The 57,073-nt window shown below is 39.2% G+C and overlaps 2 protein-coding genes and 1 long non-coding RNA gene across 22 annotated transcripts; all 3 read left to right on the forward strand.

Moving 5' to 3' along the window:
* The first annotated feature begins 2,455 nt into the window (after nt 1–2,455).
* On the forward strand, nt 2,456–28,493 carry LOC147505207 (Small nuclear RNA activating complex (SNAPc), subunit SNAP43 protein). Of its 18 annotated transcripts, none has more exons than XM_086557799.1 (11): nt 2,493–2,596; nt 5,912–5,990; nt 6,086–6,163; nt 6,679–6,731; nt 8,861–8,939; nt 9,033–9,159; nt 10,296–10,409; nt 11,229–11,427; nt 11,527–11,572; nt 12,281–12,356; nt 27,983–28,493. In XM_086557799.1, exons 5-11 carry the CDS (start codon nt 8,883–8,885, stop codon nt 28,243–28,245), a joined length of 882 nt encoding a protein of 293 aa, XP_086413925.1. In that variant the 5' UTR covers nt 2,493–2,596; nt 5,912–5,990; nt 6,086–6,163; nt 6,679–6,731; nt 8,861–8,882; the 3' UTR covers nt 28,246–28,493. The 18 variants fall into 18 exon arrangements, with proteins under 18 accessions (XP_086413920.1, XP_086413925.1, XP_086413930.1 ...); XM_086557804.1 differs by having other exon boundaries at nt 8,866–8,939; XM_086557802.1 differs by having other exon boundaries at nt 6,089–6,163.
* LOC147505208 (uncharacterized) lies at nt 13,600–14,026 on the forward strand. The gene is made up of 2 exons (XR_015193250.1): nt 13,600–13,734; nt 13,930–14,026. It is a non-coding gene; the product is annotated as an uncharacterized LOC147505208 (long non-coding RNA).
* A 5,304-nt stretch (nt 28,494–33,797) lies between the features above and the next one.
* LOC147505209 (dof zinc finger protein DOF1.4-like) lies at nt 33,798–36,450 on the forward strand. 3 transcript variants are annotated; one of them, XM_086557813.1, is made up of 2 exons: nt 33,798–33,898; nt 34,915–36,450. In XM_086557813.1, the coding sequence occupies exons 1-2, from the start codon at nt 33,812–33,814 to the stop codon at nt 35,866–35,868; spliced, it is 1,041 nt and encodes a 346-aa protein (XP_086413939.1). In that variant the 5' UTR covers nt 33,798–33,811; the 3' UTR covers nt 35,869–36,450. The 3 variants fall into 3 exon arrangements, with proteins under 3 accessions (XP_086413939.1, XP_086413940.1, XP_086413941.1); XM_086557814.1 differs by lacking the exon at nt 33,798–33,898 and adding an exon at nt 34,531–34,727; XM_086557815.1 differs by lacking the exon at nt 33,798–33,898 and adding an exon at nt 34,675–34,796.
* Nucleotides 36,451–57,073: the final 20,623 nt, after the last annotated feature.

The following is a 57,073-nucleotide window of genomic DNA, read 5'->3' on the forward strand; positions in this document are numbered from 1 at the left end:
ATCTGATTTGAAAAATGCTCAGGACTCTGCTCCCGCAAAGAGAAAAAATAATATATGGAAGCTAAATCTAAATGGGAGGTGGAAGTGCTCCATGTAAGCTTCCATAGGTCCCCGCGCTTTACAGCTTGTTTGCATTTGTGGAGACCCCTCTAGACTGACCCTCTATTTCTCTGGAGTTTTGGCATCACTGATTAGTGGTAGAGGCTTTTAAGGCTTAGATCCAAGAAATGCTTTGCCAATTTTTCTGGTGACATCGGTTGGTTTGGATTGGTCATGTTCATACTAAATCTCATGTGGATTGAAAGGTATTACTGTTATGCTATATTCTGAATATTTCTTAACTGGCATTCGATAACTAATTGACTTTGTTATACTATATTAAAAATAACGGTACTACATAAAAAATTAACTGTGACACTAAGAATTTCAGTAGCATGTATGAACACTGCACATTGTTAATAGCATATGCTACATCTGCTGGAATGTAACTGTGATGTGCATTAAATGGCTATTGATCCAGGCATGCCGCAATGTTTGATATTTTGTTTATACTATTTTTTCTTGGTTTGATTATTTTTTCTTAGTTTCCATGGACTCATGGGAAATAGGACGGAGAAAATGAACTTGTCTCATCACATGGAACTTCAAAGAGGAGGCCGTTTCAGTTTTTAACACCTAGTTGCTTGGGGTGTAAGCAACATGATCTATATGTATAGAAAATGTAAAGTTAAATGATAAATACACATATGGTACATTGTATCTTCTTTGAAATGATAAAATTTCGTCAACGCTAACGCAATATTCATTATCCGTGTACTTGGCAACATTTCTTTTAAAGTTATAGAAAATTAATGTAAAAATCTCTTGAAGAGATGGAAAGATTTGTACAGATATTCAACAACCAATGTTGTCTTACAACCCATTTAGATGGTTGGCACGCCACACTACACCTTTGCTATCTTTGCCTAGCTTTGAGTCCATCATCCTACAATCAGAACATAAACACAAATATTACACTGTAGTACTCATAAAAAATAATGAAGTTTGGAAACACAGTTGCAAGGAGTGCTCATTCTCTGGTTCAAAAATAGAATAATAGTCAATGAAATATTTTAAGGCTGTTTATGAATCAGAAATCGTGGACAATAGGCCTTTGTAAAACTGAGTGCTCCAACCAATTATGGCCACGTACGTGTGCTTTCGGTTAACATTGCTTCCTATTGTCAGTCTATAGTGTTGAGTTGGTAGGATAGAGGACTGGGATTGTACCCCAAAGCTTACTTGGTACTCATGTATCATGTAATTAGAACACTAATTTATATTTTACTCTCTGGACAAAAACCGGTTTTTGACTTTCATCACTCCCTATTTACATTAGCTAGCTAGGCTCCTCTTGATCATTAAACTTGATAAACTCAATGGTATGTGCATTGCAATTTGATATAACATTTATGGATTATGTGCATTCTTCTTGTTGGATAGGAAGGACGGCTTTAATTCCAACTCGGCATTTATTATTGTTTTGCTTGAAAACTGCCTCAAAACAGAAACAGCTATTACCTGTCAAACTAAATCAAAGTTGGTCTCTCTATCCTCTCTTCAAACCCAAACAAGGCAATTAGTTGAAAATCTTCAAAAGATTTTTTTTTGTGTTTATGAAGATTTCTTAGCATCAACTGTTTCTTTTTCCACTATATAAACCTTGAAGCAGGTAAGTGAACATGTATAACTTTTGCTTATTTAGAGTGACTGGTCAAGAACTAGAGAGAGACATATGGTTAGCCAATTCTACAGAAAGATGGAGGAGAACTGCGATGTTTTGCAACGGCAACAAGGAGGAGAACACCACGAAGCTGCAGGGAAGAATGAACAACCAGAAAAGCAAGCAAGAGAAGAGTATAAGAACTTCAGGATCAGCAAAGGCCAACAAACTCGACCACCGCCACAAAACTGTCCTCGTTGCCACTCAACAAATACCAAGTTCTGTTACTATAACAACTACAGTCTTGCTCAGCCAAGGCATTATTGTAGAACTTGTAAGAGATTTTGGACATATGGAGGAGCTCTCAGAGATATACCTGTGGGTGGTGGTTCACGGAAAGATAGACGATCAACAAAGGGACCATCTTCTACTGTTGTAGCAGCAACTTTTTGTCCTTCTTCTTTGTTGAACAAGGAAACAGATGCATGGCCTATTCATATGCATGTTTCTAATGGTTCATCTACCTGCCCTGTAATTGTATCTGTTAACCAAGCCTGTAAAGGTTCTCCGCCTGATTCTACTCCGGACATGCAGCATGGAAATGTTACAGATCCTCCTCCTGCCCCAGTTTCTTGGAGCAGCAAAGATGTCATTAAAGGAACCAGTACTTTTCCTGAGCCATTTTACTGGCCTGGTTTCCCTTGTCTTTGATCAGGACTAGTTTTGGGCCGACTTTTTTCGAGTGGCCCAAACATTTTACCCAAAAGAACCCATCTTTAGTTTTGTCATCTCTCGTAAAAATTTCTTGGCCCAGGCACTTATTTGTTGAGGAGAAACTAATCTCTCCAAATTCATCTAGAGAACGCAAAGGAAGAAGAAGAAGGCAGATTTTGTGTAAGTTTTATTCCTCTTACAAACTCTTAAATTCACTGTATTGATTAATGGATTAATTTAATAATAAGTTGGGGTTCTTTGAATTGAAGTATAAGTGATGGGGTTTTATTATTTTAGTGATATTATTTGATGTTTTTTTTTTTTTATAGTTTTAGAAAATGGTATGGGACTTTCTCATCAATTTGATGAACAAGTAGTCCTGATTTGAAGGAATATATACTGATAATCCACATTATGATCGCAGACCACCTTGTAAATAGCATCAGCGGGAGTTCTCTGTTTTTATCCTTTTCTGGTGGGAAAAGGCACTAGTCTGCCTTAGTTCCTTCACTCAACTTTCTAGGCATGCTATACTTTGAAATTTTCTTGACGTATAATGTAGTTTTTTTAGATGAGATGTTCTTAGAATTCTTTTAAAAATGTTTTGGAGAAGAGAGCCCCACCCTTCCCAGATGGCAACTGGATTTCTCGAAGGGTGTCTGGGGACTTGGGAGTGGTATTCTCCACCCGTCTCTGCTCACGCCCCCACTGCAATGCAGTATACTAGTGTTAAGCCCACGGCCCACGACATAAATAAAATCGGGTAAGCTGTGAAATAGAAGACAAACATGCACTAGTGCTAATTAGGGGGGGGGAAGTATAATTCTCGGTTTCTCTTGGCTTTGGGCGATTTATCACTCTATCTTCCTCCATATACATTCCACTCCAGCAAGTGTTAAAGATAAAATTGGGTAATGGTTTTCTCTCTCCATCCTCCTCAGCTCTGGTTTATTGGAATTTAGCGTTTGTATTTGTGATTTAGATTTTCATAGTTAGAGTGCTGCTTTTTGTTGTCAGTATCCCACAGTTCGTTCTGTTTCTTTTTTCTGCGTCTACTCCATATTGCTCCTATAGTTTTGATTAACGAAAGAGGAATGTGTCAAGTCAATCATGTGGAAGTGAGTATCTTTGTTTGATGAGTGTTAGAGTTCGGCATGAGTCATTAGATAGGTGAGTCACGAGTGTTAGAGTTCTCTGTTGAGGTTTTCGGTTTTCCATATTGTAAACAAACTATTTTCTTATATAAGTAGTGTGAGAGAAGGCCGAAACTAATTAAGCCATACTCTCCTTTATCTCTCCCTGGCGCTACGACACTGAAGTAACCCATGCAATACTCCTAGGAAAAGCTCGAACGAGATTTATCTGCATTATTTTCTTTGTATACCTATACATCACTGATTGAGTCACAGATTCAAGGGATAAATTCAAACTTACATGAATGTTTCTTTTTTTTGAGTCATAAATCCGTAAATCCATGGGTATTTGAAAGGAGCGTAGGTTGAAGATGGGTATTAATCATTACTGAGTTAAAATCAAGTATTATTGGTGTCTTCATTGTGAAATGCCTAAATTCAGACCCTAATCCAGTTTGGTAATAGATATTGCTCAAAGTAATGGGTAGAACAATGCTGACTTCTGAGAAAAAGAGGCATGAAGGAAGCCCACCACCGCATGCCATATGTGGTTACTGCTAGATGGCTTTCAGTTATGCAAAAGGAGTATAATATTCCTATGTAACATGGAAACGTCATATTTCAAATATAATCCATGTCGGATACGTATACACGTGTCCGTGTTGGACACATAACAAGACACATTATGTGTGATGTACCTCAATTTTTGATATTTCGCCACGTCAGACACTTTGTATTTGTGTCGGATATGGACACACCTATCCGTGTCAATCTAACTTAGTTATATTCATATCATATGATGTTTCCTAGAAGGATTATATTGAGCTAAAACATAAAAAAATCAATGTGCACGACCTTAATGGGAAAAATCAAATGGAGAACCTAACATCCATATTCACAGACCAAGGAGTGATACACTATTCCTCAAATTGTACATGTACACTATTTAAAAGGATGAGATTTTCTAAACAGGGCCAGAATGAGTTACAAAACAAACTCTAAAAGCAAGGTCACTGAGGCTTTCATGTTTGGTAGTATCATTTTCAACTTTGTACCCCTTCATCATTAAGGAGATGACTCCATTTGATGTTTTGATGTATTAGGCATCATAGGTTTCCTTTTTGGGCCGTTCTTTTTTAATATTATTAGTTTATTTAAAAAAGAATTAATTAACACTCAATTTTATCAATGAAAAGAATAACTAAGTAAGAGTACTGTTCTTCTCAATAAAGATATGAACTACTCAATAAGGAGGCTAATATCCTTATGTATATTAACCTTACCACTTTAATCTCTGAAATCCCAAAACTTATGTAGCGGGACTTTTATTCCTTGGTCTGACATGGCCATTAAAATAGACAGAAATAAAAAAATGAAAAATAAAAATAAAACGTCCCAAAAGGAAACCTATGATGCCTAATACACGGTAGGGAAATTTACAAATTATTTGTTATATACAGATATAAGTTATTATGTCTCACTTTTTAGTCCCACAAAAAAAATTCATTGCAGGAAAGTTGTTTTTATGATTTGAAACTTATGAGATTAGGGTTCTTTGGCTGAATGTTTTATTTTTAGTTGTTTCTTTATTACAACATTTGTTGAAGTTTTATCAGCCCCCCCCCCTCCCCCCCCCCCGACCCGCCTTGGTGGGAGTGTTGTGTGTTGTGTTTAGTTCACATGAGGTTTATGTCTGTGGTTTGGTAAAGATTGGAGCAGAATTTTAATATTCAAAGGTTTTGAGCTCGGCATGTGTAAAGTCTCGAATTCTCGTTAAGGGTATTTTCGTAAATTACATATCAAACCTAGTGACATTTACGTATTTGGTCGGTCGGGTTTACATTTCAAACTTACATAACTTAATGAAACTTAACTCCGACTCATAAGCCACGTCAGGTAAGCAACTCATATGCAAAAATTAGACAAAAATGTCGTTTAGCGGCTTTTCTGCATTCGAAGCTTGCACGATTTACATGCATGAGTTGGTTATCATTATAGCATGCGGTGGGATAGGATGTAGGAAATTAAATTAAGGTTGATGGGCAGAAAAATAATTACGGCGTTAAGTCAAATTAATTAGTGGGTAGAAGTTTAATTATGACTTTAGGCCTAGTTTAAATATTGTGGGCTTGGGCTTTAATTAACTTAACATGTAAAGGCAAAATAATGCTTAGTCACCGTACTTAATAGAAACTAAAAAGAATAACAAGATAGCTATTTTTTTTACGCTTAAATAACACCGAGAGAGAAATTTCTTTTATCCCATTCTAGTTCACTTACCCATCTATCCACTTTAAGATTTTCTACAACCCATCTCTTGTAAACACTAAAGTTAAGTGTGAAATTTCAAAACATGACTTAGGTATGGCTATCGGGGTTTCTTTTATTCTCGCGACAAGGCGAGATTGAGTTCCGTCGACTTCCATTTAATTAGTTTAGAGGTGAGTCTAGTCTTCTTCCCAAATAGCTAGTTTAAACTCATTTCAATGGATTTGATGTACTGAAGATATTTGAATGGGGTGGTTTTATATTTCAGCAGTAGCTATTTGGAGAGGTAATGGCTTAATGAAATCAGTTGAGAAGAAAGCTAAAGGAAGAAATTCTTACTGATTTGGTAAGAAACTTTTATATTCTCTAGTTCTATACTTTGTTTCATATACCTTGGAATTATAAAAGCAATGATTCTAAGTTTATATGTATTAGAGTAAATTCACACCCATTCATTGATGAAGTTATTATGGTTTGGAGAGTGTTGAAATTTGGACTTGGATTGGGAGTTTATTGCAAATGGAATTGGTGTTTGGATAGGAGGAAATTGTATATGAAGCATTTGAATTGTTTAAGCTACTGATAAAATATATGTAAGAACTGAAAATGGCCTGTTAGATAGCCTAGGGAGGCCTGCAGTGGCCTGGCAGCAGTCTGTCAGTGTCCTGTAGCAGCTTGTGGTGGCCTATAGCAGTCTAGAACAAAACTTTTGGTAACTAGAAGGGTAGTACGTTAGTAATTACATTAGTAGTTAATATAATCAACGATTAATTATTTCTTTCGACTTAAGTTGAAAAGAAATATTAGTTAGTTTTCTTCGGGTTCTAATAGATTTACGGTTATGCTTATATGATTTTATAGGAGTTGGATAAAATTATTTGCTTGTTGAGATTAAGGAAATGAAGCGTGCTAAGGTAGGAACTTACATACCAATATATAGCCTGCTTATTTTCATACATGATTTATTTGTTAAATTGATAAAAGATAGTTTGATTATCGAACCATGCATGAATATGTGATACTCATGTTTCGCATTTTATTTTTAATTTGATATAAACTAAATATATGGATGGCTTTTGCGTGGAAAAGGAGTTTTGTGAAATTCGGGTTATTGGGATTAATTTTATTTTCTTAAAAGGGAAAAACTCGTCTTGAAAAGGGGTTCTCGTCTCTCGTTTTCAGTAGGGAAAAAGGGAGATGGATGTTTGAAATGTGGGTATGGGATACTCGGTTGTGTCTCAGCTATGTGTGAGGTTCCTGGATTGTTAAATTGATTTGGATTTGTTTTATGTTATTTACTATGACTGGGTGCGATTGGGAGTCATAGGTTGTTGTGGTTTTTGATTAGTTGGAAATCTGGAACTCACACATACATGATTCAACATTTTCAAAAGAAAACTATATATATTTATATTATTTTGAAAAGACCGGCAATAATTATTTATTAGATTATATATATCACGAGGAAATTTAGAAAAGAACGGTTGAATTCCTACAACGAAGGAATTGGTGTCAAATTCTGGAGATGGCAGTTTTTTCTAGAAATACAATTACCTTGTTCACTTTTACAGGTGGTGGGCCATTTCTAGAGGGATATATTGATAGTTGTATTCCGGGAATCTCAGTTAACTTTTCTAGATAGCCATCTTTGTACGTGCCATGTTGTATGGTGATTAGCTTGTGTGAGATTACACGTTATCTCGAGGAGGTTTTAGTTGCGATGAGTGAGAGTTTAGTCCACTCCTGGACATGTGTCAGGATCCTGAGCAGTCTGCAGTCGTCGAACGGTTGACTACCGTAATTATGTGACAGCCCGTATGGTGGTCGTGGTCATAGGGCTCACCTGAGCCCTAAAAGCTCTGGGTTTTGTGTGTAAGATCACAACTAACGGTACTTCAGCTTCCTGCCGGTAAAATTAGAAAAATAACGGTGCATGGTTCATACTGGGAATTACTGAACCAAGATATTGCCTGGGACTGGGGTTGAGTACCAGTCGTATCCTCACCATTCTAATAAGATGCAGCGGCCGCAATAGTTGTATGATGATTGTGAAAAATCTATTTTGAGTATTAAAGAAGCATGTTGATATGATTTATGTTAGTTAGTGATTTATTATATAGTCACGATATTTTGATTATTATGATGGAAACCCTGCATGTTTTAAATGGTTTTGCTATAAGTAGATTATTTATTGGCTATATACATTTCTACTGGGCATCGTTGTTTGCTCATTCCTATATTAATACCTTTTAGATGAAACCGTTATGGAGGAGACAATTACTACTACTAGTGCTGATGATGGTTATGGTGACTTGGGTGGTTTTCACTATGCTTGATGAGAGAGGATCCAGCTTATTTTGTTGTAAATACTTAATGTATATGTATAAATCACTCAAACAGTCTTGTATAAAGTTAAGTTAGATATGTAGCTTGGAAGGGTTGATATATGAGGATTATATTATTTTGATTTTCAGGTTATGACAGGGTTTAGATATTTGAAATGTCGATATTTCAAAGGAAACTCTGTCGAAATTTTATAAAATTAGGATGACGTAATGTCTCGAGATACATCTCCATGTCCTCGGGATGTGTGTTGGATCTGGCAGCGTTACAGCATGGTAGCTTCTTGTTGGTGTTCGAGGATGTTTTCTAATGGAAATACGTGGCATAGGAAATATAGGATGTAAATATGACTTTAATTAAATGTGTTGTAAGACTGTTCTGTACCCCCGAACGTTTTTGTATGATTGGTTATTACTTCACATGTAGGGTGGTGGTTGTTGTTGTTTTTTTGTGGGAGGGGAGCAGGGGCAAGGGCAGTTGTTATATCTTTTAAAGCCCATGGTTCTGTTTGGGGTGAACAAGGTTCGTCTTGGATGAGGTTGTTTACTTGTTTGTGTTTTGATGGGGTTGTAATCCATGATTTCAACCTTTTTTTTGTTTGAGTTATTCAACAAGCACAAAAAATTATCTTGGTAGTGTCTTGCAGCCCTACTGGACCTATATGGAGATCTAAGAATTTTTTATTCTTGTTTGTGACTAGTTCAGAGAGAGTTGGTGTTGAAATGGATCTCACACAATTCAAGACTGACATTGATGAGCTCATGAATGAGTTTGCTGAGGTACATATCTTTAGTTTAGGTTCTCTTTATTCATCATCCACATCCTTTGGCTTCTTTCTATTTATGTTCTCATACATTAATGGTGATCCACAGTGTAATTCAACAACATTGGATGATATGAAGAGGATATGGCTGTCGCGAAAGTTCACTTTCATCTATGAAGCTAGACCTACTACCAATTTGGCTTTCTTTATGCAGTCACTTTTTGCACATTCAATCCGTATGTCCTCACTGAACAAAATCCACTCTCTTCCCTAGCTAACTTATTTCTGCAATAACTACAACTAAACAAATGAAAATGAAAAGAACAATAAGCACGTCTAAATGAGATTTGAAGTATGTGATTTGTATACCTACGTATATTTGAAGGATACGATTGATCTCTGTCCCAATAGAAGTATACATCTCGTCAAGGGAAAAAATATTTTTTATTGGAAACAGTCTTACTGGAGAAAAAAGAGGGTGAACAAGAAAAGAAGAAGAAGATAGGTATGGAGAAACTGAGAAAGTATGGCAGATTTGGGAAGAGATATGAAATGGATATTGCTTTTATTCAATTCATTCTCTTTCATTAAGTTTATCAAAAAGACACAATTCTGTGAGGCATCTTAATGAAAATCATTGCTATGATGCACTTATTACCACAGGACTAGTACTGAAGTGTGAGATCCGTTGTGTTATTGTGATGCAACTCAATCACTAGTTCATAACTTTTGGCAAACACTTGAGAGTTATTCTTTCCGAAAATCTCAGCATAGGGAAAATTGGTTAAGTTGTTCGGCATGACTCTTTTATTCCTTGTTAATATATACCATCATTACCACACAAATAAAACAAAAGGAATTAGTAAATTTATGAAGGACATTTTGGAACCTTGTTACACAGGCACACGATATTTAAATAAATAATCCGTGTCTGATACGTGTCCACGGATCCATGTCGAACGCCACACATGCACATATTGTATATGATATATCTCAAATTTCTGGTATCCGGACACATGTTTCCATGTCATTGTAATAAAATTGGATCAATAAACTTTAAACGGAATTTATTTTAAATTTCATCTGCGTCCCTTTCTTCTTCTTTAATACTAATTGCCCATTCATCTCTGTCCTATTAGCGTTTTTTCTGAAGTTCCCAAACAATCCTCTTTCCTCATTTTAGTCATCTAACTGTCTTCAGTGTTTTCTATATCTTGTGTTCTTTGTACAACATTAGCACGGGGTTTAATCTTAGAGTTGTTTAGTTTGTTTGATCTTTTTCTAAGGTGTGCATTTTTTAAGAGTTTAACGGTGCTAATTTCCTTATACCCCTTGTATTGTTTGACAATGTCAAGGATAAATTTATATGCAGGTTACATGCTTTCTACAACCTCTTTGTCACAAAGATTGGGTGGCCTCTATTGCCTTTATTGCCTTTATGAGACTCAGCCATTCAGGCCTGCTTTCAAGATTTACTTGTCACTTGGTATGCTATAGCTACTTGCTTAAATAAATAACTTTGTGTACATGGTGTTGCTTAATGAATCTGATACTGCTAGTTATTTTTTAACGTATCTGAAGCATTCTAATATAAATAACTATGTGTACAAGTTGATCGCTGTTGCTTACTGAATCAGATACTGCTAGTTATTTTTTAATGTATCTGAAGGATCTGGGCTTCCAAGATCCTCCAATGTCACGTTCTAATTTTGTAAATCTGGATTGCAGTGGGTAGTAGAAGTCAGATTCCGACGTTCTCTTGCATTGCACCTTACCTAGAATGTTTAGGATGGAGTCATTTGGTGCCTCGATATGTACTTGTTGACCTTATCTAAGGTATATAATGATTTGTCATCTACAGTTACTGACCTGTATTGTAGGCTTTTGTCATCACATGGAACTGATGGAAGTCCATTATGCATGTTTTGACTTGATGGCTTTTGGGACTTCGAACCAGTTAGGAGTGTTAGATATTTTCTTTATGTCGCTTTTTCTTTGTTTGTTTTTTTGTTTTTTCGTGTACAAGAAAGAAAATGAAATGAAAGTATATCACCTAGATGGATACCTAAGATGACTTAATTCATGTCTTGATGACTTCTTTAAAAAAATGGACTTGCACCCTTCATCTATATGATTTATTTCACATGATGGTAGCTTACAGTAGTGCCTCTAGTTTTAATGATTCTTTATTTTAACCGATTCTTTTGCACCTTTTCTTAATAGAAATTATCCTTAATAAAAATAAAAGGTAGCCTACTATTTTCAGTATATTTATTCTTTCTGACTTCCTTTTTTCTCCCAAAAGGAGAGTTGAAGAGACTCAAAAACCTTGTCATTGAGGCAAAAGAAGAGAATATAAGTGTTGTACCTGCTTTAGTCAAAAAGATGCTTGACAGAAATATGATTCTATTTGGATCGGTTGAGATAAATGACAATTCTGTAGCTGAAAGGGTCAGTGAAATTATGAATCTTCAGAATGCACGCATGCAAGTTGCATATGACAAGTAATCTCCTGACATAACGATTTATTTTCATCGCTGATTTATATATGTCACTCACGTCACCTAAATTCTGCTATTCTTGTTTGCTCTATGATTAAGCAGGTTATTGGCAAATACTCCAGTTGAACGCTATCTACACATGGACTTGGTAAGTCATATTGCATACATCGAGGAAGAAGATGAATTTAAGTTCTTTTAAGTGGTACAAAGTTGACTAGACATTTACAAACTGTAGGCTACATAAAATTGACATAGCTGTCATGGGTCTTAAACCACACGTCCAACCTGTGCAATCACTAATGTTTATGCATGAAGGAGTATATCTCTATTTCCTAAGGACGACAATAAGTAGATTGTCCAACTATTGGTGATAAGAAATTAATCAGATTGTTCCAAGTAGTTTAATAAAATCTTATGTTAACTCTTTTTAATTTTTTTTTTAAAAAAATTTATTGTTTCTTATAACCTTTCACTTTGTAGTAGTATAGAAGCTTCCCACCACATTTCATGCACACCAGATAATATGTACAGACGCAAACACTTTTTATTTGGTAACGAATGCACTAACTATGTATATGACGCCGAAAATAGACTGATTTGATATCACCCTTCCATTCGAATTAGCAAAAGCAATATCTCCTTGCATAATATGGATTCCATGTGAATGAGTCGAATTACTTATCCATCGGTCTATTAGTGAACCATCTCTCAGGGATTGTGAAAGATGCTCCAAGAATACCACAATAAGAGGAAAGCTGATACCTGATCTGTTAAAAGTAGGAGATTTGGAATGTTATCTGCAAGTGTTCAATTTATAAAATACATTAACTATTTTCTTGAATTCATGAATTGTCAGGGTTTGGAACTTGACCTGAATTTGGTAAAGAAAATGTCAACAGAATATGCAACTGTGAAGGAACAGGCCATCAACGGTAACTTTATTGTTTTTTGATTTCCTGGTTTATCAACTACTCAACAATAAAATTGGAAAGCTATCTGATTTGACAGTCTTACTGAGCTTCTATGCTTTTGGGTCAGCAATTATTGTTCACTTGTTACTTTTTGAAGGGGGAGAGTCACTTTACTTCTAGGATACATTTGCACGAACACGTGTGTCCGTACCCAACATGGATACAAAGTCTCTGACACGGCTAAATATCAAAACCTGATGTATATCACATAAAATGTGTCCGACACGGACACATGGGTGGTTATATATCTGACACGGATTAATTTTAAATATGGTGGGTCCATGTAATATAGCTTCACTTAAATATATTCTAAACCACATATCAAATTATTCACATTTTCTTTTTCTAATACCTAAACGAGTAATAGAGCATTAGAGCAAATTGAAATTTATGTAAGATTGACACCATTTTTTTTAGAAAAAGAAAATCTGTGTAGGATATTTATCTCTGTATCCGTGTCTGATACAACAAACATACATATTACCGGCTTAAAAACTGGATCACAGCCGAATCGTTTTTTCTCTTCAGTCCGGTGTGGCTTGTCGGTTTGGACATTTGATTTGAAAAGTTCAGTTGTCATTGAATAAACAGGTTGATCAAGGAGACAAGGAAACTTCTCCAAAGTTGAATTTTTATCAATTGTCTACAAGTAAAAATATCAAAACCCTTGATCTAATCATATATTTCACACATTAAATGGGAAGCCAACAAAAATGAAAGAAAGGAATTGGATCAAAAGAGAACAAAGAACTAGAAAACCAAAGAAGTAGCAAAACCAAGTTTGCAATAGTGTTTGAACGTGTAAATCTAGCTTAGAGAGAGAGAGATGCATGAACATGGAACAATATTAGATAGTTTTAATTATATTATTAGTAGTCTTATTTAAGTTAGAAGAGTTTCGTATTTGTTTTAGATCTAGGTTAATTAGTAAGGTTTCTATTTTAGTTTCTAAATAGAATTAGGACCATTGATTATTATATAAGGGCATCTAGGCCTTCATTGTTAGAGGATTATTATTGAATATTATTTCTTTCTTCATGTTTGAAGGTTTAAACCCTAGTTTTAAGTGTTTGATGTATTAAATCTTATTGATGTTCATCCATTGTTGAAGCTTCCACCAACAAGATACATCAAATTGGTATTAGGTTGTAGAAAATTCGACCTTGAATTTTACCAAAATAACTGCTCACAAGAAGAACAATGCACCAAAACGTTGCCAGCACTTGATTCCATAAATGATGTATGGGCTGTAACTCGCGTAATATGCACTTCAATGCTTTGTTGCGGACACCAAAATCTTCCTCGAAGTTGGAAAGGAAGGGATCTACAAAATCACTCGGTACCTGCTTCACTTGTCCAAATATAATGTCCTGTATACTTGCTTTAGGAGGCCTGTGTCTTTCATCCTTAACTGTGAGATTAATACTAGCATGTTTCAAAACACCAAAATTCGAGTAAGTTGTACCAAGAACGATTGGCAATTTGCCCTCTTTCCTATGGTTCTAATCTGAATTGTCTTCTTCTATCAATTCAGCAATGCGAATCTGAGATGCTGCCGGATCATGCACCTTAATACATAACATATTACTGCAATTGGTAGCATTGAGTGGCCCAATTGATTGCAAAGAAAAGAATTGTTGGTGGACCAAATTGTTGTGTGGCAGCAGTAGCTTTCGACTTTGATGTTGCGGATGGCTTGGATATTGGCCTTGTTGTGGTATGCCAACACTTCGGGGATGCTGGTGGCACAAATTTTCAATTTTTATGGACTTTTCTTGTGGTAGACAACTTGTGCATCAGGCCCACAATTAGACATTCTTAGTGGCGGTCCATCAATTAATTTACATTCATTAAAGCCCAGCCCAAAAAAATTTGTGCTTTGACGTCCTTGGGCTTGCTGGTTATAAGCCCAAGTGTGAAAACCAAATTGAGCACGAACATGTCTTCTTGGTGGAGAAAGGCTGGATGATGAATCCGAAGGATAAAAAATTAGGAGCTAATTGACGAGGTTGTCGGCGATTTCCACGTACTAACATAGGCGGGGAATCAATGTAATCATCATGTGGTGCTCCATTGGTAGCAGCAGGCTGATGGCGATCACGACTAGGCCTATTGGTTTGGTGACCCCGGGTTCTATGAACAGGATCATATTGAGGGGTTGGGGTACTTTGGGTTTGTTTTTTATGGGCCCATTTAGAGAAATCAGGTGGACTACGAAGGGTTTGAAGAGGGGAATTTGATCATCTGCTTCCTTCATCACAAACCTGCGGTAAAAGTCAAGCAACCCGATTTTTATGGTGTCCAATCTGCGCACGAGTTCCAAAGTTGAGTCCAAAAACCATCTCCTCCTCCATCTCTAATTGCAAGTCTTCTTTGATTAAGTTTTTGATTTGGATCAGCAACTTGATTTGGAAAAGGAAGGAAAGCTCCAGAATTTTGACCGGAGGGTTGCTGGAGAGGTCGGGTCTGATTACTTGTTGGTGCACCTCTAGAAACACGTCCATGGGGGGTTGGATTTCGTGCTTTTCTGATCTGGCCAGAAAGGTTGGAGATTAGGTGGGGGAGACCGTCGGTAGGTTTAAGTGGGGGTAGCTTTGGCAGGGGTTGTGAGTCACACATCTGTGCGGCAATGCGATGGTGGTGCAATTGATATTGATCTTTGGAGGCAACAGGTAAAGGTAAAGAAAAGGCAGCTGGAAGGTACGGTGACGAGTTTTGTCGCGAAGAAATGAGGTTGTCTACATTATAGTTTCGCTCGGATTTGAGAAGGATGGGAATATGCTGCTGATGATGCGGGGTTGACACTTTCAATAGAATTTCGTCTAGTGCTTCTTCAATGCGGGTAGCATGAGTCAGCAAAGTAGTGGTTTCTCCTTCTCACACATCTGTGCGGCAATGCGATGGTGGTGCAATTGATATTGATCTTTGGAGGCAACAGGTAAAGGTAAAGAAAAGGCAGCTGGAAGGTACGGTGACGAGCTTTGTCGTGAAGAAATGAGGTTGTCTACATTATAGTTTCGCTCGGATTTGAGAAGGATGGGAATATGCTGCTGATGATGCGGGGTTGACACTTTCAATAGAATTTCGTCTAGTGCTTCTTCAATGCGAGTAGCATGAGTCAGCAAAGTAGTGGTTTCTCCTTGCTCTTTTTGTGATTTGCTATTGTGAAAAACCCAAAATCTTAAAGAATTTGATACCAATTTGATGTATCCATTGTTGAAACTATGATGTAGACAACTTCACTCTTTCTCGACAAAACTCGTCACCGTACCTTCCAGCTGCCTTTTCTTTACTTGTTGCCTCCAAAGATCAATATCAATTGCACCACCATCGCATTACCGCAATGATGTGTGACCCACAACCCCTGCCGAAACTACCCCCACTTAAACCCATCAACTGTCTCCCCCACTTAATCTCCAATCTTTCAAAAACACGCAATCCAACCCCCCATGGACGTGCACCAACAAGTAATCAGACCTGACCTTTCCAACAACCCTCCGGTCAAAATTTTGGAGCTTTCCTTTCTTTTTCCAAATCAAGTTGTTGATCCAAATCAACAACTTAATCAAAGAAGACTTGCGATTAAAGATGGAGGAGGAGATGATCTTGGACTCGACTTTGGAATTCGTGCGCAGATTGCACACCATAAAAATTGGGTTGCTCGACTTTTACCGCAGGTTTGTGATGAAGGAAGAAGACGATCGAATTTCCCTCTTCAAACCCTTTGTAGTCTACCTAATTTCTCTAAATGGGCCCATAAAAAACAGGCCCAAGGTACTCCAACCCCTCAATATGAGCCTGTTCATAGAGCCCAGGGTCACCAAACCAATCATGATTGCCATCAGCCTCCTGCTACCAATGGAGCACCACATGATGAGTACATTGATTCCCTGCCTATGTTAGTACATGGAAATTGCCGACAACCTCGTCAATTAGCTCCTAAATTTGATCCTTTGGTTTCATCATCCAGCTTTTCTCCACCAAGAAGACATGTTCATGCTCAATTTGGTTTTCACACTTGGGCTTATAACCAGCAAGCCCAAGGACGTCAAAGCACAAATTCTTATGGGTTGGGCTTTAATGAATGTAAATTAATTGATTGACCGCTGTGTGTACCCTACGTCATATTTCCGGTCCAAAGTATACTCGGACTATGAACCGGGTGTAAGACCAGCGGCGGACCAGTTTGGGGGCAAACACTTTGGATAATCCGGTCCTCTAATCCGTTAGAGTTCACAACGGGTTTAGGGCCCATCCGGTGGCCCGAAGTTCGTGGACCCATCCGTCCGGATCATTCGATCCAAATCACTCGATAAGATCCTAATGCAATCCGATAAAATCTTGCACAAGGATAGAATGAAATCTTAGAGAATGATCCTATTTTAGATAGAGTCATGATAGGATTCATGAAAGAATGCAATCTCCGAGAATCACTTTCTTGGCCGCCAAGGCAGGAGATTGCTATATATATGGAGGCTTCTGCATCTTCCAGAACTACGTTTTAAGAGACTTGATCCCGGATTCTTCACTGGGTACGTAGGCAACCAGAACGTTGGTGCAGTCTCTCTTCCTCAAAAATCCCAATCCCCCATATCTTTCGAGCCTTCGGAAGCACCATCACATTGGGAGTGTTGGGTTAACGTTTTGCCCCGACATTCTTTGGCGCCGTCTGTGGGGACCGAACCCACGACTACGTGGTTTTCCGAGCGTGATATTTTCGACCTTATTCTTTCGGTCGTCCTTGTTACCATGGCTGAACAAACTGCGATGAATGATGTAGAAGTTGCCAATCGGCATGTAGCAACTTTGCAAAACATGGAGACTATTCCAGGCACCACTACGGAGGTGGGGCAGTCGAGCCGTCATAGATCTTTCTCTCAGAACGGAGGAAACGGTGATCGCCCGGTAGTTCCACACACTCGGAGCCATTAGGGACTCGGAATCTAATCCCCGTCCTCCGCAATGCCCGTATCTTTGTCTAACGCCAGAGCTGCCGAGAATCCACGCGGGGATGGTCCTCACCGAACCCACCGGTGATGCTATCTTTAGCGACGTCAATAAAAGGCCGGGAGGCCGACATGCTAACCCACGCCTCCATTCGAACTTGCAATACCAATCGGATCCAAATTTAATCTCTTTTGACAAGAGTAGTTCATGGAAAACGAAAATTTGAGAAATCAACTAGGCAAACGGCCGAGACCCCGCAGAGCACTAATCGGTAGAGTCCCCTTTGTCCGCACGTAGGCAAAGGCAACGGGCCGAACCGACAAATAAGATCCTAATAATGGCCAAAACCTTATTCACAATAATGGTCAAGCTAGAGATCCAAGCCAAAGCCGGACTATCCACCCTATCGGTGTCCGTCCCCCACTCATTCCGCATCAAACAATGTCCGGGATCGGTTGGGCACAAATCCTCGATACACCGATCCACAACAATAACTGAACTCCAAAGAAATGCATTGAGTTCCAGGTTGAAACGCCAAGATCCGTGGATGTCCCGATCAAGATATGAATCCCAACACACAAATCGAATGAGAGTCCGCTACCCGCTAACAGAGCGGCAAAGCGTATATGGGTAGAATCGAACGCCGGGAACGACCGAATCCCCATTGAATCTTAGCCCGTGATGAATGGATCCGGAGAGAAGAGAATCAAGATGAGGACAACCGTGAGAATATGAATGAACAAAGGGTTAAGGAATTGATTAACCAAGCCGCGACCGTGCAAAAACCATCCGAGACGATCCACTCTTTGGAAAGTGGTCGCGGCGAGGTCCGAATTTTCACCCTTTGTCAATGACATTCGGATCAGGTTTCATCCCGAGGCATTCAAACAAACCTCTTCCGACTTACGATGGCGTGGATGGTCGTCCGAACGAAAGCACGCCATGAGCTACCAAGCGGCTATGACCTTATAGAATTTCATGAGTTGTTAATGTGTCGTATTTTTCCAAATGACGTTGAAAGGATACGCGACTATCATGGTTCAACAAGTTGCCTCCGCGTTCAATTGATTCATTCACCAAGCTCGGCCGATATGTTCGTTGAACGTTTTCGATCAAACATGAAGACGAAGAAGAGTCCGAAAGCACAATCGCTTCAATCTCGCCATGGAGAAAGGCAAAACAATTAAGAGTTTGGTACGACGGTTCAGAAGCTTCACCGGGTTCAAGATGTGAGTGATGCTTTTCGCAATACAATCATTCCATCAAGCGTTGCATTTCGACAGAGATGGACTTTACAACTCTCTCACTCGAAAGCCGCCTACCACCCTTTCTGATTTATTTGCCCGAGTGGAAGGGTACGTTCGAGTGGAAGATGATCAAAAGTCTCGACAGAGAAAGGATGGCGCAGATCTCGCTTCCAAGGACTCCACAAAGGATAAGATTGTCAGTCAAGGTAACAAGAGGAGTACTCAGAATAATACGAAGGCCCCGAATATAGAGGAAAAGGTATTCACCCCTTTAACTCTTGGCCTTGCAGACCTGTATGAAAAAATCAGAACTAAAAAATGTTATCGCCGGCTCGGCGCTACCGTAAGATCCTACAGTGGCGGGATAAAAATCGAAAATGCAAATATCACGATGATATTGGGCATGAAACAGATCACTGCAGAGCTTTGAAGAAAGAAGTTCAACGCCTCGTTGACGAGGGACATCTTCTTTGAGTTTGTTCAAAAACAAACCTCGGTCGACCCATATCAACTTGGTCAACACAACGTTATCGATATATGCCACGCGTGTCGATAGCTTCTCACGCGTCGTCGGTAAGATATAGAAACACGCTTTGAAATTTCGTCATATACAAGATCATTACCGGTCAATCAGTTTCAATTTTGACCAAGGTATCAATACGAAACCTATGAAGGTCACGAGTTGAAGTTCAATGAGAATGACGAAAAGGGAGTGTATTACCCTCACAATGATAGCCATTTGTTGTCATTCTTGCATGGATAGGAATCTTTAGGGTGCGTAAGATTTTTATCGACACGAAGCTTCGGCTAAGCGTGTTATTCACCGTATTTACTCGAATGAAACTTTGGAGGACTTGATCATAGAAAACCGTAACCCAATCATTGATTCAACGGCGAACCGACCCATGCCATTGGAAAGGTTCATCTCCCATCATCACGATTGGGCATCAATCTGTCGATAAATTTCCTTTTGATAGATTGTGGTTCTTGTTACAATGCAATTTTTGGTAGGGATTGGATCCATGCAAATCGCTATTGTATCCACCTTCCACCAGCGTTGAAATTCCCCACGCTACGGGAGTATGTAAGATCCGCGATGACCGATGATGTCACATCGGTGTCATGATTTGGCACTAGAAGATACAAGGAAATCAAGTCCGTCCAACACGATTCTCCGTGTTGATCATGCCAAATAGCAATTCTGAAACGTTGGGCTTATCAGTAACGAAGCCCGATGCTCGAAAAAGGGTCCCTCGATCGATCAATTGGGAAGTTCGATAGGGGCGAGAGCCACGAAACTACTTTCATCACCGGCTTACCCCCAACCGAAAAAAGGCTCTAATTCACCTGTTATGGGATTATCAAGAAATATTTGCCCGATATCAACCAAATGCCCGAGTCGACCACGGATGTCGCACCCGCAAAGCTTCGATATTGACCGAGATTCAAACCGGTTCGACAAAGACCAAGGCGGATGGCTCCCCGCGAAAACTAAAGGTCTATGATGAGATTGGTAAACCGCTTGGAGCGGGGTTCATTAAGCCCGTCGAATACCCGACTTGGGTATCCAATATCGTCAGCGGTTCCAAAGAAAAATGGGAAGCTCGGGGTTTGCATTGACTTCACCAACCTAAACAAAGCTTGCCCGGTCATCCATACCCATTACCTCGCATCTCAGATCTAGTCGATGCGACCTCGGGTTTTGAGCGTCTGTCGTTCATGGACGCTTTCTCTGGTTATAACCAGATACCTCTGCTTGAGGAGGACCAGGAGCACACGGCGTTCGTAACGGACCATGGCCTGTATTGCTTTAGAGTCATGTCATTTGGTCCGAAAAATCATGCAAAGCACCTATTAGAGGATGATGAATACAATGTTTGCCGATCTGATTGGGCGTATCATGGAAGTTTACATCGATGACATGGTGGTCAAATCCAAAGAAACACCCGACCACCTTCAGCATTTACAAGAGGTATTTGATAGGCTCGTAAGATATAAATTGAAGTTGAACCCTTCGAAGTGTTCTTTTGGGTTAGCATCTGGAAAGTTCTTAGGATTTTTGATGACTCGACGGGGTATTGAGGCAAACCCTGAACAGATTCGGGTCATTCTCGAAATGCCCCCACCCTCGAATAAAAAAGAAATTCAATTGCCTCGGGTCGTTTAGCGACCACTGAATAGATTTATATCAAAGTATTCGGATCGATGCGGGCCATTTTTTCAAACGTTGAAAGGTGCTTCCGTTTGGAACGAGGACTGTGATAGGGCTTTTAAAGAAATTAAAGCATACTTGGTATCACCCCCTCCCGTTAGTCCGTCCAAAACCGCCAAGACATTGGAATTTATTTGGCGACCGAGATCGCGATAAAGTAGCGGTATTGTTTGTGGAAAATCCGGAGGAGCACCCAATCTACTTCATTAGCAAAATGTTGACTGGATCAGAGAGTAGGTATTCTAAAATTGAGAGAATCGCGCTTGCCCTTGTGCATGCAGCACGCAGATTTAAGCCTTATTTTCGGGGGCGTGTGGTGAAAGTGTATCTGAGAATATTCCGCCCGAAGGCACTTTCGGACGAGCCGAAGAGTCTGGCCGCCTTGCTGATTGGTCTAACTACCTAAGTGCTTACCACATCTTGTATGAGCCTCGCACTGCAGAAAAAAGTCATGCATTAGCTTCTTTGATGGCAGATTTCCGGTAGAAGATATCATGGTTTCACCCGAAGTTATTCGAGGAGGAACAATCGGTTAAATTTTTCCCAACCACCAACCCGACTCCATTGAAGAGAATTTCACCGAGGCGGCAGGTCAGGTATATCTGAGATGGTTCAAGTAATAGGAAGGGTCCGGATCGGTTTGTGTGATAGTCGAATCCAAACGGTAGCGAATCGAAATGGTCCATCCGACTTTGTTTTCCTGCTTCCAACAATGAAGCCGAATATGAGGCAGCAATATTTGGAATGAGAGTGGCGCTCGAAATGGGGGCAAATGAAATCAATATGGTAACGGATTCTAAGCTAGTTGCTTGTCAGTTTGGAGGGTCATATCAAGCACGAGATGAGCGAATGGCGGCTTATTTAGATGTGATACACGATCTCGCTGCAAAATTTGAGTGCATCTCAATTTCGCAAAGGCGAAGGAATGATGTTCGGCACGCTGATGCATTGGCCTACCTTTCGCCAGCCTGATTCAATTGAACCTCGCAATATCGGGTAGAGGTCCGATTCTCGCCTAGCATTGACCTCCCATCGCCGATATATGGTCGGCGCCTACGCCGCAGTCGCGGCGGCATTCACGCAGATTTATCACGCGATCCACTACGCGCAAAAAAAGCGGGACAAGCACCAAGAGCATCCCACTCGGGTTTCTCCTCACGCCCATGAGGAGGATGTTTGAAATCTCCCCACGGTGAATACCGATTCTGCGATTGGCGAAAACGAGGTTATGACAGAGGAAGACTCGCGAATCGATTCCGACCCGGATCTTGGCCGACAATGCTCCCGAAATACCGGATGATCGGTTTTCCAACATTGAGTCAATGGAACTTCTACTTCCGATTGGCGTTAGAATATGGTTGAATTCTTACTTAACCGAGAACTCCCCTTAGACAGACTTTATCCGACAAAGTCAAACGGGATGCATGGCAATTTGTGTTGTTACCTACCCCTGGAGGGGGTCCCGCCTTTACGAAAACCCATGGGTTCAGCCCCACTCCTCCTGCCTTTACTCCCTCAATAGGGACAACAGATTTTAAAAGAAATTCATGAAGGCATTTGTAGTAATCATTCTGGTGGTCGGAGCCTCGCTTACAAAGCTCTCACCCAAGGATATTGGTGGCCATATATGCAAAAAGATGCCAAACGGTTTGTCCAAATATGTGTACCATGCCAGAAACATGCTCGGATCGTTAAGCTTCCTGCGGATGAGCTTCATCCTATACTTAGCCCTTGGCCATTTGCTAAGTGGGGACTCGACATTGTGGGTCCTTTACCTAAGGCCCTAGGTAATGTGAGGTTTCTCTTGGTCGCAACTGATTACTTCACTAAGTGGGTTGAAGCTGTATCCTTGAGTCAGATTCAGTCTTCAGACGTCAAACGGTTCATCTGGCGCGATATTGTGTGCCGATTCGGTGTCCCAGCTGAAATGGTATCGGACAACGGCCGCCAGTTTGATTCTGCTGAGATCCACATCTTCTGCAAATCCCTGAAGATACGGCATAACTTCTCCGCACCCTATTATCCCCAGGGAAATGGACAGGCGGAAGCAACGAACCGGGTTATTTTGGACATGTTGAAGAAAAGGCTTGAATCAGCTAAAGGAAACTGGGTTAAACAGTTACTAGGGGTGCTTTGGGCTTATAGGACAACCCCCCGTCGTTCAACATGAATGTCTCCCTTTTCATTAGCATATGGAATGGAAGCAGTACTCCCAACTGAAATGATCGCCCCAACAGTGCGCTCACAAACCATCTCCACAGAGGTCAATGCTGACATCTTGGCTCGCGACAGAGCCATGGTGGCGGACCTTAGAGATGAAGCCCTGCAGAATCTCATGACTTACCAGGATTCTATGAAGCGCAGTTATGACAAGAAGTTACGCGCACGAGCATTCAAACCAGGCGATTGGGTTTTACGTACAAGGCAAAGGAGCAATGAAGAACCCAACAGCGGGAAACTCGGTGAGAACTGGGAGGGGCCTTTTATCATTGAAAGGCTCGCATCCAAAGGTTCTTATTTTCTCAAGAACTTGGCTGGCGATGTCCTAACCAAACCATGGAACGCGTACCATTTTATGTTTATTTCACAAGTAATTTACTTATCATTAGTTCCACCAATAAATTTCACATACATTGTACTTTCTTTCCATTTTTCATCAATAAAATTCTTTTCCATTTATGTTGTGTTTTAATTTCAAACGGGTCATTTAGTTTGAAATTTATTAAACCCGGGTGGCAAAGGCAATCCTACACTTCAGTTTCGGCTTGCGTGGTGTAGTGTGCCTACGCCTGACATCATGGTTCGACAATGAAAATCCAAGAACGATAATGTATCGCTTTTGGTCTGGGTGCGATTGTTTAGAGTACATCAAGCGTATACCCTTGGTGGCGGAGTCTAAGCTACACTCTGATTTAAACCCAACTATTGAGGCACTTCTGGGTTGTCTGTTGGTCTCCTCAAGGATCGTCTATGGGAGAATCTTTGCAATGTAACTACGCTTGTTCGTCAAGTGACTTAGTGGCATTGTTATCGTCGCGACAACGGTAGACCACCGTATAATATTTTATAAAGATGGTTAGATATTACACATATTCTATCCACGTTACGTCCACTTTCGCAGGTTCTATGAAAAGAATCTTACGGATTAGTGTCGATTCGGTTGGAGATGTTGTCTCAATTCCAAAGATTCAGATTCTATTTTTTCTGATTTGGTTTCCATATTTCTATACGGGGCCGTGTAACACAAGTGGGGGCATCTTAGTTGACGCATTTACGAAGTCAGCCATGTCGGCTAGATTTGCCACATAGAGCATATATAGTTTAAGGCTTGACTATCAAATAATAGATCAGCCACAAGCCCAGTCCTTCAAGACATCCGAAATTCATTTTTCGAATAGCCTCCCGTGTATTCAACAAAGGCCCATTCGAAAAAAAAAAAAAAAATCCTAAACCTTAAACCCTAAACCCTAAAACTCTTGAACCGGTTCAACTCTTGAACCGGTTCAGTCCACTTCAACTCTTGACCCTCTACCACCGGCACCGGCCGGTTCAGGCATTTTTCCAACCGGTTCAGGTGGTTTATGTCCGGTTTTGACATTTTTCCAGCCGGTTCAGGTATTTTTCCAACCGGTTCAGGTGGTTTCCATCCGGTTTTGACATTTTTCCAGCCGGTTCAGGCGTTTTCCAACTTGTCCAGGCGGTTTTCCTCCTGGGTCCAGCACTTCCCAGCCGATTCAGTCGGTATACAGGCCGATTCCAACAGTTGCCAGGCCGGTTCAGGCCTACTTAGATCTGGGTCTGATGAATTTCCTACATTTTCAGGTCGGGTCATCATTTTTTCTTCCTGGTTCATCAGTGTGCTTGCCGGATCAACCGGTTTTCTAGCCAATTTTAGTCTTTTTTCGACCAGGTTAGCCTCTTCCATGGTCATATCATTTAATTGGCCACTCGTTTTACCCACTCAAGTGTTTATGCTTTTCAAACTTTCTGGCCTATCTCCATTACACGTTCTTTCTTACTTCATTTTGGTTTTTTCGGTACTTTAATTATTCAACACATCATCTTCATCTTCGTTTTGATCATTTGTTGAAGAGGGGGCAATGTGTGTACCCTACGTCATATTTCCGGTCCAAAGTATACTCGGACTATAAACCGGGTGTAAGACCAGCGGCGGACCAGTTTGGGGGCAAACACTTTGGATAATCCGGTCCTCTAATCCGTTAGAGTTCACAACGGGTTTAGGGCCCATCCGGGTGGCCCGAGTTCGTGGACCCAATCCGTCCGGATCATTCTGATCCAGTCACCTGATAAGATCCTAATGCAATCCGATAAGATCTTGCACAAGGATATAATGGAATCTTAGAGAATGATCCTATTTTAGATAGAGTCATGATAGGATTCATGAAAGAATGCAATCTCCGAGAATCACTTTCTTGGCCGCCAAGGCAGGAGATTGCTATATATATGGAGGCTTCTGCATCCTCCAGAACTACGTTTTAAGAGACTTGATCCCGGATTCTTCACTGGGTACGTAGGCAACCAGAACGTTGGTGCACTCTCTCTTCCTCAAAAATCCCAATCCCCCATATCTTTCGAGCCTTCGGAAGCACCATCACATCGGGAGTGTCGGGTTAACGTTTTGCCCCGACAACCGCCACTAAGAATATCTAATTGTGGGTCTGATGCACAAGTTGTCTGCCACAAGAAAAGTTCAGAACAGTTGAAAAATTGTGCCACCAGCATCCCAAGTGTTGTCATACCACAACAAGGCCAATATCCAAGCCATCCGCAGCATCAAAGTCGAAAGTTATTGCTGCCACACAACAATTTGGTTAACCAACAATTCTCTTCTTTGCAATCAATTGGGCCCCTCAATGCTACCAATTGCAGTAATATGTTATGTATTAAGGTGCATGATACGGCAGCATCTCATATTCGCATTGCTGAATTGATAGAGGAAGACGATTCAGATTAGAACCACAGGAAAGAGGATAAATTGCCAATCGTTATTGGTACAACTTACTCGAATTTTAGTGTTTTGAGACATGCTAGTATTAATCTCACAGTCAAGGATGAAGGACACTGGCCTCCTAAAGCAAGTATACAAGACATTATATTTGGACAAGTGAAGCAGGTACCAAGTGAGTTTGTAGATCCCTTCCTTTCCAACTTCGAGGAAGATTTTGGTGTCCGCAACAAAGCATTGAATTGCATATTACGCGAGTTACAACCCATACATCATTTATGGAATCAAGTGCTGGCAACATTTTTGTGCATTATTCTTCTTGTGAGCAGTTATTTAGGTAAAATTCGAAGTCGAATTTTCTGCAACCCAGGGAGGGTGGCGTATACGACTATGAAGAGCTTTTATGCGTTGATGGATTTTCATGACTCCAAACTCGAGAATGAGTTTCTTTCAAATGGGGGAGTAGATGCATGAGCATGGGACAATATTAGATAGTTCTAATTATATTATTAGTAGTCTTATTAAGTTAGAAGAGTTTCCTATTTGTTTTAGATCTAGGTTTCTATTTTAGTTTCTGATTAGAATTAGGAACATGGATTATTATATAAAGGCATAAGCCTTCATTGTTAGAGGATTATTATTGAATATTATTTCTTTTTTCATGTTTGAAGGTTTAAACCCTAGTTTTAGGTGTTTGATTTATTAAATCTTATTGATGTTCATCTATTGTTGAAGTTTCCGCTAACAAGATACATCAGAGAGTATCATTTTCTTTAGTTTAGAGAAGTGGTTGGTAAGTTATTGTTTGGAGAAAGGATAATGAGAGAGGGAAAAATGGGAGAACAAAGAGCACATGGCGGCAGGAGAGTTGTGAGATTGAGATTTAGGAGTTAGTTTTAGGGTTTGTTGTTTAAGCCTTTTAAGATCCAATGGTCGTAATTACATTCCAAGATCCAATTGTTTATAACAAGTCTTGTTAATATATTCATAATTTCATATGTATACATAAATATCTGATTCGGTTCGGTTTTGAATCGGTTTCCATAATCAATAATCAAGAATCGTAAACCAAACCCGAACTGATCTATTGGAAACGAAAAAATGGGCCAGCTCAGACCGGTGCAGTTTGGTTTTCCAGTTTTCATGGACAGCCCTAGATACTACATGTGCCAGTGTCAATATCATTTGGCTTGAAATGGTTTTTAGAAGGTTTGTTTTGAGGAGTATTGAGGAAAATAGATAAATCCATTGGGTTAATTGGGATAGGGTGTGGGCGTGTGGGTAAGGAAGAAGGGGGTCTTGGGTGTAAGTGTGTAACTACTTGCTTTGCCATGGGTGTAGCTTTGCTTCCTAAATAGTTGTGGCGGCATGGAGGCATGGAGTAGAAAGCGTCTTGGAGGAGGAAACGAAAGTAAAGAAGAAATTTGTTAAAACTATTACGATTCTTTAGTTGCACAACTATTTCTTGGGTTCAAGACTTTACAAAGTGCCTAAAAAATAATCAACTATGAAAGTGCCATACCATGGAGTTGTAACTATGAAAGTGACACGGATTTTTTTAAAATATGAAATGTCCATATTATTTAATCTAAAACCAAGCACGACACGGATTTTTTTAAAATATGAAATGTCCATATTATTTAATCTAAAACCAAGCACGACACATGTTTGAGGAAATATATAGCCTTGTGCAAACTTGAAACATGATTGGGACGTTATGGGTCTACAAACCATGGTGTTTGGGTCCTGAAAAATTAGCTGAGGATACTCGCGAAGAAAAGTATTCTCAACTTCTAGTTGCTGAATGGATAGTGTGAAAAGGGGGGCAATACTAACTACTTCGGGTGAGGTTGTAGCCTTGACAAGTAGGCTAAACGTCTCATCGTAATGAAGACCTAGATGAGCGTTATGGCGTTCAGTGGAACCATCAGACCCGCGTTTGAGCTTGAATTCCCATTTGCACCAGAATCTCTAACCTGATTTGTTTGCATAGTGCATATTTATCAAATTTTGAATGGTGCGTAAAATAATTTACTTGTCATGGATTGCAAGACCATCTCATTATATCAATCGGCGAAAGAGTGGAGTGGGTCCATTCTCTTATTTTTGGCTTCTGCACATTTTCTCCTACTTATCATATCTAGTCGTAATATTTGCTGCCTTTGTTACAACTAACACTTCCATCTCTTTTTCTTGAATGGGTTCTTCTGTGAAGAGGCTGGTAAGATTGTGGACATCCAGAACATCAAGCACATAGCCGAAAATAAGAAAACGTTTGGAGATGTAATGGAGAAGATAGTTGAGGATTGGAACACTCAAAAGGATGTCTTCCATCAGCATAGTGGGAGTAAACAAGGACCAACTGAAAATGGAAATGAGGTTGTGTGCTATCAGCCCAATGGATTGGATCCGCGCCTCAATGAAGATGTAGAAGAAGTTGATGACTTTGGCAAGGAGCTTGAACTCCTACTCTCTTAGTCTCTTGACTTGGTCAGAATAGGGCGTACACGTAAACTCAGAATCGCTACTGTTGGTTTTGGTAGTCCAGATTCCAGAAAACGTTCTTTTCGTACAGCTCCTATTTGTAAATATTTTCTATACATCAAATCTGTATCAAATGCTATCTGAAAGCGATCTGAAATGCACCATTGAAAAACAGAAAAACGACTTGTATTCTTTTGTATAGCATCTATTTCTCTCTATAAAGACACAGACTTTTCCTGGTTTCTCAGCCTTCCACAGTTCCACGCCATCAAGTTAGTTACTTAAAAAAAAATGAGGATATTTTTGGTATTGGACAGTTATCTTTTTGAACGAAACATCTTAAAAAAATTTAGTTCCAACGCCTTCAACACAAACTCTTCCCTTCTGATTCTGAATTGTTGCGACGATTCCAGTGTGCCTTCGAACTTAACTGCTCGCTCCAACTCTATAAATGGGCATTTTTTTACTTTCCAATTAAATTTGTTTATTGTTGTTAACCATAATTAGTTGTGTGTTTAAATATAGTATATATAGTGGGCCGCATTACTTTTTCTAGGAACATAAAATGAAGGAATGTTCTGAAATTATACATTGGGTTCATGTGTTGATATTGTTATAAATTTGGAAAACGATTGAAGGAATTGTTCTATCGGTTCGCTTACAGCTACTAAACGCCAACTTTTTCGTTTGTGTGCTTTGGGTCTAAGAGGTTATTTGAGAACCATCTTCATCAAGTGAAAGAGTCGTAATGCAATCATCCTTTACGTGGTGTCGACCAGTTTATATTACCTATCATGGCTGTCGTTTCGTTGGAGTCAATTGGATTTAGTCACCTTTATCAGGTCCTTTAAACATTTGATTAGGCGATTAGCCAATCTCTTTTGCTATTGTCCATTACCCTTTGGGTACCCTTTAAACATACTATAGATTGGATATTCTTTTATTTAATTTTTTTTCTTCTTTCTTTTTTCATCTTATAATCTTATAATTGGTTTTCATTATTTACCTCCCAAGAGCCAAGACAACGAAATTTCTATTTTGCAACTCCAAATCTCCAATTAGGTCCTGATGTTTGGATGGCCTGATAGCAGGGGTGTAAGAACCCAAGTTCTTCCAAGTTCGCCTTTAAATAAATAGTGAGAAAATGTCCTAATCATTTATTATTCTCGAGATGCATATCAAAGATCTAATGTTAAAAAGTGCACCATTTGAATCAAGGCTGTGAGGACCGAGCATACGCTCTCAGAAGAATTAATCTTGGTTCAATTCTTTACAAGACTCCAAGCCATATACTCCAACTTCTTCCTACTAATTTCCTCAGCTTTTGGCTCTAGAGCTGAGAGCTGACGATTGATGAGTGACGAGCATTTCATGACGGATCAGATTTTCTAAAGAGGTTTCCACTAGAACTGTATCGTTGGCAAACCTCAGTAGGTGTAATTCATCTTCTACTGTAACAAAAAAAAATATCAAATATGAAATAAATGGTTACTAAAACTAATGAGTTAGAACCTGATTTTTGGTGGAGATGTTTCCCGCAATAGAGATCATCTTCATAAAAAATAATCTCATCTCATTTGAAGATGTATAACCTTTTCAAAATATGTTTAGAATGTTATGGATTTATCAACGGCCTAGATTTTTTCAATTTGGTAACAACTTTTGATAAAGATAAAGTTGTTCAATTGTGCCGATTTTTATAGGGGTGTTCTCCATTAGGAGAAAAATCTCCACAAAAAATGTACCCCTTAATTCATCTCTATATAAATCTACTTTAGTGGTGGAGTTCATATAACAATCTCCGTGTGTGTTAGGTGTTAAGTTGGGAGCCAACTTTAAAACTTGAGAAACATTTTCTGATTTACCTTTGCATTGGAGCACAAGACCCATACAGAAATAACGTTGGATTCGAGCTGCTCTAATTAATCAGATAATTTTCAAGCAACCAAGGCCATTGACTCATTTCTCAAGTGTTCAGGGGTTTTTGTCCAATTATGCATCATAAACCAAGGAGGTAAACAAAAATATAGAGAAAGGAACTGTGTTCACTTCAGTCCAAATGTTAGTGACTTAGCGGACTCAAAGTCTATGTGAAAGAAATTAATTAAGCGCGCAAGACATTGAGATGCTTCCACTCTGTTAGAGTAATTTATTCAAAGAATAAAGATGATCATTTGAAATACGTATTAATTAGTGATCACAAACATAATCTCTCTCTCTCTCTCTAATCTCACTAACAAAAAGATTTTGTTGTCTCACCTCCCCCTTAAAATAATTTTGCAATTGTTCTCAAACATTCCAAAGGTCCCACTAAATAACAAGCACTTGAGAGTCAATACATGCATGCTTCTATCAATACATGAATGACGACACCGGTCTAACTGTCCATTTTTTAGTCCAGCCTACCCAAACGCGACATTTGTCTTTTTGTAGTTGGTACGATATGTACCGACCACACAAGACAAGAGTAGCTAGAACTCGTCATGATTACAAAGGTTAAAACTAGATTAGGTTAGGATGGTGAGATAAACAGTGTCATTGACCATAATAACTTTATATAAGTAAAATAGGGTGAACAAGATGGAATGGGGGCTTATGATATATTATTTGACATCATTGGATGCTTTTGTGTTATTGTGACATCATTTGGACAAAACTCAAAGCCTCTAGTACACTCCAGTATGGCTGTATGTACTGTGTTTGTATGTTCAATTTTATTATGTAAGCAAAAGTAAGTGCGTGACGGAATTGGTAGATATACACATTATTTCTTTTCGATTGATTTTTAGAAACATCTAACAAGTGCTTTACCTCCCTTAATTATGGTAGTTTTATCACCACGAAGCCATTTTGTACGTAAGCTATCCCCTTCTTAAATACTCACCTTCAGTGTCTTGCAAAGTTGCAAGTGAGAAGACTCGACCCTGGAGTTGGTTGGTTGCAAGGCAAATTGAATAAACTTGGCCGAGTTTTAAATAAAGAACGGCTATTTATGAAATTTAATATAAATGGGACATTGGATCATGCATGATAAATTATATATTATGGATAAAGCTTAACGGAGAAGAATCATTAGAGATGGATTAAATAAGTAAAAGATTTTCCATCGAGATTGTCCCACTGAAAATTAAAACATTATAATGTTTGTTATATAGAATATTAGAATGTGAGTAAGGAAAAAAAAAAAATGGAAGTGAGATCTTTGTCCACCACTGCTTGGAGTGCAATGTAGTAGTCAGCCTTAGATGGGGTACGGATTTGATTCTTTGGTCCCCACTTTCACACCTTCTCTTTCTTTTTCCTTTCTGTCACAGTTAGAGTGAGTAGGTCTTTCTTTTTTAGATTCATGAAGTTTTTATTAACGTGCTTGATGGGTTTCTTTCTTTCTTCTTCGGTTGCTTAGTCTCATGGATTCTCTCTTCCTTTGGTGGTGGTGGGGGTACTTGGCGTGGGTGGGTAGGACCCACTTTTTCTTCTCTTAGTTTGACTCATTCCACTATTCTTGTGTTTCTTCCAAGACATTCCTTTCCTTTGTGAGATTTTCTGGTACCTGTTTCTTAGATTTTGGCGTTCCAAATTCCAAGTAGTCGTAGCACGTTATAACAAATTTTGTTTGATTTGGTCTTGGAATGTTGAATTAACGTAGACATTCCAGAACTTACTTACAATGCTGTTTCCGAAGAAAATATAGGCATGTTCAGAAACTTATCTTTTTTTAAATATCAGCCACTAAGTGACCCAAACCCTTACATTGTTAAATACCAGTATATTGCTTAAATATCGTTTGTCACAATGTGGCAGCAGTTTGTACTTTGTACTTTGTACTATGGTTAATTTGCATATTGCATCCAAAGTAACATATAAAGAATAACATACAAGTAACTATCCAATTGATGCAGCAATTTCAAATTAAACTCATTTTCATAGATGTAACAACAATGAAGTTATCAACATTTATTTTGTAAAATTTATCTTATGAGTGTGTTTGGCAATCAGGATTTTAGGGTGGAATTCATAATATATTTCAGAAAATTAAGAATCACTCACATTAAAATGGAAATCTCAAATCCCCAAAATCAAAGAATTGTAAGTTTCTATAGAGAGCAAAAACTTGAGATTTCTGTATATTCAGAAATTTTTACTATTTGAAATTGTTGATGTGGACTCTTGATGTTAATATTAATATTTTATGGACAACATGCGAGTTTGTGTAGCAAATGTTTGCTACATAAGGTGTTTTGGTTAAGGTCTTAAATAGGATTAATATCCTATCAACAGTCCATGCATGCCCTATATATGGTTATAGGTTATTATACAAACTTGTAGTTAACTGCTAAGACTCTGCTGCAGGTAATACTATACTGGATGTCTGAATGCACAAAACAACATTTTATCTCAATCAACCTAGCCCCCAAAAAATTATGTTACATCAAGAGTTAGGGACTAATGGTTGGTTATCATTATGGGATGTAGGGGAAGATGAGAATCCCTTGGAAGACTACAAAATCCATTTGTTCCAAGCCATGTTTGCTTTATTTACTTTTTTTTTTACCTCAAGGGCTGAGCTGCCAACCACATGGCTCTGAAGTTCATCTGTCATCCCAATGCTCTGACACTCCTGCTAACGGTTTCCTAAGCCAGGTGAAGAAGCAGAGGAGAAGAAAGGAGACTTCAGCCCATAAAGCATGGTCTTTGGTAAGACCAGATGTGGAAATTCACATGGTACCTATTGTCCACTTTCTTTTGGAACTTCTCCTACAGAAAGTACATACAAATAGATTAGAACAAATTAAGTTTTTCTTATAACTTCTCCTACAGAAAGTACATACAAATAGATTAGAACAAATTAAGTTTTTCTTATAAGTGGAGAGACAGCAAATTGGCCCCACTAATGATCTATCCAGACCATTGCATTGATAGACCACCCAAAAAAAATTAGACTGCATGTGTGTATAGAGGGCCAACAGCATTTCATCTACTATTTGATGAAAATTGGTTTATTAATTACAATCCAATGCAAATTAAACCAATGGTATCCAATTAGAGTGTCCGTTTTAAGGAGTGTCACAGAAGTACTTAACAATTAAAAAAAAAAAATTACATAATTACAATTACAACAAGGACAATGTTCTGAATGTAAACTCTAATCAAAGTATCCCAGTGCCACTGTTTTTCTAGTGAATTTCAGATTTAGTTGAAGGTCATCATGAATTTTTGCCTAATCCTAAGTATGAAAATCATAATCAATCAACACAATGATCGATAAGTTGGTGTTCCAAACCATCTTTGAATGTGATTTTTTTAATCGATCGGATCGCTGGTTAGATGATGCGAAACATTCTTTTAAGAACTAAAGCAATTATAAGTAGTCAGCTTGCATGGGAGCCTTATTCTGTAAATCAGTAAGGAGCATTGTATAATTTATTTTCACAATAAAGTGCAAAAGTGAAGTGGAATTTGTTGTCTCTTACTACCTAGGGTCTTGGTCCATTGGGATTCCCTCTTTTGAATATAAATGCAGGCTCAAAGGAATGTTATGTAGTGATGTGGAGAGCCTTTAATGCTCTGGTGGGATTCATCTGATCTTCCACTGTGCATTCCCTTAACTAACTCAAATAGCCTTCTTTATATTACTTCTTGTTTGCTAGTAAGTGTACAACTTAATTAGTTCTTGAACATTCTATTTTTACTAATTTCAGTACTAGTTAGTACGTAGCTTAGTATCATTAGTTGTGGGAGAATAGATTGAGCAGAGTTTGTTCAAACCCAAAAACCATGAATCATGTGATGTTGGTATATATATATATAAAATGTGGGACCAATATATGTTTGATCCATGGTCATTTACAGCATACTATTAGGCATTTCTGGCGACATCTTTTGGTCCCTTTTTCTTATATATTATCATGTCCATATAGCACGTACTACTTGTGTATCTGTGATTCAATATTCATATATCCAAAGGCTTAATGCCATCCTTTGTTGCATGGATCGGATACAGTTGGGACACAGAATGTACACAATATTTGTAGTTAAAAAAAATGAAGTGTCCGACATGAGTGCAGCTTCCATTTTGAAGTATCCATGCAACAGCGATGCCATCAGTCCCTCACTTAGTTGTAAAGGGCTGATTGATTCATGTTAGGTTTACTTATTCAATTGAAAATAGGTATAATGGTGTAAAGGGTTGATACCATCACATTATTTTGGCTTATTATCTTGACTGACAATTGAAGTGAGATTAATTAAAAGTTTAAAACTAATACTCGTGGTTATGAATAAATAGTGATTATCTTGTTGCTCCTCAAAGTCTCACTTGCTGTTTCTTTACCATTTCAAGCTTGAAAAGGAAAAGACTCACGTCCCTACCTACTCTTTGTCCTCTAACTTATTGTTTCAACGATTCCTTTGAGAAAGAAATGTTGGATAACTGTGACAAGAGTGTCATCTCTTCTTCAACTAACCCATGGCCACAGGTTTCTATCTCTATTCCACACGCACAAACACATGCATACTCAATAATTTAACACTAGCATGACTCTTTTGTATGTTAGTTCTTGGATGGAATATATATTGATGTTGTGTTTGTTATTATTATTTATTTACTCATAATAAGATCACTTTCTAATCTTTCTTTCTTTTTTTTTCATTCTCTTTATGCAGGTAGATAAACAAGCTTTGATGGCTTCAAGTGGTAGGGTTATGGAGAAACCAATTCAAGAACAACCACTCAAATGTCCAAGATGTGATTCTTCAAACACCAAGTTTTGTTACTACAACAACTATAGCTTATCTCAACCAAGACACTTTTGCAAAGCTTGTAAACGTTACTGGACAAGAGGAGGAACTTTGAGGAATGTTCCAGTTGGAGGAGGTTATAGGAAGAATAAGAAGGTTAAGAAGAGTGGGGGAGCTAGTTCTGATGGTTCTTCATCAATATCTTCACTTACACATACACCTCCTCCTCATCAGATCGATGTTACATCATCGACGACAAGTCATATAAACCAGTTGCTTTATGGTCTACCTAGTAATCCATCTTTCACCAATTTCCCATTTCAAAGGTTTAATTCAAGAAATTCTAATGGCGAAACCCTACCGACATCTTGCAATGGTTATAATCAGCAACTTAGTGCACTTGGCTTGAACTTTCCCTCTTCCTCGGCGAGCACTATGAGTCGCGATGAACATGAATATGGAGGTGGTTTTAATCACAACAGTCATATTCAAGATCTGCTTACTTCTTCCAATTCCATTCTCTCGAATCTTTCGCTTCTAGGGTCTTCATCTTCTACTTATGCTACTAATGCTTCATTGATTGCTTCTAGTCTTCAAAAACAGAAACAAGTTTGGAATGGTTTGAGGGAAACTAGACCCAGTAGCAATTACCAAACCTTATTACCCTTTGAAAACCTACAAATGGGAGGACATGGCGACGCCTCGATGGTAATGGACCTGGTAAAAATGGAAGAAGGAAAGGATAGAAATAGGGCTCCTTACGAAAACCATATGGAGCCAATTGGATCTTCGGATTCGTCTCTTTATTGGAATTCGACTAGTGCTGGTGCTTGGTCTGATCTTGCTAACTACGGATCATCAGTTACTCCCTTGATCTAGTCATAGCAGTATCATCATAGTTTCCCCCTCTTTTCTTTCTATCTAGTCTTCTTACTTAGGTGTATGTTGGTTATTTTATTCTCTTTGTAGTGAACTTCATGGCCTCAAAGAATATGGCATCAAAACTTTGATAAGAGGAGTTGGATCGGAGTGATCATGTCAGTTGCAAATCCTACAGCCTATTATTTTTGTCAGGTTGATCAGAAAGAAGTTTGCTCTGAGAGGAACCTCGGATCGATATCCTCTTTTTACTCGATCATCATCATTTTCATCTTCAACAAGTCAACAAGTACTATAGGGTTGGTTATGAGAAGGTTTTGCCTACGGAATGTTACGATCCTCATGAAGTTGTAACACTTCAAGGTCTAGTAAGTTAGTTTTCCTTGTATGTATAGATGCATATCAATGCATTTCATTCCATTGCATTTGTTCTTAGGTAGGTTGTTTGGGGTTTATTGGAGGTTGAAAGAGATACATGTAGTAGTACCAAAGACTGTTTTTGTTTATTTTCTTTTGTTGTTGTTGTTTGGGGAAAGGATTGGTATAGTAATATGAAGATTTCTTATGAAATTGGTTTTTCAAGTTTGTGCTTTCATCCTTTTAACATGATAAATTTGCAAAATAATATCAGCAGAACAATTTCTTTTCGAGTTTTCAAGTACTCGCATTGTATCCAACTTTGGGAAATCTTCATAAAGAAAATGCGCTGCTCAGACCAAAAACCAATAGGGAAACCAATTTACTATTCTTAAATCCTAGGAAGAATTGTTGGTCATCATAAATAGGATAAACTCATAAACACCATTTGAAGAAGTAATGCAGATTCTGTACATATGAAAATTTAGTCCCAGAGGTATGTACTAGTAGTAGTATTCCAGAAGTACAGAAACTGTTTAATTATTTCTTCCATCTAAATTTTGTCGTCTGATTGTGTTCATTCAAGTTCGAGTTAGTGTACGTACTTGACCATTACAAAACTTGTCCCAAGTACAACGGCCTTGAGTGGCCGAGTTTCTACATTCTACAAACACCATATGGTTCTCCACAAGCTTGTTTATTAGAAAATTTCTTTTAGCTAGGGAAAACAAATTATTTGATCATTTAGATACTTCTAAGTGGCTCATTTGTCAGTTAGATATTGATGTGAGTGCGCAAAAGAGGAAAGACACTGATTGGGATGTTGTAGCATCTGTGGGGTTCAATGTCAGTGATCACTGAGCATAAAATGAAAACTTCATGTGTTCAATATATATTAGCAAAGAGAAACAGTACTGTAAAGCGTGGAAATCCATGCAGAATATTTTCATCCCCACCCGAAAACTTTAATCTGCAATGACTCATTTTCCCAAATTTCCTTCCAATGTGAACCTTTTATATTAGAGCGCTCTTTATATTAACTGCAAAGCTTAACATTGTATGTACTATAAGGAAGAGTTTCAAGTTTCTTAAGTGGGAACCAGTGGCCTGCGTCAAAACTGTTCTAGATAGTGAAGTAGTTTGAATAATAAAGAGGAATACATGAACTGGACTTATAAGCAAATGTGGTGGTGCATTATGCATTTCTGATGCTCAAACTATATTAACTAGGCTACCCAAGCGTAAAAGCTCAACTTATTTGATCTTCTGTTCGTTATCATGTTTCAGTATAGTAGAGTCTGAAAAATGTTTGATATGGCATACGTTGTATTATGAAATAATAATCTACACTTAAAAAATATAATCATGGGTTTACCTGATTATGAAGCCATTGTCACGAAGAGCAAATTCCAGACTCTATGATGGTCGTTGCTTGGTCACTGCCGACTATATATCTATACTTCTTGTTCTTTGATCTTTAACACGGTAGCACCTAGGTCTTTCGATTATCACACTTGTCATTTCTTATTTGAGATCAACTGACCAAGTATGGGCTTATTAGGCCCTGTACTACAGACACAGACACATACTGTATCGTTGATATGCAAGATCCGTGGGCCCTAATCAGTGTTGGGCTGTGGAATCGAGCGTATGAAGCTCCGGTATCTCACCAGCAAGCTTTAGAGTTCTTAAACTTTTCGGAATTTCGACGATTTGTTGATATTTCGGCCCCAAACATTTTCTTCCCTTTTTTTTCTATGTACACCTATATAAAGGAAATAGATTAGGGTTTTGAGACAACTTTTTGAGAGATTCATTTCTTGGGTATTGTGGGAGCTCTATTGAGCTAGGGTTTGAGTGAGGCCTCTTGTTTTTTATTCTTGATATCTCTTGTAAACTCTCTAATCTTTGCTATAAAGGAAACTTGGCTCTTGTGTGGATGTAGGTAACATTTACCGAACCACCTAAATCTTTGTGTCTCTTTGCATATTTACTTACTTATTTATTGTTTGCTTGCTATGGGTGATGATAAATTAGTGGCTTTGCTTGTTTGAGTTTGTTGTGATAACTACCAAAGTCTTGGGTGGGTGATTTCCTTGGTGTGAGCTCCAAGTTGAAATCATTTGGGATAGAAAGTAACTAGATTAAGGTGTGACTTTCTAGTGAAATCTCCCAACAAGTGGTATCAGAGCTACAGGACTGTAACAGAGCTACAGAGTGTGTGAGGAAAAGACTCCACCTTTAGCATTGGAGGCTAGATGTTTGAGGAAATTCCTTTGAGAGGTTCTCCACCGTTGGTTTTGATTCAGTAAAGTCATGACGACCGACAAAGAAAGCTACAGGATAGAGAAGTTTGATGGAACAAACTTTGGCTATTGGAAGATGCAAATTGAGGACATTCTCTATCAAAAGGATTTGATGGAAACGTTGATAAGTGAGAAGCCTGAGGAGATTCCGCAAGACAAATGGGATTTGCAGGATAGAAAGGCCTTGGCCACAATCCGATTGAGTCTTTCGAAGTCGGTAGCCTTCAATATTAAGACTGAGAAGATGGCGAAGTCTCTCATGGAGGCACTTACTACGATGTATGAACAACCCTCGGCCGCGAACAAAGTCTATTTAATCACCAAGCTATTTAGTATGAGAATGTCGGAGGGGACATCCTTCAAGGATCACTTAAATGAATTCAACCAAACTAAGAACCAATTGGAGTCGGTTGAGATTACATTTAGTGATGAGGTGCTAGCTTTGGCGATACTTGGACAAATACTTCCAAGTTGGAAGGCTACAGTTGTGGCTATTAGTGGCTCTGCGGGAATGACCAAGTTGAAGTTTGAGCACGTTGTTAGTATGGTATTAACCGAGGAAATTTGGAGACAGGATTGTCCTTCATCTTCGGGGTCGGCATTGAGCACTGAAAGTAGGGGGAGAAATTCAAACAGGAATCGTGGTAAGAAGAAGTGGAGGGGGAGATTGAAATCTCAAGCCCCCCAATTGCAAAGCGTTGAACACAAACCTCGAGACATAAGTGAAGTGGTGTGTTATAATTGTGGTAGGCCTGACCACTATAGCCCCAATTGTCCGGCACCAAGAAACAACAACAACATTAATAAGAACAAGAAAAAGAATCAAGAAGCTAATGTTGTTGAGATGGTAGATGACGCTTTGATATGTTCGATGGAGCACAAAGGAGTCTTGGGTACTTGATTCCTAGCGATCTTTCCATGCTACCTCACATCGAGAGTTCCTTGAGAACTACACCGAAGGTGACCTTGGAACGGTCTTTCTCGGTGATGATCAACCTTGTAACATTGTCGGCAAGGGTGACGTGCATGTCAAGATGAATGGCTCGTCATGGTTATTGAGGGACGTCCGGACCGCCCGGATTTGAGGAAGAATTTGATTTCTGTGGGGCAATTGGCAAGTGAAGGATTTGTTACAGTCTTCACCGGTGATACTTGGAAGGTCTCAAAGGGTTCATTGATTGTTGCAAATGGTAAGAAAGATGGTACTCTCTACATGACTGCACATGGTTGTGAGTCGATTGCCGTGGCACATGGCAAAGAGGATCCGAATATTTGGCACCGCAGACTTGGTCACATGAGTGAGAAAGGAATGAAAATCCTTCACTCTTCTGGTAAACTCCCAAAGTTACAGTCGACTGAAATTGACTTATGTGAGAATTGTGTATTTGGAAAGCAGAAGCGGGTGAGTTTTCAGAGAATGGGTCAGACTCCGAAAGCAAGAAGGCTTGAGTTGATTCATACAGATGTCTGGGGGCCAGCTAATGTCTCTTCACTTGGCGGAAAGTCATATTTTGTGACTTTCATTGATGACCATACTAGGAAGGTGTGGGTCTATTTCTTGAGACACAAGTCAGAAGTATTTGAAGTATTCAAGACTTGGAAGGCCATGGTTGAGAATGAGACAAGCTTGAAAGTAAAGAAGTTGAGATCCGACAACGGTGGAGAGTATGAGGATTCAGGTTTTAAGAAGTACTGTGCTGACAATGGCATCAAGATGGAAAAGACTTTGCCAAGGACACCTCAGCAGAATGGGGTTGCAGAGCGGATGAATAGAACACTGACAGAGAGAGCTAGGTGTATCGTGCTCTAGCGGCGAGGCTTGCCCAAGTTTTTGGCGAAAAAGTTAGCACGCCACTTACCTGATCAATAGAGGACCATCAGTACCTTTGGATTTTAAGATTCCAGAGGAAGTGTGGAGCGGGAAGGATGTGAACCTTTCCCATTTGAAGGTGTTTGGTTGTGTGTCCTATGTCCACATTAGTGACCAAGCTAGAAGCAAGCTTGATGCTAAGTCACTAAAGTGCACCTTCATCGGCTATGGCGGTGATGATTTTGGGTATCGCTTTTAATTTGGGATTATCAAAATCGGAAAATCATTCGTAGTAGAGATGTTGTGTTTAATGAGAAGGTGATGTATAAGGACAGAGATGAAGCACAAACCAAGGAATCGGGTACAGAGAGCGGCACAGAGTATGTTGAGTTGGAAGACTTCGATGTAAGTCGTGGTATAGTGGGAGCCCCACAGTCAGAGGATGACAGTAGTAGTGACTTAGAGAATAATGAGGATACTACACCACCGAGTCCATCTCCACCTCGTGCCCCAAGGAAGACATCTAGGCCACATGTACCGAAAGAGATATATCCACCCTCCACCTATGTGAATTACTTGCTACTTACTGATGGTGGCGAGCCTCAATGCTATGATGAAGCATTGGAGGTGAGTGATGCAAGCAAGTGGGAGCTTGCTATGCAAGATGAGATGAAGTCCCTCATCTCTAGTGGCACGTGGGAGTTAGCCAAACTACCCATGGGCAAGAAGGCTCTACAGAACAAATGGGTGTTTAGAGTCAAAGAGGAACATGATGGTTCCCAGAGATACAAAGCGAGGCTAGTAGTCAAGGGTTTTCAGCAGAAAGCAGGCATTGACTTCACAGAGATATTCTCCCTAGTGGTGAAACTGAATACTATTCGGTTAGTGTTGAATATTGTTGCAGCGGAAGATTTGTATCTTGAGTAGTTGGATGTTAAAACTGCCTTCCTCCATGGTGACCTAGTTGAGGAAATTTACATGCACCAGCCGGAGGGTTTCATCAAGAAGGGTAAAGAGAATATGGTATGTGTCACACCCCGAATTTCGACAGAATTCGGAAAACATTATTTGTTCCCGACTCTTCGATCTCCGAGGTGTGACGCACTCTCAACTTCCAAAAACCCATAAACAGTTTTAAATATGCGGATAATTAAAAACCAATAAAAATTTCAATTAAACAAATGTCCTCTTCATTACAAAAATTTACAAATAAGATTAGGTTACAAATCTCTTTTCAATAACTCCTTATTTAAAATTACAAATGAAAGTACAAATACATTGTCTAGGCTGAAAATCTATATCACCTTAAGGAAAACAAAATACATCCCGAAATGCAATGCTAACGCAAAACCACAAGCAAGAGTCCACCTTCTTCAACACTAAACTGTCAAAACTTATCAACTATGTTCATTGAATGAACACACCCGATAAGCAAACATGCAAATCGGTTGACATTATAAACAATGCTTGGTGTGAGTAGTCCTAAAATACAACATATAATATACATATATATACACAATCCATACTGGCAGTTTAGTTCCTCCACCGAAACCTTAACTTTCAACGACTAATACAACATCCTTAAGCACAATAATTAAAGGCGGGTTCCTCCTCCATTTGAAACCTTTAACTTCCCACTAACCACACATAAACTATAATGCGATAATAAATAAGGCATGTAGTTCCTCCCCGAGGCCTTTAGGTGCTAACTAAACTATAACCACCAAGCATATTACCATAATTATATTATTTAAGGCTTTCCTTGCGTGTCCCTAAAATCACGTCAGTCTATGTCTTACCCTAGTTTCCTAGCTACCACAATCGCTACCCAACCCGAACATGTACATCCACATGCCTCCCCCACATAATGAACCACTCCGTGCGTAACCACCCCGAAATGGGATGCCGCGACACCGTAAATCCTCACACGGAAGCAATTATGTAAGTAATGCCACTATTCGGCATAAAATATCGCTATTTCTCGTTCTATTTTATAACGGAATAATCAAGCCACTATTCGGCTACGATTGCCCAACACATGGGTCCATCAACATCTTATATATACAACATCTTATATATCACATATGCCCACACAGGGCAGATCACATGAGTTGTGGTAGTCAGGTTCTAGGATTTTCGTTACGTAATTTATTCAGGTGTCATACATTAATGACTCACAATCATTCCACTATATCACGTGCAGGTCAATTACCTTATTGCACTAAGCCACAATATTTAGAAATATCTCAATTATATCTCATAACCACTTTTATTATTTCACGTGCCAATATATTATTGCACTACGCCACACTCTCGTGGGAAAATATTCATCAATATTATACTACCTCATAGTAGCATCTCACATATATAATAATGGAGGGTTTATACATTTATTCCTCCAAAACTATTGCATTTAATATATATATATATCCCAACATATTATATAATGTCACAATATCAACGTCAAATCTTAATTAGATAATGACAACCAAATTTATATCAGCTTCCACAGCATTTCAACATTTGATTTGTCCATACAATTTACAACATAAAATGTAGCACAATTAAATAGTCCACAGTCCACAATCAAAGCCCAATATATATATGTTTTTACACACTACTCACGTCAAATCATAATTAGATAATGACAAACAACGTTATATAATGTTCGCAATATTTTATTATTATAATAGTCCATAAAATCAAATATGAGAAAAACTGGAAAAGTCAACATTCCATAGTCAATGGTCAACGGTCAAAGTCAAAGTCGACACGTCATGGTCAACATCAAAGTTAAAGGTCAAAGTCAAAATCAACACGTCATGGTCGAAGTAAAACTGTCATTGTCAAAGTCAAACTGTCGTTTCCATGTTTGACAAGTTCAGGGTCATAGCCATGGTTCATGGCTAAGGTCAATGTGTATGGCTCAAGGGCTCATGACTAAGGTAATGGTTCGGACCCAACTGGCCAAGCCCAAACCTTAGAACCCGAAAGTCTAAAACCAACTTATTTATTCTACCTGACCCAATTGGATCTATTTTAAGTTATATGGACCGGCCCCAAAACTAACTTGAAACTGGTCCAAAGAAAAGCAATTAAAACTGGCCCCAAGCAATATTAGAAACTAGCCCAAAAACTTTAGACTGAACTAGCCCAAAACACAACTGAGTTCGGCCCGAAAATTGAACTGAAACCGGCCCAACAAAACAAATGAAACTGGCCCAACAAAACAAATGAAACGAGCCATAGACTAATATTAGAACTGGTCCAACAATTTAGAACATAATCGGGCCCAAAACAAAAGGTTAAATTCGGCCCAAAACAAACCAAATAAGGCCCAACTAATCACAACTAAAACCGGGCCCAAAGAACCAAGCCCAAGCCCGAAATGGGTTCTTTGCTTCATCTTCTCCAATTTTCCTCCACCAGCCACCAAAACGCCGGCCACCACCATCTCCCATTTTATCAAGTCAGTTTTGATCCCCACACCAAAACAAACAACATTAATGAAATTGAAAAGCTCAAATCATTCAATCCCCATTTATACATCAACCTAGATCTAAAAATTCGAGTCGCCATTAAAGCTTGTTTCAAGCTCTTACAGCCCTCACTCGACAGCCCACTACCACCATACATCAAACCGCCAACCCACCCTACAAAAACACAGTTCAAACTCAAACAAATAAACACAAATATCAAAACCTTCAGTAGCCCAGTAATGGCGTTTTTCCTCAGGGGAGGAGGGTTGGGGGCTCGCGCCTCCCTTCCAAGCTTCACCAGCGCCCATGACGACCTCCAATCACCACCAATGGCAATCGCACTAACCCCACAACCGAACCCACAAAAACAAAACAACCTAATCAAAGGCGGCAAATTACATGGGGTCTTCTAGGCTCCATGAACGCTTTTTTCATAACTTCGACAGTCCACCCCAATCCGGCATTAAATCCAACGATTTCAACCATCACCAATACCCCGACAATTTAATCACCAAACCCAAACCACAGTAAATCAAAAAGTGCAAACAGAGAAAACAAGGAAAAATGACGATTTCTCTATTGGACTTTAACTCCCATAACGCCCATCAAGCTTAGGCGGTTAAATCTAAATTTTCGAGTTCGAAGTTTTAACAACACGACGGGGCCGAAAGTAATGAACAAGAAATTTAGTGAAAACATAGGACAATAAAAGCGGTTTACGTATTCCGTGAAATAGCAAAATAGCTACTCACTGTATGAACGACTCTACGAATTCCTCCGAAGTTCGAAGTCGTCAAGGCTCCACCCTCCAAAGAAACAAGCTTCAAGCTCTCGCCTCTATTTTCATTATTTTATTATTCTCCATGAACCCTATTCTCTAGAACAATGTGTTTATATATACTTGGGTTCAAACCCCAAGCCCAACAAACTTCGGGCCCAAAACCAGCCCACGTATCTCGAACCCAATCCAACGAATTTTGAAAATAAATAATTAAATTAATTAATTAAATAGATAAAACGTATTTTAAAATATGGTTCAAGCATATCATGGCTCGAAAAGAGCTTGTATGGTTTGAAGCAAGCCCCCTAGGCAAAGGGTACGAGGAAGTTTGATAACTTCATGCAAGGAAATGGCTACTATAAGTGCAACGCTACTGACCATTGTTGCTACTTCAAGAGGTTCGACTCCAGCTACGTCATCCTGTTGCTATATGTTGATGATATGTTAGTAGCAAGTTCTGATATGTCAGAAATTGGGAGATTGAAAGAGAAGTTAGCAAGTGAGTTCTCTATGAAGGACTTGGGTGCAGCGAAACAGATTCTAGGGATGAGGATCAGAAGAGATAGGCAGAAAGGTATTCCTGGAAGTTGTCTCAGGTGAGTATATTGAGAAGGTATTGAAGAGGTTCAACATGGGTAGTGCGAAACCAGTTTGCACACCTTTGGCAGTCCACTTCAAGTTGTCCAAGGAACACTCTCTCAAGACTGTTGAGGAAAGAAACTTCATGGCTAAGGTACCATACCTCTCGCCATTGGAAGTCTTATGTATGCCATGGTTTGCACGCGCCCGGATATAGCCCCCAAGCAAAGGGAGTTGTCAGTAGATTTATGTCTAATCCTGGCAAGCAACATTGGGAAGCCGTGAAGTGGATATTGAGATATCTGAGAGGTACTACAGAGAAATGCCTATGTTATGGAAGGGGTGTTGTGAACCTACAAGGGTATGTGGATGCCGATTTTGCAGGAGAAGTAGATCGCAGAAGAAGCACTACTGGTTATGTCTTTACAGTAGGTGCTACTGCAGTGAGTTGGATTTCTCAGTTACAGAAGATTGTTGCTTTGTCTACCATAGAAGCAGAGTATGTGGCCGTTACAGAGGCAAGCAAAGAGATGATCTGGTTACAGGGATTGATGGAAGAGCTTGGGATGAAGCAAGAGAGAAGTGTGTTACACAAAGGATGTGATCAGTGCTATACATCTTGCTAAGAATTCCGCCTTTCATTCTAGGACCAAGCACATTGGTCTCCTGTATCATTTTATCCGATCTCGTTAGAGGATGAGGTTTTGGCACTTGAGAAGATCCAAGAGAGTGAGAATCCGTGGATATGTTGACCAAGACCGTGCCTACTGAGAAGTTGAAGTTGTGTTCAACTTCGGTGGGTCTTCTTGCTTGAAGACCATGATGGATGAGCCGAGTGTTTCTTTAGTAAATTAGAATTGGATGGAGTTGTTACAATTGAGATGTGATGTGCATGTAGAATCTCGAAGGTTCCAAGTGGGAGATTGTTGGGTTGTGGAACCGTCGAGCGTATGAAGCTCTGGTATCTCACCAGCAAGCTTTAGAGTTCTTAAACTTTTCGGAATTTCGACGATTTGTCGATATTTCGGCCCCAAACCTTTTCTCCCCTTTTTCCCACAATATAAAGGAAATAGATTAGGGTTTTGAGACAACTTTTTGAGAGATTCATTTCTTGGGTATTGTGGGAGCTCTATTGAGCTAGGGTTTGAGTGAGGCCTCTTGTTTTTGATTCTTGATATCTCTTGTAAACTCTCCAATCTTTGCTATAAAGGAAACTTGGCTCTTGTGTAGATGTAGGTAACATTTACCGAACCACCTAAATCTTTGTGTCTCTTTGCATATTTACTTCCTTATTTATTGTTTGCTTGCTATGGGTGATGATAAATTAGTGACTTTGCTTGTTTGAGTTTGTTGTGATAACTACCAAAGTCTTGGGTGGGTGATTTTCTTGGTGTGAGCTCCAAGTTGAAATCATTTGGGATAGAAAGTAACTAGATTGAGGTGTGACTTTCTAGTGAAATCTCCCAACAATCAGAACTTGGGATTTTCTATTAAACAAAACTGATGCTTCTTCAGTTCTTCTTTTAGTTGTAGACTTGTAGCGAGGAGTTCAAGGTTAATTTCAAGATGCCATACATCCACTTACACTAAGATGACATTTAGAAGATCTTTTTATAATGTCCTTCACTTTTCATGACATTTTGTAAACTCTCATATTTTTGTTAGCCTCGGGGCATCTCCAATAGGGGTGTAAAATTATACCTCCATATAGGCTCCACTTAGGTGCCATTAGGATTTTACAACTCCAATTGCAAATTATTGTATAGCCCATTAATATCCACTCTCTATTGTTTCCAATGGAGAAGTGTAAAAAAGTTCAATTTTAAACTCGGATAACACTTGAAATGACGTCCTTCTTTAATTTAAAGAGAGACGTAACTTCAAGCGTCGTCTGAGTTTAAAATTTTCAAATTGTGACTTTAGGAATAGATATGGACGACACTCCAAATAATGTCCGAACATTTCTTTTGTTCAGACGTGTGTTCAAGTGTCGCCCGAGCTATTTATCAACTAATAGCGAGATGGAAAATTCCCCACCCTTCTATCAACTAATAGTCTGTTACCTACGGTTTAGCACCCCATTGGATAGATTTTTTTGACATTTAGAGTGTAAACTTTCCACTATATATGGTTTACACCCCCCATTGGAGATACTCTCATAAATCATAGCATATAATGGCCATTAGCTTTAGCGCAGGTAAATTTCTAAGCACGCTTAGATATAAGACTCAATTGTATCTTCAACTTTTTTTAACACTCTGTGGTAGAGAGACACATTCCTATCATCCTATGTTAATCATCTTATTCCCTTTAAAGTTTAAACCAGATGTGATTAACTATGGCAGACAACTTAACTGTTACCTGATTAGTTGCGAAGAATCCGTTACCACTAGTTTTGACTTGAATGTACCATCCTATAAATCACTTCACACCTAACCAGAAGGATTTGCTTGATATAGGTTCATGACTTGGTACACTCTAGTCAGCCTAATGTGCCCTATGAATTCTTTTTAATAATTTCTAGAGCTGCACAGCATTGAGTTTATGTAATTATTTATGGTGTTGGTGTCTAATTTCAAAAACTAAACAGAGTTTATGGTGTGATTGGTGTAGCCGTGTAGGTTGTCAATCATGAATATTGGTTCTGAATGAATATTGGTTCTGAATGAAAATATCATCACAGGGTGCTGTACTACTCATAGCTAGTAAATTCGTGGACGGCAAAAGTTCGATACATCAATTATTCGCCTAAGATTCAAAATTTTCAACAATAATACTTTTAAATATTCTGTCCAATAAAACGCTAACGGTAAAAATACGATATACGTGTTTTAAACGGGTATAATACGAATATATTTCTTTAAAATTTGGCTATATATTTTACATTTAAAATTTTGATATATAAGTATATAACGTTTTTATTTTTATTTTTACAATTTTATTCATGAAAAAATAATACAAATGTCATTTTATTCGCCAAACCTTATAATTAGTGAATAATTCGCGAATAATTAAAGCAATTATAAGCCCGACCCAACCAATTCGCGAATTAAACCGTATCATTCAAAAATTCGCCGAATTATTCGTTTTATTCGCCAAACCTTATAATTCGCGAATAATTCGTGAATAATTCGGCGAATTACTAGCTATGGTACTACTGTATTCACTGGGCAATATTAACATGGGCCAAATCTGCGTGCTATTGGGCTTAATTCAGAATTTTAAAGTCTTTGGATAAGGTTTGAGCATTGATGGGCTTGCACATGGTCTACATTCAATGCAAGTCCATGCACTATATATGGGAGATCCTTTTCTTCTGTTATCTCTTAATGCAAAGATCGTGTAAGGTGCTAAGTGCTAATTAACCCAACAAATTTACAATGGATTACGGAAAATAAGAATACGGAGGTATTTTCTTTTCTGATTTCCTCTTGGCCATTTTTGCATCAAGCAAATAGAGTACTTTTCGACTTCTTTTAGGACTTTGACGTAGTAGTAGTGTAGTACAACAGTAGTAAAACCATCTTCATTCATTATCTCCAAGCTCGTGTTTTATTTGTTTAGTGAACGAAGATTGTTGAACTCTAGATATAGATCCAGAGACTCGATTTGTATAATTGTATATGTAGTTCTTTAGTTATTTTGTTCCATCTGTTCACATCCAAAATTTTGCAATTCAATTTTTTAATGTGGTGTCAGTTTTAAATGAGATCAGTAACTGGATCAGTAATACTGGCAACGTTAGAACCCAGACCTCTGAGATTATCACCCAAAAATTTTACCAAGCAAGTTAGCATGCACCTACGCTCTTTCAGATACACTTTGTTGCTGATGTTCAAACATATTTTAATTGGTGGATCAATATTTAGAGCATATTTAATGGCGAAATCAAGATTTCAGAAACATTTTCATCCAAATGAATCATCAGACACATTTAATGAATGTTGCAACTTCATTCTTCCTGTCGAACTTTCTGCAACTAACAAATAGCGCGCCGCAATAAGAACCACTTGGTTAAGCCTAAGTATAAAGGCCACGCCCACTTGGTTAACCGTTTGGACCTTAGTTTAAAGCTCACTCGCCACGTAAGTGTAACTTGGTACACTTCGTTCAGGGAGTTCAGGCATTTTAGACTTAATGAAAGCCCACACACCACTTGGTTAACCGCTTAGGCCTAAGTTTAAATCCCACATGCCACTTGGTTAACTGCTTGGGCATGAGTTTAAAGCCCATGTGCTATTCCGTGCAACATTTGTTTTTCCATTTTGTACATTTAATGAAACTCTACAACAAATATATTCCCATTTGTTGCCAAAGTTGCTGATATTTTGGTGTTGATAGATGATTGGTGAATGGTTGAAGACAATTTTCATCAAATTTTAGAAGATTTATTTGGTGTTGGTGTTGATGTTTGAGTTGGTATCACTATTGAAGATGCTCTTATGATAAGTTTCTCTTCTTCTTCTCTAAGTGTTTGAATTTTTTTTTGTTAGGGGGTTAGGCTGACCCCAATCTGTATTTATTACCTTCTTTTGTAAATACATCCACTTGAGTCCTCATGAACAATTACACATAGTTTCTCCTCTAAAGGCTCTCTTCTCTAAGTGCTTGAACTTTGTTGCTTTCTTGAGCATTTTTTTCCTCGATGTCCAAAATAAGTCATACAAATAATTTAGAAGTAAAATGAGCTACAAATTGCAACACAAGCCCCGTCTGAATAAAAAAACCAATCCTCCTAAATACTCATTCAATGGAACCAAATGTCATCACATATACTTTATGCACTGTCTTAAGCAGCTCAACCACTTTTGACACTGAAAAACCAAATCTATCAAAATACAAATAGGACGAAGCAGTATTTGTTAGTCATGTTCGCTGTAGTTGCACTATTAAATTGGCTACTTGTTCTACCCCAAAGACTCTATTGCCAACTTTTACCATTGGAGATACTCTCGTAATGTCGACACATGCATGCCTTCCAACAGATCGTGTCACACCCCGAATTTCGACAAAATCGAAAGAACAATATTTGTTCCCAATTTTTCGATTTTTGAGGTGTGATGCACTCTCAACTTCCAAAAACCTATCATTTGTTTAATTATCTCAATAATTTGAAACCAATAACAATTTTAAAATAAACAAAAATCATTTTCATTACAAAAATTTGCAAATATGATTAAACAACTCCTCAATTATAATTACAACAAAAACAACTTTTATCTCGACCCTATTACACCTTATTACCATGAAAACCAATCAACAATCTTTCTTGAAACATTAATGCAAGCCACATGCAGCAATAAACCTTTTTCAATACTAGTCATGTCAAAACTTATCGACTATGTTCATTTTATGAACACACTTGATAAACAAACATGTAAATCGGGTCAGCATTATAAACAATACTGGTATGAGTAGCCATAAAATACAAATTATATTTATACATCTATGTACACAATCAATAAAGCAGTTAGTTCCTCCACCGAGACGTCTTCACTTCAAACTAATATTACAACATCCGTACGTACAATAATTTAAAGCAGGTAGTTCCTCCACTGAGATGACTTAGCTTCCAATTCAACAATAATAAAGCATTTAATTCCTCCATCAAGGCGTCTTAGCTTCAAACTACATCAACTGCATCTAACAATAACTAAATAACAAAAGTAAAATTTAATTTATACTTACACTAGTGTTTGTTATTTAAAGCAGGTAGTTCCTCCACTGAGATGACTTAGCTTCCAATTCAACAATAATAAAGCATTTAATTCCTCCATCAAGGCATCTTAGCTTCAAACTACATCAACTGCATCTAACAATAACTAAATAACAAAAGTAAAATTTAATTTATACTTACACTAGTGTAGGCCTGATCATAGAGTGGGTTATACCTGCATAAATAATTAATTCTACCCACCCTTATGCAAAACCATTGTGAGTGCAAATAAAATACTATATAACAAAATTTATCTTATACAAAATTTCAATCATTCCATCAAACCGAAAAAAACAAACTCCACAATAAATTTCACAACCATAGTCAATCATTTATTATTGTGTTAACATACACGTTGACAAATAATAATTCTTATTTAGAGTTTCTGCAAGTGTCCATAGAATAACATCGTCTCTATGTTTTACCTAATTTCTTGTCTACCACAATTGCTCCCCTTAATCGAGCTGAACATGCACATCCGCATGCCTCACTCATATAATGGACCATTCCAGCGTAGTTATTGTAACACCCGTATTTATAATATGTATTTATTTATTTATTAATTTATTTATTTAAAATTTGTTGGATTAGATTTGGGATATGTGGGCCTGATTTTTGGGCCCGAGTCTGTGTTGGGCTTTGGTTTCAAACCCAGGTATATATTCATATTTTTCCAGAGAATAGGGTTTTTGGATTAAAATAAAATAAAATAGAGGCGGCTCGCTTGCTAGAGAGTTGGAGCGCGACGATTTAGACTAGGAGGGATTCGTGGAGTTTTTAATTAAAGTAAGTAGTTATGTTTTTCTTTTTCATAAAAACTAGAGTTTTAGAATAAAAACATTTACTGTCAGAGTTTTTGTTCTCGCTTAGTTTCCGTTTTTCCTATGTCGGGTTATTTTTCTCATCCTGTGAAATTCTTGGGACTGGTTAGATGTTAGTATAGTTATTTACTTAATCATTGAAATCCTTAATTTAACTGTTGGAGATCTGAAGAGGTCGTTAATTGCGGCCAAAGCTATAACCAAGAAATTGCTAGTTTATGCTTTGAACTATTTTGTTTGAAACTAGATAATGTGTATTATGTTGTGATGTTGGTGGGATGATGTTTGGTGGTTAAGGTTTGATTGGGTGCTGGGGAGTGTGGTGGACGCTTGGAACAGACATTAATGGAGGTCGAGGTATCGATCTAGTTTGATGAAGGATTGTTGAAGTTATGAATTGAGTTTTTGGTGTTAACTAAAGTTGTAGGGGTTTTGTTTTGGGGTATTTTTGGTTGGGTTTGGAGTGGTGGTTGTAGAGAGGAGTGGTGGTGGCCGGAATTGGAGTTGCTGGCACTGGTGAGAGTAAGGGAATTGGGTTTTGTTGGTATTGGAAGATGGGGTTTTTATGGGGGTTCAAAGCCGAACTATTTCGGTTAGGTTGGAGTGCCGTTGGGTGGTTAGTGGTGGATGGTGGAGGAGAGCTGCTGGCGCTGGTGAGGTGAGGGAGACGACTATTTGGTTGGTTGGGCCTTGGGCCAAAAATCTATTTTTGTTTTGGGCCGGTTTCTATATTAGTTGTTGGGCCGGATTCATTTCTATTGTTTTGGGCTAGACCGCATTAGTTGTTTTGGGCCAGATCTATTTGTTTTCTTTGGGCCGGAACTTAGATTGTTTTGTTTGGGCCCGATTTAGTTTAAGTTTTGAACCAGTTTTAGTTTAAGTTTTGGGCCGGCTTTAGTTTAATTATTTGGGCCGAACCCAGTTATATTTTGAGCCAGTTTCTAATTTGGTTTTGGGCCGGTCCATATAACTTAAAATAGATCCAATGGGGTCTTTAAATATTTAGACTTTTGGGTTTTGGTTTTGGGCTTTGATTGTGGACTTTTGACTGTTTAATTGTGCTACGTTTTATGTTGTAAATTGTATGGACAAATCAAATGATAGAATGTTGTGGAAGCCTGTATAAACTTAGTTTTCATTATCTAAGACAGATGTGACGTTGATATTTTGTATTTTTGACACGTGACAAGAGTAAAATTTTAGAAGATATAATATTCCTAAAACGCTATAAAAATGTTATGCGATACGTTTGGAGAAATGGTGACATTATATGATATGTTGGGATGTATATATTAAATGCAATATTTTTGGAGAAATAAAAGTAAACGCTCCATTATTTTATCTGTGAGATGCTACTATGAGGTAGTATAGTATTTGTGGATATTTTCCACGGGATTGTGGCTTAGTGCAATAATTTATTTGGCACATGATAGAGTGAAATGATTATGAGATATATATGTATGACACTTGAATAAATTACGTAACGAAAATCCTTGAACCTAGCTACCACAACTCATGTGATTTGGCCCTTGTGATGGGCGTATATGATATGATTGGCCCTTCGGGCGTTTTAGTGAATATGAATGGCCATTCTGGCGTAAGTAATGTGATTGGCCCTTCTGGCGTTTCAGTGAATCTGAATGGCCTTTCTGGCGTAGCTGAATAGTGGTTTGATTATTCCGTTCACAAAATTAGAACGAGACACACGATATTTTATGCCGAATAGTGGCAGTACTCATATAATGACGGTCGTGTGAGGGTTACCTGGTATGCGATATCCTGCTCAGGGTAACTACGTATGGAGTGGTGCATTATGTGAGGGGAGGCATGTGGATGTACATGTTCGGTATTGGGAAGCGATTGTGGTAGCCAGGGAAACTAGGTAAGACATAGACACGACGTGATTTTAGGGACACGCAAAGAAAGCCTTAAATAATATAATTATGGTAATATGTTGGTTAATGATATATCTTTAAATATATGATTGTATATAGTTTTGCAAAAGGGTGGGTCAAACTAATTACTTGTGCAGAGACGACCCACTCTGTAATTGAGCATGAAATACGGTAAGTATAGAATATGCTTGGCTGGTTTTTAGTTTAGTTAAAACCTAAGGCGTTTCGGTGGAGGAACTAAATGCCTTTGTATTATGGTTGGGAAGCTAAGGCGCCTCAATGGAGGAACTACATGCCTTATTTATTATGCGTATGGTTTGTTGTGTGGTTAGTAGGAAGTTAAGGCGCCTCGGTGGAGGAACTAACTGCTTTATTTATTAGGTATATATATGTATTAGTATGATTTGTATTTTAGGGCTACTCACACCAGCATTGTTTATAATGCTGACCCGATTTGCATGTTTGCTTATCAGGTGTGTTCATTAAATGAACACAGTTGATAAGTCTTGACAGGATTAGTGTTGAAAAATGTTAGTTGCTGCTTGTGGTTTGCGTTAGCGTCGCATTCAGGATATGTTTGTTTTCCCTGGAGGTGCAATAGTTTTTCAGTTGGGACAATGTTGTTTTGTATTTTCAGTTGTAATTATAATTGTATGAGAGTAAGTTACCCTTACTGAGCTCCCCTCCCTCTGTCCCTCAACACTATTCTTTTTATACCCCCTCCCCTCTCCTCACAGCCGTCCACCTGTCCAGCCATCTCACGCCTCCGGTTTGCCACGCATAGGGTTTCCGTACACCTTTTCACTCTGCGGCACGATACTGTACACCCGACTCTACCACTTGTATTACTTCGGGCTCACTATTTCTGATTATCCGCTACTCCCCGACTCCAGTTACTGCGGCTTGCATTGGTCCACTGATCTTTGACCTTGTTAGTTGCGGATCCTACCACTACAGATGCCCCTTATCGATGCCGCGGCCTTGGGGTTGGCTCGGGATCGAGAACCTTCTCCTCTTTTCTTTACTTGGATTCGTTTGGTCTTCCATTAGGGTTCATGTGCGTGCAAGGCACTCATTATGCGCGCCGTTTCTGCGCCTCCTCGTGTTTTGCACCCCACGTGTCAACCTCTTGGCGGTTCCCCTACCGTCCCTTTGGTTTCTGCACTCGAGCAATTACCTTTTTGCCCCTGAACTATTTAAACTCCCGCTTCCATTCTCTCCCTCACTTTCTTCATTTGGTTTTTTTCTTCCTCTACCTCTTTCTCCCTCTCTCAAACCTTACTGCTCTTCCCCCCTTGAATTCTTCCCCTTCGGCGTGGCTCCGGTTGGATTTGGTCATCGTTGGGCTCAGGTTCAGGTTCGTTTTTCTTGGTTTTTGTTCTTCTTAGCTTACTGCTTCCATTGTCTTCTTCTTCCGCTTTACTTTACAACTATTAGTATTAATTTTCCCCTTATAGTTTGTTCATCTTCTTCTCGATGTCGGCGACGGCCTCCGAGAATCCCTCTCCCTCTTATTCCAATGACTCTTCGTCCTCTAGATCTACTGAGGTGGCCTCTCCTCCTCCTGTGGCTGCTACGGCGGCCCCCTCCACCTCCGGCCGCTTCCTTGCCCCCTTGTTGCCGCCTTCTAGATATCGTAGACCTAATTTAAGTGCCATTAGGGCTGCCTACGACATTCAAACTGGCATTCTGATAGAACATGTGCCTTCAGTCACCCATTATCCCTACTTAGTGCCGCCGCGGCCCGGGTGCCTAGTAGTGACGGTAAGTCAGATTGTTGCCGGGCAGCGGCTCCCTCTCACTATGTTGGATGTAGAGGTGTGTAATCATTTCAACATCCCTCCCTGTCAAGGCATCGAAATTTTTTGGAGAGTCATGTATGTCGTGAATTACTACAACAGGACCGACAACCCCCAGCTAACCAGCCGTGATATTGTCTCCCAGTATTTCATAAAGAAAAGCACCAAGGATGTGGGTATAGGGTACCAATCCTTCTGTGTCCGCCCCCAAAAGAAAACTTTCTTACTCCGCGTCACCACCTCGGATAAACAGTGGCACCACTACCCGCTGTATGTATCCGGTGACTTCCTGCCCGCGGACCTCCCTGCCGGGATGACACTTAACCACCTCGTTTTTTAGTCCAGTGGTGAGTTTCGTTATTGCCTTTTCTTCTTTCGGCCTTAGCTTCGCGAACTAATATTCTTTCGTTTGTATTCCCTGCAGGTTGGCGGCCTGATTCTAAGTCAAGAATATATTCCAGCTACATCTGCCCAATCTTCGATAGACTCCGCGCCCTTGGTATTGCCCAAGCTGACCGTTTGAATGTCCATCCCACCACGGGCACTCCTCTGCTTGAAGCTCCGCAACTCCATGACTTTTTGGGATTTACAACCCCTTTCTACCGTCCACCCCCTCCCAAAGAACGCAGACCTCGATCCTCTCCCAAAAACCGTTTCCGCTCTCGCTCCCACTGTCGTCAACCTACTCGCAGCTCCCACCCCCCATCCGTAGCCCCTTCGTCCCGTGCTCCTCTCCCCTTGGCTCCCAAACCTTTGCCCTCCTATCAGGCCATCTCCACCTGGGAAGATCAATATACCCCTCCACAGTCCCCCTCCGCGAACATGGACCTCTCATAGGTGAAGCTGTTTGATAGTGATGATGAAGTCACAGAAGTCTCTCCGTCCGCGGTGGCTACTCCTGCTGATGGGCCACCGAGCAAACGTCAGAGGACGGTAGCGTCCGAAGACCCGATTCCTGTCACCCGGACAGCGGTGGAAGAAGAAGCTCCCCTTACCACCACCTGTAGACCAGGCAAAGAGACTGCTCCCCCTACCGACTCCAGTATCTCCCCTGCTGATTTTGCCCTTGTCTTTAAAGTTCACCACCGCAGAGTCAATATAGCGGACTCGGCCCTTGAAAATCCTGCCGTTGCCTCCTCCATCTTCTATGGCTCTCATTTGCCGAAGGACCTGGCTTATGCAGAAGCAGACACCTTTGAACACCACCGCACCTCCTTGTACACCAACTGGGAGAAGGTACTTCCCCTTCACTCTATTCTTGCTCTTTGGTCTTTCCCTTCTGATTTACTTGTCTTGTTTGTATTCAGGTGAGTCTGGACATGTCATTTATGATCCGCGGTCTTTTCAGTGCTCGGTCCAAGATAGAGTCTCTGGATAAAAAAGTCTGCGGTCCAGACGATTTGAGAGCCACTTGTGTCCGACTCCAACAAGAGCTCGAAGCTGCTGATCTAGCTAAAACCCGGGCTTAAGATGAATTGAGGATCGCGGAAAACAACCATCAGGATTATATGGATTCCGTCAATGACCGTCTGAGTCAGCAACGCACTTCTCTCATCCAGCCGCACCAACAAGATACTGCGGCACTTCTGGAACAACATAAGATGGATATGGCGACCTTCCAAACCCACTACCGATCCTTGGCAGACAAGAGGGTGGCTAGGA

This window comes from Coptis chinensis, chromosome 4 (assembly GCF_015680905.1).
Source record: "Coptis chinensis isolate HL-2020 chromosome 4, ASM1568090v1, whole genome shotgun sequence".
Taxonomy (NCBI): Eukaryota; Viridiplantae; Streptophyta; class Magnoliopsida; order Ranunculales; family Ranunculaceae; genus Coptis; species Coptis chinensis.

What these genes read in the sequence shown, in the direction of transcription:
- LOC147505207 (XM_086557794.1), top strand. Translation starts at nt 8,883, where the DNA reads ATGGATCTCACACAATTCAAGACTGACATTGATGAGCTCATGAATGAG. An exon ending in ACTTTTTGCACATTCAATCC is followed by an intron (nt 9,160 to 10,295) that starts GTATGTCCTCAC and finishes ATTTATATGCAG; the next exon opens with GTTACATGCTTTCTACAACC. An exon ending in GAAGGAACAGGCCATCAACG is followed by an intron (nt 12,357 to 27,982) that starts GTAACTTTATTG and finishes TCTTCTGTGAAG; the next exon opens with AGGCTGGTAAGATTGTGGAC.
- LOC147505209 (XM_086557813.1), top strand. Translation starts at nt 33,812, where the DNA reads ATGCTCTGGTGGGATTCATCTGATCTTCCACTGTGCATTCCCTTAACT. An exon ending in ATATTACTTCTTGTTTGCTA is followed by an intron (nt 33,899 to 34,914) that starts GTAAGTGTACAA and finishes CTCTTTATGCAG; the next exon opens with GTAGATAAACAAGCTTTGAT.